The following is a 72089-nucleotide window of genomic DNA, read 5'->3' on the forward strand; positions in this document are numbered from 1 at the left end:
AGAGAATGGGATGAAAAAAAGAAAGAAAGAAGATGCCAGTCAGAGAATGCCATGTGTCACTCAAGCAAGCTTAATACGTGAATACCTTACATATGACGTAGGGATAAGTAAGGAAAGTTATATGAATTGTTAGTGATAGAATTGTGTGTCTGTATTTGAAATGTTTGACTGTTTAACTGCCTTAAGTAGAACTGAGCACAAGTAGACTCACGAAATGAAGTGTATGGGACTCGGAGAGTAACGTGAGCAGCTAATCCCAGCTAGCCACTGTTATTACCTGCAGCCTTATTATCCTTGTACTAAATAGTTCCTCACGTGACGATGTTCGTGTTTTTTTTTCCTTAGAATAGATGGCTGGTACTATGACTACTGAACAATGGCGACGCAAGGGATGCCGTGGTAGGCCACGTGTTAACCAAGTGTCCCCTGAGGAACTCGTTAATGAGCATAGTGAAGAACGAAGCATGACTGTGAGAGAAGAAGAGCATCAGCTCAATCCTGCTATTCAAGCTGCGATTACTCAAGCCGTTGCTGTTGCAGTGAAGAATCTCCAACCAGACAAGTCTACTGAAAGCCGTACTAATACTGTTGAGAAGACTGGGAGAGTAGTAAGAAGGATACCGAGACTGAGGATGAGGCATCAAGTGAAGCTCCTCCTGTGCAGGTTAATGTAGGTAAGCGAGGCCGAGGTGGTTGCAACTACAGAATCTTCAAGGGTTGTGACCCACCTAAGCTAACTGGTACTGGTGACGCAATCGCTACTGTCAATGGATAATCGCCATGGATAAGGTTATCCGCATTAGCGAGTGCCGTCCAAACCAAGCTATGGGCTTCGCTACCCAATCATTTGCTGATGAAGCTATGTTCTGGTGGGAAACTGTTGAACAGAGAAAGAATGCTGCTGAAATTAAGGCTATGAGGTGGGATGATCTGAGAGAGATGTTAATGAGGAAGTTTTGTGCTGACACTGAGGTCGAGAAAGCGGAGATGAGGTTTTTGAATCTGAAGGCGGGAAAGATGACACACCGCGAGTACACCACTGAGTTTAACCGTATGTCGAGACTGGTGCCCGAGATGGTGAATAATGAGGCTAAAAGAATCAAGTGTTATATCAGAGGACTTCCACAGAATGTCCGCACACTGGTCAAGGCAAATAGACTAGCTACTTTTGATTCCGCAGTCGAACTGGCGGAAATGGTTTATGATGACTTGGCGGTGGACGACGTTGTGGTGGAAGTGAAGAAGGATAGGAAGTGGGAGAATCATGGAAATAGGCACGGTGCGAAGATGTGGAATCCCAAGGACAAGAAGCAGAAGGTGTGGGAAAGGAAATCGTGTAAGACTTGTGGGAAAATTCATGGTGGTAAATGTAAGTGGGGTGCTGGTACCGATGTGTGTCATAAGTGTGGGAAACCTCATGGAGGAGAGTGCAGACTTGGGTTAAATGTCCGTTTTAAGTGCAGGAATGTGGGGCATTATGCTCATGAATGTAATGCAAAACCCACCTGTTACAAATGTGGGAAGACAGGTCATATGGCTCGAGAATGAACGGAGGGTGAAGATGGAGGTAGTGGGAAGAGAGAGGTTGAGAAGAACAGGCCAAAGACAAGGGCTTACATGCTGACGCAAGAACAAGCCAAACAGATTCCCGATGTTGTGACAGGTACATTTCTCGTAAACGGTATTTCTGCTTCTGTTTTGTTCGATTCAGGTGCTAGTAGAAGTTTCGTAGATGTAACCTTTTGTAAGTTAGCTAAAATGACATGTTGTCGAGTGCCTGAAACGTTTATGGTAGAAACGGCTAGTGATACTTCCGTTAGGATAATGAGGATGGTTAAGGACGGTAAGATAGAATTAGAAGGACGTGAGTTCCCTGTTACTTTTTATGTAATGACTTTAGGAGGGTTCGATGTGGTTTTGGGAATGGCTGTCTGAGTTTGAGGCTCAGATAGTGTGTAAGAGTAGGTTAATAAGGTTAAAGTCCTTGGATGGCGGTACAGTGACGGTTTATGGTGACAAGGAAAATAAGGGGCTTAACGTCATTTCGATGATAAAAGTCGATAAGATGTTAAGGCGAGGGTGCGGTGCCTACCTGGAGTATGTTGTCGACACTTCGGCGGAGGCAAAGGAAGTGAAAGATGTTCAAATAGTGTGCGACTATCCCGAGGTGTTCCCTGAGGACCTTCCGGGATTGCCACCGGAACGAGAGGTAGAATTTCAGATTGAGTTAGTATCAGGAGCACAGCCCGTCGTGAAAGCACCTTACCGACTGGCGCCGTCCGAGATGAAAGAATTGATGTCCCAACTGCAAGAACTCCTCGACAAAGGTTTCATACGACTGAGTGTTTCCCCGTGGGCCGCGCCGGTGTTGTTCGTTAAGAAGAAAGATAGAAGTATGAGAATGCGCATTGACTATCGCGAGCTGAATAAGCTTAAAGTGAAGAATAGATATCCGTTGCCACGAATTGATGACTTGTTCGATCAGCTACAAGGTGTTAGCTGGTTCTTGCGGATAGACCTTCGATCGGGCTATCATCAGTTGAAGGTGAAAGAGGCAGACATTCCTAAAACAGCGTATCGAACGCGGTATGGACACTACGAGTTCCTCGTGATGTCGTTCGGTCTAATGAATGCTCCCGCGGCATTTATGGACATGATGAATAGGGTATGTCGGACAATGTTCGATAAGTCGGTTATCGTTTTCATCGACGATATACTGATTTATTCGAAAAGTGAGTCTGATCATGCAAAGCATCTGTGAGAAGTATTGGAAGTCTTGAAAGAAGAGAAACTGTATGCCAAGTTCTCGAAATGCGCATTCTGGTTGCATGAAGTGTAGTTTCTAGGTCACATAATCACTCATGAAGGGATTACTGTGGACCCAGCTAAGATTGAGGTGATAAAGAATTGGAAGACGCTGCAAAATCCGACTGAGATATGCAGTTTCTTAGGGTTGGCCGGTTATTATCGGAGATTTATTCAAGGTTTCTCCAAGATATCCGCACCGTTGACTAGTATGGCCCGAAAGACTGTGGTATTCAGTTGGGGTAAGTTCCATGAAGAGGCGTTATAAGAATTAAAGAAGAGGCTCACGCAAGCTCCGATTCTTGTTTTACCAGATGGTAACGAAGATTTAGTAGTTTATGCTGACGCTTCATATCAAGGGTTAGGTTGTGTGTTGATGCAACGAGGAAAGGTCATAGCTTATGTGTTCAGACAACTGAAGGTTCACGAACGTACGTACCCGACGCATGACTTAGAGTTAGCAGCTGTAGTACATGCTCTTAAGATCTGGAGACACTACTTGTATGGTACTAAGTGTACTATCTGTACGGATCACAAGAGTTTGAAATACTTCTTTGAGCAGAAAGAATTGATTATGAGACAGAGAAGATGGCTAGAGTTGATCAAAGACTATGATTGTGAAATCAAGTATTACCAGGGAAAGGCTAATGTAGTTGTTGACACCTTAAGCCGGAAGAATGAGGAAGTGAAAGAGACTGTGAAGTCTTACAAGCTTATTGTTAACACGGATCTCTTTACAGAAATCAGCAAAGTTCAGATGGAAGTTCTCGCCGATGAAGGGTTAGTGAAGAAAGAGAGGATTTATGGGCAACAGACTGAGTTGATTGATAATACGTAAGGCGTAAAGATGAGATTCGATCGAATGTGGATTCCGCGCCATGGAAATCTCAGAAGTCGCATTCTGGACGAGGCTCATAAATCTCGATATTCGATTCATCCAGGACCCAACAAGATGTATCAAGACTTGAAGAAGGACTATTGGTGGCCTGGTATAAAGAATGAAGAATGAAGTGGTTGATTATGTCAGCAAGTGCTTGACTTGCTTACAAGTTAAAGCACAACACTAGAAACCGTATGGGAAGCTACAGCCTCTAGAGATACCTGAGAGGAAATGGGAACACATCACCGTGGATTTCATAACTAAGATACCGCGTATAGCTAAGAATCATGATACCATCTGGGTGATTTTGGACTGTTTAACTAAGAGTGCTCACTTTCTGCCGATACGAGAGGCCATCTCGTCAGAAACGTTAGCGAGTGTGTTCATTAAAGAAGTGGTAACGAAGCATGGAGTGCCATTGTCGATTGTAACATTTGTTACTTTTCAAACCCGAAAACCCAAACCACTTTTAATTTTTCGGTTTTGTTTATTGATATATATGTGTGTGTGTGTGTGTGTGTGTGTGTCTCAAGTTTTGTTGCGTGTATTTCATGCATCGTTTTTATTTGCATTTGGATTTGTATTCCCGTTTGTTAAATCAACCCAGTTCGTCGTTTCATTTTATTTCGTGTTTAACGATTATTATTAATGTAATATTCACGAGGATTCATGTTTATCAATCGCTCGTTTTTTATATTCAGTTGTTCAATTAACAGAACTCCGGGTTTTTTGACGTTTAATCAATTCGCAAACTTTAACGGGTTAAATACGTAAACATCCAAATATTATAACCTTATTACATTATTTATAATATCATTAAAGTTCAAGTTTTAAAAATGAAAATGCATTATTATTCTTTTTGTTTTAAAGAAACTTGAAAGTTGAGGGACCGGCGTTGTAATTTACCCAAACTTATTATAATTATACCAATCACCCAGCCCACCTTTCCCGTAACCCCTCGTTTTTCTGTTCTCCGGTGTCGGCGACGACAACGAGGATTCCGGCAGCCCCTATTCACTTTATAATGCATAACTAATTCAATTAACGTGTCATGACGGCCATAAATTTCGTTAACAAACTTTAATCGTCAACATTAATAGGTTAATTACGTTTTAATCAACGAATCAATCCCGTAACATTCGCCGGAAATCCGGGTAAATCAAATTAATGCATTGGACGCATAAACGCTCCACTAACTAGTATAAAAGGAACCTAAGCTCCAATTACAACTCGCTCACACCACTCTTTCCTCTCTAAATCACTCTATATTGGCCGTAATCTTTCACCAAAACTCCAGCTCCGGCGAGGGCTCATTTTCTGGCAAAACAACACGTTATCGGGTAATTAATTTATGCTTTTCATTAGTTCATATATGATAATCAAAACCCCTAACCTAATTTCTTCAAACATTGATCGGATTACATGAACTGAATCTAGGGTTTGTGAAAGGGGAAGATGATAACTGAAACTATTATATATATAAACTTGCTTTTGTTCCAATTGCAAATCACAAGTTGGCCTTGTTGGTTAGGTTACACGTGTGTGGGCGTGAGGACCTGGGTTTGAACCCGGGTTAGGCCGTTTTCAAGCTTTTATTTTATTTTTTTAAACCATTTTCTAATTATAATTTTAATTAGTAAAAATCATTAAAATAATAATAAATCAAATATTTTTTTTTAAAAATGAATTAATAATAAATTAACTTTGTCAATTTCTTTCAAAAAACCACCCGTTTCATATTCGTTATGCTTAGACCCGTTAATGTAATATCATATTATTATTATTGCATTTCGTTAATATTAATAAAACTCTAACATAATCGTTTAAAGATCAAATCTCGTCAAAATTCGTACTTCATTAATATAACTAAATCCACTATTAAATAATAAATTATTAGTGGAAATAATATTTTTTTTAACCGTCAATATTAGTTTCGTTTGACTTTAAATCTTAGTCCGTTAGCTTTAAAAATCGTTAGTTTGTAACTCGTTAACTTTACTTAAATATCATAGTTTTAACCGTTCAATATAAAAATCGTAGCTCTCATATTAGTGTTAAAATTGTAACTTATATAGTAAACATCGCTAAAACTTCGTTAAACTCAAATATAATATTATATTGTAATTTTCCATAAAAAGTCAATAAAAATATATTAAAATCCCTTTAGCTAAAATCATTGTTTTCATCAATTTCGTTAGTTAGTCTTTAATATTTGTATTTATTTATAGTTCGAGAAGTTCAAACGTTTCGGATTCTTTAAATGCATTTTCTATCGCTTCGGTTTCGTTATTGTGCTATCGGCTTTTATTACAAGTTTAGCTTCGCATTCGAGGTGAGTTTTTCACCACCCCTTTTTAATGTTTTAATGTTTTGGGGTAGCATATATATCCTTATAAAAATTCAAACATTGTTTCTTTTATTACAAAAACTACAGTTTGTATATGGACTTGTGTGCTACTTGTATTACTTGCACGAATATTACTTGCACGATTGGGAAGCCTCATTAAGTATGATCATACGCCCCCCTTGCACTCAGGTCCATTTGTATAAAGTGGAAAATGGCCTCATTATCCGAGTACGTTGGTTGTTACCAACTGGAAAGGACCTTACTTGCGCGATTACCCGAGTATCTTGGTTGATACCAACTGGAAAGGACTTTACTTGCTCGTTTATCACTTGCCTATGAATTGTATGATTGTTACGTATTATATCAAACTGTGGGAATCTCACCAGCTATGTTCATAGCTGACTTTATTTTATACATATGTTACAAATAAAAAGATACGAGGATGAAAGTTAGAAGACACATAGCATGCCTATAGGATATTCAAAGAACAACTTATCTTTTGTTTATTTATTTGTTACAGTTTTGTATTATTTGATAAACTTGTGTTACATGAATATTTAAATGAAATAATGTTATTATGGTCACCTAATAGTGTCACGTGTGTTTGAGCAATCTGTACGTCACACTCAGGCGTTTCCGCTTTAGCCAGGGTGTTACATCGATCATATCCGACAGAGATACCCATTTCACTTCCCGATTCTGGAAGAGGTTCCATGAAGCTATGGGAACAAGATTGAACATCAGCACGGCGTATCATCCTCAAATAGATGGACAGTCCGAGCGGACTATCCAAACCCTTGAGGATATGCTACGTGCATACGTGTTAGATTTTGGAGGAAGTTGGGATGACCATCTCCATTTAGCAGAATTCTCTTACAATAACAGCTATCATTCGAGTACCGATATGCCTCTATTCGAAATGTTGTATGGAAGACGTTGTAGAACTCCCGTCTGTTGGGGAGAAATTGGTCAGAAAGAGATTGGTGGTTTGGAAGTGGTGCAAGAAACCTCCTCTAAGTTTGATCAGATCAAGGCCAGAATGAAAGCTGCTCAAGACTGTCAAAAGTCTTACGCCGATAAGCGACGATGACCGATCGAGTTTAATGTTAGCGACAACGTGATGCTTAAGGTCTCGCCATGGAAAGGTATTATCCGTTTTAGGAAGAGAGGAAAGTTGAGTCCAAGATACATTGGACCGTTTAAGATCATCGCTCGTGTAGGAGAAGTGGCGTATAAGCTCGATCTACCTACGGAACTGGAAGGGATTCACTCTACCTTTCATGTTTCTCACTTAAGGAAATGTCTTGTCGACGACACGTCTCACGTGCCGTTAATGGACATAGAGGTGGATGAGCAATTGAATTATATCGAGTAGCCAGTCAAAATCGTTGACCGTATGGATAAGCAACTTCGTCACAAGGTTATTCCACTAGTCAAGGTGATTTGGAAACATCGCAAGGGATCCGATGCGACATGAGAACCAGAGGAGGAGATGCGTAAGTTTTACCCGCAATTGTTTATGTAATAAATAGGTTTCGGGGACGAAACCTTTTTTAAGGGGGAGAGACTTGTAACGTCCAACTTTCAGAAATAATAAATAAGTAATATTTAAATAAACTTTGTTATTTAAATTCCGTATAATAAGTAAATAAATTAAAATGAGAGAAGGTAGGCTTAAATGGATATGGACTTAACAATAAAACATGGACTTAGTAAATTAATGGGCCTAAGGTCCATGAGGTAAGGGTATAAGTACCCCTTAAACCTTTCCTAAAACCCTAGATCTCATATTCCATACCTTGCATGTGTTATCCGAAGATATTGAACACAAAACAATAATACAACCGAAACTACAACATAAAGTGTAAAACACCTTTTAATAAAATTCAATAAATGGATAAACAGACGACATTTAGAAATCAAATCACAAAGTGTTAATATCTTCAACACTTTCCTCATCTGACTTAAATCATCTTAGTGATATCATTTTATGTTATGTATTGAGGTACTCCCTCGAATAGAACTCCATGCACACATATCTATATCCTTGTTTCAATTTTGAAACCATATTCTTGAACAAATATGTTCAAATTAACATCAAGTTGTTACAATTACTACACTTAAGTGGCAAAGCTTGAACAATCTATCTTGTTCTCACAACACGAAGTTGTTTTCCACCATAAAGTACTCTTTAGAACGTTATCTTAGTTTAGCATACATGTAACGCCCGTAAATTTTCGTTGAAAAGATTTAGGCCTTGTAATGTTTGTATTTTTACCGAGACTCGATCTGGCCTTCCTCGGGGACCTCTTTGTCTTTCTTGTAAGCCTATTTGTTTAACCTTTGATCCAAGACATCACAATTTATAAGTTGGAGGACCTAGATGTAAAATGTTTATAACCTAAAACCCTAAGCCGCCCCCATGTCTTTTGCGATCGGCAGCTAGGAGGGGCTGCCTCCTTGGTTTTTGTGCCACTCCAACTCCATTGCAGCCATCCCACGTCTAATTCAAGGTAGGTCCTAGCGTATTACAATTCTTTTTAACCATGGAACCCTTTATTGAACACGTTAGGGTTGAGTTTTGGTTATAACGATTTCTGACAGATTTATAATCGTTTATTGTTCGGTCTGTAACTCAATGAAAATTTATTGGTTTTGGTCGATTCTTGTTTCTATGATGTTCTACATTGAGTCTAGTTTCCAGAAAGGTATAATATGTAATTTTTGGACGATATTTGAAATGCTTTTATGATTTTATATAAACGGGTGTCAAAGCTGATGTGGGGTGACGGATTCTGGTCTGTCTTCCAGACATCATAACTCTTTTTCGACAAGTCCAAATTGGTTGGTGCCACTTCTGGAAGTTAATATTTTGAGTTAGGAACCAAACCCAATTGGAATCGTTTAATTTGGTTGGGTAATGATTTTACAAAAATAAAACCATTTTGTTGCGCACTGAAATAGCTGCACCTACCTTTCTGTGTTGGAAGAATTTTTATGATTTTTGTGTTCACTAGAAAATATAATAAAAATATTTTTATAAACCTAAGACATTTATTAAAGTCTGGTAAAAATTTAATAATTTATTTCAAAGGTTATCCTATGTAATTAAATGCATCTTCGCATGCTAAAATCTGGACGTTTTACTTGTTATTGATCGATAAGTTCGTTTTAGGCCTAACCGGTGGATGTTCAATGGTCTTCTTGTCGGGGCTGTTTGAAGTGAGTTTTTGCTCCGTCATCTTCCTAGGTACGTCATATGTGTTATACATTAGTATCGTGAGCTATGAAGCCCGCTTGATTGATCAATTTTCGATAAATTGAAAACTAGGATTTTGGTTGTCTGGTTTGTTGATTGTGGTGTCTAGCGCGTTGTTTGAGGGAATTAACAACCAATTCGGATTGTGTAGCCTCGGTATGAATTAAGGGCTGTGAAAAACTATTTTCTTAAGTTAATGGGGCTGAATTGGTTGTCGGTTGCTCAAACGGGTCGATACAACGCAAATTCGCGTTTAATTGGTTGTTTATGCGTTGTACAAGCGATTTGCCGACCCATTCAACTCGTGTAGTGTCGTGTGGACTTGTTGGCTGTAATTATACTTAATTTGGTCCACACGGGGCTAAGTTGGTTACCAAGTGCATAAACAACTCGTTAACGCGCGTATTCGACACAATTAACAACTTTCGGGGGTAGTTTGGGAATCCTTTGCCCCCGGAATTATTTAAGGGGTAGTTTGGGTAAATGCATGGCTTCGGGGGCTGATGTAAATGGTATTGGTATAGTTTAGGCTTTAGGTCCATCAAATCTTGTTATAACGCCTCGTGGGATAAACGAGTCGGTACGATTTAGTTAGTAATCTTTGTGTGCAATCCGACAGGCTTGTGATTTGTGGATTGGCTTAGAGGTTTTCTAACTCGTTGGTAATTGCGTGACTCGTGTCAGGTGAGTTTCATGATGCCCCCTTTTACCTTTTTACGTTTTGGGCTAGCATACACACCCTATTATAATTTTACCCGATTTTACTCGTTTTAAACTATTTGGATGGTATTACATGGCCTTATTCGTGATTGTGCATTTAGGAATCTATGTTTGAATTATATTCTATGCCTTAGGATATTTTAGACTCGTTGTGGTCGTATATTCCTTAAGGTTATACATATTACTTGTGGTCTAGGTTCGAGGTTTTTATTAGGCCTAGTATTAATTCCTAGATTATCCATTATTTATGGATTGAATGTGATGATATTGTTTGGTTGAATATTGGAATTAGATGTTGTAAGTGTGTATGTGAATGTGTATGTGTTGGTAAACTGTGATCGGGTCAAATATATTACTTGGGGAAGACCTGGGGTGAGGAGGCCCGTGTTGCATGTTTATGTCCCGGCGGGTCAAATATATTACTTGGGGATGACTTGGGGTGAGGAGGCCCGCCGTTCTGCTAAACCATAGTCGGGTCAAAAATATATTACTTGGGGAAGACCCGGGGTGAGGAGGCCCGTATCACGTGTTTAGATACATTAAACCCTGACCGAGTCAAATATATTACTTGGGGATGACCCGAGGTGAGGAGGCTCGCGTTGCGTGATTTTTGGTTTTGTTAAACCGCGACCGGGTCAAATATATTACTCGGGGAAGACCCGGGGTGAGGAGGCCCGTGTTGCGTGTTTGATCAAGAAAAGATACTTATTATTTTATTCATTTATGATTTGATTAAGAAGAGTTATATATGATTTTATGGACTTATGATTTGACAAAGGAAAATTATATAACTAATTACTCATGATTTTCCCCTACATTTCATACTCATGGAATTTAAATTGTTTAATAAATGTCGTTTATAAAAACTTGGACTCACTCAGCTCTAGCTGACTTTGTGTGTATGTTAGATTGATTTTCAGGTTAAGGATTGGAGGTTTTCGCTTGGACGTGCTGGAGACTACTCGGAAGGTTGAAGGCATTTCTGGTCGAGGATTTCAAATAAAGCAGATATTTTATTTATATTTGATTTTGGACACTTGTACCGGTGGTTGGGATTTTTAAATACTTACACTTTTTCCACTGTTATTTACTCTGAACTTGTTTTAAATTAAAAAAAAAAACAAATCATTTGGTTTTAAATTTTTGTGAAATTGTGGATGTGATTACCAACTGTAGGATTCCCGGGATTCGAGGTCTTACAATACACCACTTTTATCAAGAGTAGCAAACCATTTTGTAAATTTAAAAAATGCAAAACTTTGTTTAAAAATCATATTAAATCATTTCCTTAGTTTTGCAATATATTATATAATTAATATCAATAAGGCTTTATAAAATATTCATGTACTAAAACAGTTTCTTGCACACATGTTTTAAAAAAAACATGTTATAACCCGCACATTACAAAACTTAACGTTTTCACATAACGTTTTCCAAGGATAGAGTTTATAAAATAAACCATTTCTAATTGTTTCTAACGCACATGTTAGAAAATTCAATGTACACAAAAACATTTCTAGCCAGTACGGTTTATAAAATAAACAATTTCTAACAAAAATGTTAGAACTTAAACGATTCTAACGTGCACGTTAGACGAAAGACAATACATACATGAAACATTAAACGTTAAGGAAAAACCTTTTAAATTGTTGGTTTTTCTAGTGTATAACCCAAAAGTTACTCTATTAACACCAAATTAATGTGGAAGTTATTAGTAACTTAATATGAGGAATATGAACAGATACACGTGGAACCTTTTGTGCACTATTTCACCAGAATGCACATGTATGTCTTACTACACTATTTTCTAACACGCCCGTTAAGAAATTAGCGTTTACACAAAACGTTTAAACACATATATTTATTTATATATATATAATAAATCTCATCTAACACACATGTTAGATATTTAAACATATGGTCATATGTTGTATACCAATACGCCAAGTTAGAAAAATAACCACTTACAAAATTGGTTTTAAACGGATGTTTTTTATGCACAATTTCTAACACGATTTTAGAAAACCGCCAATTACAACAATCATTTTAAAATGAACGGTTTACTAAGAACCACTTCTAACATGGTTGATAGATATAAAACCTCAACGGTTATCCAAAAACTATTTCTAACATTGTTGTTAGAATACTCACGATTACAAAAATCATTTCTAAACCAAACGTTCGAATCAAACATTTCGTTATGTAACACAATATTTTTTTAAATATAAGATTGTACTCCAATCATTTAAAATATCCAAAAGGATGTTGTACTACACATGATATTATTTCCCAAAATTATTTCTAAAAGTTTTATAAAAAAAAAATTTCAAAAACCTTTTATATCAATTATTTCGTGAACCCAAAATCCTTATAAATAAGGTTTTAAGATTGCAGCAACAATCTCACGAAATATGTTTTAAGATTGTAGGACATGGGTCCCTTTTTTATTTAAAAAATAAAATAATAACGTAAACACTAACGATACTCTCGTTAGTAATGAGAAATGAAGTAATACAATATCATTTACAAAACGAATAAATTGAATATAAAATATGATTTTTCTCTCCATATTCAAAATTAATATGCTCCGATGTCTTTAGCGGGTTCTTTAACGGGTCTTCATGAAGTATCCTTATCTTGTTTCTTCATCACATTTGGTCCACGACTAAACACCTTGACTATCATAAAACGCAACCGAAATATTGACGGTTGTGGCTGAGGATTCGTGTTCAACACGGGTCCCTTAAAACAGATTTCGCGCCTCTACTTAGACAACGCGTCTGTCTCCCAGGTAGAGATGGTCAAAAAAACCGGTTCGGGAACCGGTTTACCGGTTTAAACCGGAAACCGGTTTTTACGAAAACCGGTTTTTTAAAAACCGGTTTGACCGGTTTACAAACCGCCGGTTCGTATTTCGGTTACAAGTTTTAGATCCAAAACCGGTTAACAAACCGGTTAATGAAAAAACCGGTTTTTTTTAATAACCGGTTATGGAAAAACCGGTTAACCGGTTTATAAAAAAACCGGTTTTTGACCGTTGTGGAAAAACCGGTTAACCGGTTTATAAAAAAACCGGTTTTTGACCGTTGTGGAAAAACCGGTTAACCGGTTTCTCCATAACCGGTTAACCGGTTAAAAACCGGTTTTTGACCGTTGTATAACGGCTATATGGCCGTTTTTTTTTTGACCGTTTTTTTTTTACCATTTTACCCCCACAAACATCTATATATAGTTTAGGTTGGGTATTGGTTAGATCACACTCGATTATACAACTCCAAACGCTCTAAACGTTTATTTCATACGCGATTATTTTGTTATCTCACGCTCAATTATACCACATTACCACTCCATACGCTCTTATTTCGTAGTCGATTATCATGGCCTCCCAAAGTGCTGCTTCATCCGTCAACATGGGTGCCTCGAACACGGGAGAAACGGTCGTTCGGGTCATCCCCACGAAACGAAACCATGATGTTTGGCAACATTTCGACCTATGCGAAATGTCTAACGGTAGCCAAAAATCTCGATGCAAACATAGTTTGAAGTTTTATGGCAAAGATGCAAACTCCACTTTAAAAGCGCATGTACAAAGGCCCTTTTGCAAGGCCTTGAAGGACGAATCGAGAAGTAGTTCGCAGCCGGAGATGACGAATCAAGGAGCGGTGTTTACGTACGACCTTGAAGCGGTACGTCAAAAGTTTTCAAACTTTGTGATTCAACAAACACTTCCTTTCAACCACTTCGACAACCCTCAATTCACGGAGATGATGCAAAAGTATGTTCAACCACGCTACCAACACGTAAGTCGTTCGACCCTTAGAAGAGATTGTCTTAAAGCATGGAAAACGCTAAATCCGAACTAATTTCATACTTTTCAAACTTACAAACTGGTGTAAACTTAACAACGGATGTGTGAATTGAGGGTTGTCGAAGTGGTTGAAAGGAAGTGTAAACTTAACAATGGGTTAAGAGGGTTGTCGAAGTGGTTGTCGATGTGTGAATTGAGGGTTGTCGAAGTGTCGAAGTGGTTGAAAGGAAGTGTAAACTTACAAACTGGTGTAAACTTAACAACGGATGTGGTCGGTACCTCATGGTTCGCCCGACTCATACATTTGTGTGACGGCTCATTGGGTTGACCCCGAGTCGTGGCAAATGATGAAACGAACCGTTGCGTTTCAATTGTTTGATTACCCGCACACGGGTAGAAATATTTTTAAAATCTTGGATAAAGTCATTCGACAATACAAGATTGAACATAAAATCTTTTCAATTTCGTTTGATAACGCGTCCAACAATACGGCCGCGGTTGGCCATTTAAAATTAAAGTATAAACCTATTTGTGATGGAGCGTTTTTTCATAGCCGATGCATTGCACATATTATCAACTTGGCCGTGCAAGATGGGTTAAACGTGATCGAAACGCAAAGAAACAATTTTAAAAGAATGTTACGAGATGTTTTTAGCAACAATAAAACATTTTCAAGATACAAAAAATTTTGTGTAGAAGCTAATTGTCAATGGTTGGGGCCAAATTGGGATTGTCCAACAAGATGGAACTCGACTTGTAATATGTTTGAGAAAGCCATCCAACAAAAATAATCATTAATTGCGTTTCATCAAATTTTGTCAAGTAGGGGTAAATGTGCACCGTACGATCCTAGAAACTGGTTATTGATTGAGATCGTTACGGAGGTCCTTCAAATTTTTAAATCTTGCACAACTAGTTTATCCGGGGTTTACTATCCAACAAGCCCCATTGCTTTACCAAAAATTGCTGTCATGTGCACAAAGTTGAGTGAACTTCATTGTAGGGGTGCACCTTATTTTGATATGGGTGTAAAAATGAAAGAAAAATTTAGAAAATATTTTCAAGAACTACCCGCTGTTTTGACATGTGCTGCTGCGTTAAACCCTTGCATCAATGTTGGTGGTGTTGAAGCTTTAATAGAAAAAATTTGTGATGAGCTAGAGTTAAACGACGATCAAAACCCCTATTATAGCCAAACTTTAAAGAATGCTTTCAACACCACCTTGTCAAACATGTATGATGTTTACCTTACAAAATACGGGTCGTCTTCCCAAATTCATGACTCGTTAAGAGCTGTTGCCAAATCCCAATCCCAAACCGACCTTGAAATGGGGATGTACTACATGATTTGGGAAGACGCCGGTAAACGTCAAAAGGTAAACACCCCAAGCAGTGAACTTGGAAGGTATGGTGGTACCAACTTTGTGAAACACATGACTCCGGATGAATTTAGAAGTCTTGATTTGCTGGCTTGGTGGAGAGGTAAGGAGGATGAGTTTCCGATCCTCGCCGCCATGGCCAAAGATTTACTAACGGTCCAAGCTTCCACGGTAGCTTCGGAGTCTGCTTTTCTTTCTGGCAGGGTTATATCGATTAGGTGGACTCGACTCACTCCACCAGCTATAGAGATGTCGATTTGCTACAAGGATTACTTGGACTCTTTAGATAGGGCACAACATCAACGCTCACTCGAGGGGGAAATGAGTATGAGGCGGGCTTGTATGAAGACGAGGTCAATGAAGGACACACTCAACCAATGACCGATGAAGAAGCCGCGTACGACGATTACCTAAGGAATAGCTCGGGATCGGGTAGGGAAGAAAATTAGTTAAAGAAACAGCAAACATGGAGGCAAATAATGAGTAAGAAACAGCAAGTTGTTCATGTAATCGTGTCTAAGCATTCTTTAATGTTTGTATTTTTGAGTTACGAATATGCGATAACGATTTAATGTTTGTATTTTTAATGTAAAAACTACAAATGAAAGTTATGTGTTTTTAATCTTTGGTTTGTTGAAAACACATTCACCAACACACACTCATACTCATCTTCCAAGCAAAGAACCCTAACAACGAAAGCAAAGAATGGCTTCGGTCAGTCCGTTTTGCCTTGTAGTTACCGGTTTGCCTTGTAGTTACCGGTTTGTTTATACTGTGAAAAAATAATGGTTATTTAAAAAAAAAAAAAAAAAAAAAAAACCGATTAACCTAAAAACCGGTTAATAAAAAAACCGGTTTATTAACCGGTTCTAACCGGTTTCTAAACCGGTCCTAACCGGTTAGACCGGTTAGGGTTTTGACAGACAAAAACCGGTTATTAACCGGTCCGGTTATTAACCGAACCGGTTTTTTTCCGGGTAAAAAAAAACCGGTCCGGTTAATAACCGAACCGGTTTTTTTTAAAAAACCGATTTGTGCACCTCTACTCCCAGGGTACAACAGCCGGAGCAGTATGTACTGCCGGGGAAGGCTACGCGCCCGAGGCTACACCGGATTATTTAGTGTGATAGAACTTGATCATATGAATATGAAGTTTAGAGAGTTCTCCTCTACAATTTTCCATAGAAAAGAAATATGCTTAGGTTTGTTTTTGATTATCATCATTTTTATTCCCAACTTCTCTTCTTTTTCTTTAAGCAAATTTATGCAATAAACATGGATGAGTGAAAAGTCTCACTTATTTGAGACATAAACTCTAATAAATATCATCAAGTGACATAAATAAAACTCTACCAAAGAGTTTATTTTTAATTCACCATATTAAGAGTTTCATTAATATTCCACAAAATAAAATATTCATTCATTTAACATAAATTTCCAACAGAAAATACGGCTGAGCCAAAAATTGCCAAGTAACGGAAAGAACAATAGTATAGGTAAGGACGGACAAAGGAAAAGTAAGTCTAAGAACTTTGATTTAAACTTGAAACCAACTTTTTACTAAGAAAAATACTAAACATAACTGGCACATAATCCGATACTTGGTCGAAACAAAATCAAACGCATACAGAAACATATCAGAACATATACACACATCAAACCACGTGACTACACGTATCAAGAACTCAAAAGTCACGTGAGAAGGAAACACCCATGAGCCTTGATGTGCTTGAAGTAGTTTAATAATTATTAACTAATCTAACTAAAAATAAACACTAAGTAATACTCTAGACTCTCTAAAACTCGACTAACTACCAACCGGCAAGTGAACCAATCGACTCTAGTAAAGCTAAGTAAGTCCGGATATCGAACCCATGAGACTCTCTAAATTACATTTATTAGCTAATTAGACTCGATTACAAAACACGACTTATTAATTATATTTGTTTGGGGGGGTTTTATTTAAAATACTAATTTAATAATATAATTAAAAACTAATTAAGAAAACAAGTACGTTAAACGAAAACAAAGTTTGTTGTGAAAATAAGATGATGATGAGAAAACTACCTAGGCTAGAATCCCCTAAATTTCAATAACGAATTAACCCGGGAAAATATTTAGTTATGGACTGGGATCGTAAAATAGACACTTAAAAGAAAACCTGAACAAGACCCCAGACCCTTCTCAAGAGACACCTATGAATTTCTAACAAGTTTTAACGCACACCAGTATTGAAAATCAAGTTCCCTTACGGTCACCTAATTAATTATGATCTAGTTCCTTTATAATGAAATCTTACCTTACAGCGCGGAAATCAAAGGCAATTTAAAATATTTAATTGATTTAATAGACAATAATAAATAATCAACCCTAGACGGACTCCTTACGAAGAACTAAATCTAGCAAGATTAAATAATAAAGATCTATCAATAACCTAGCACTTTACAGATTTTAGGTTAGCAGCACACTTTGGTTTATTTGACAATATTATTCCTATGAGCTTATCATGACATCAATCATAAAATAATCAAAAATACAAAGTAATTGATCTAATAGCACCCTATCATATGACAAACAATAATCAAGGAAAGCTATGGAATAAAACTCATCAAACAATCCAAAGTATCCATATGCATCAATTTAATATAAATAAATCTTTTACTAAACCATAAAAATCATAACGTAAATAAATCCCAAGTCAAAACAAAACATCAAAGTAGGTTCATCATAACGTAGGCGGTCTAAGAGTTTAGCCAACAACCATACTCAAGAGCAAAAGATAATAAATAGGTTCAAACAATAAATTCATGACGAAAATAATAAATTCAAACCAAATAATAAGGATGCTTAGATGAGTAGGTGTTGAATCCGGATGCTATTTGGTTGAACCAGAGACTTTCCCCTTCTCTTAATTTTTCTTCTGCTCACGGCTGCAGTAGGGTTCTTCTTTTCTTTTACTTGCGTACCAATTAATCCTCCAAATTCCGAATGACCATAACTTTTTATTAATTCCCTTATATAAGGAAGCATGTCGGCTAACTTGAATTGTAAGTGGACTTCTCTGATGGGCCTTCAAACCCATCTCTCAATTCATCGTTTTGAGCTTGGCCCACTATTTGACTTGAAAGGCAAACCATCTGATTGTGTTGGTGTATGCATAATTCATCATTATAAAAAATGAGTACTAAATTGAACATATAAAAAAAACACGTGTGATCTATGTTATGGTTTGGATTCAAAGTAATAAAGTAATATTATTGAGCTACTAAACTATATATATATGATATCAGAATAACGTTTGACTAACTCTTTAGTTTACTTTTCTTTCTTTCAATTTACATTCAACTTCACATTTTTAATAAAGTAGTTAATTAATATATTATTATATTTAATTGTTTCAAAACTAATAAAACTACTTCATTTTAACTCATAAACTATATGAACCAATTAAGAATAATATTCAATAAAAACCTAGCTCAAAAGTGCTTAAAAGTGTAGGGAATATTTATATAATAGTATATATATTTTAGATCACGTCAAGCCTAAACAGAACAGTCTGGTACACAGCTAGCTAGTCCATTCACCTATGAGACGGTGAGCGTGGCGTACACCCATTATTCCATCTCCATACAACAAACGCAAACTCAGAGCTAAGATCGATCTATACGCCTCTAGGGGCCAAGCTAGAGACGCTGTGAACTTTTATTACGCACTGTTACGATAAGTGCATGCAGTTGACGCCCATACGACATTTCAGACATGCTCGGGTGACAGAGTACAAAAGTTAATTTCATATAAATATGCAACAAAAATGCTACTAACGGGACATGCAATAATGAGTACAAAATATATAATCTATTGCATGTTACAAAAATAAATGTAAAACGTAACAAATAAACCGAACTCAAACTGTAACTGAAAGCTAGGAGAAAAGTCCGCACTACAAAGTGACAGACACCGAGTATAACATGGAATAGTATTTATACTATGAGTAAACCAAAACAGAAACCATACCTTAATAGTCACTGAGCAAGCAAAGCACAATCAATTAAATCTAAGTGTGCGCACGTCGTACGATAACCTATGGTTTGATTACAATTCGCATTAGATATATTAACATAATTACTTTGGCGGATTCATTGATTTTCCCGTAACGGACATAACGTATTATGATATACAAGTCTTAGTAAATACTCAAACACGTTTAAGCTTCTAAAATATAACTAGTTATATAATTTAGAGATTAAAACCGCCACTTAGTTATAAAAGAATAGAGTAATTTAAATAACTTTACTCAATAATAATAATAATAATAATAATAATAATAATAATCTTACTACTCTAATAAAAGACTACCATATTTTGCCACTTGTCATGCTCTCGTGACTCCTTCTTTTTCTAACACATATCCACTAGATAAATTAATTTAATTTAATTATGCATTTAATATATTAGCAATTATATTGTATTAACTTTTAAGATTGTAACTTGTAAGTATCGAATTTGATTTAATAACTGTTCAAAAGTCAAAGCAATAGCAACGACTAAAATGCCGATCTTTTAAAATAAAGTTTATCTGTTATAATTAAAATCTAGATTTGTTCTGCTTGGAATTTTTTCTATGGAGATTTAACTTTTTGGATTTTTTTCTATTCAATTATTTTTCACTAATGCTTGGATTTCAACTTTAATTTTCAAAAGAAATGATCTTTTATTTTCGTCAATAGCTTATTATTATCCTATCCTTGGTTTGCTAATTGCCTAAAAGAATGGTGAACCAACACTTTTTCAATTGATATTTTAAACTTTTCATGACCAATCAACACTTTTTAATGAAGAATTATTTCCAATTTCAAATCAACTGATATTTTGATTTGTTTAGTATTACTTAAATTTATTTGTTTAATTCATTTAATAGCATCAAGAATCCGACTCCATTACTGTTGGTGCGTCCGTTGACACATTTAGTGTAAAGGTATGTCACGTTTCATTTTAGTTATTTCCTTTATTATACAACAACAATAAATTACTAAACAACATTTGCTATTTACCGCTTCCTTTTTAAAATAGTAGTTGACACATTTGTTATTAGAGGTGCACAAACTGGTTTTCGGTTTAAACCCGAGCAGTTCATTGAACGTCCGGTTCTTTACACTTTAAAGGCCTATATTTTATAAAGAAGTTTTGACGGATTGTATATATCATCATCTTTTTTTATAACCTTGAGAAACTGTCAACTAAAGCATTACCAAGAATCTTTTACTTACCAAATGCTATCAATAGATTTGGTCTTCACATACATCAACAACACTTACGTCAATTGATATTATCCTATAAGTGTTGGTATCTATGTATTGATACTGCCATTATGGCTGGAACTAATTACCATATATTGATTTCCAATTGATATTTCCTATTTTCCTTTACAATAAATTGATTTCCAAATTTCAACCGGGCATTACATGGAATGGTTAATGAGCTATAAATGGATATGATATGTAAGCTATAAATTAGTTTTAAAGCTGACGTATATAGACAGACGGGTTTTAAACCGGGTTAAACCTGTTTTTGACTAACCGGTTCCAAAATATCTTTCTTATTGTAACATAAGCAATTGTTAATATAATTATTATAATTACAATCATATTTTCCTTTACAATAAATTAATTTTCATGGGGTATTACATGGAATGGTTAATGAGCTATAAATGGATATGATATGTGAGCTATAAATTAGTTTTGAGCTACAAACGGGTTTTAAACAGGATGAAACCTGTTTTTGTCTAACCGGTTCCAAAATATCGGTTTCAAACCGGTTTTAGCTAAAAAAAACTCCAAACCGGTCCTAACCCGGTGGTTTATAACTACAAACCGGTTTTTGTAATATCGGGTTCAAACCGTTGTTCTTGTTATGCTCCTTAGAAATCTTAACCAGAATAAGGCTTATGTAACGGTACTCGACTACAAATTATATCTTTAGGTACTCATGTAGTTGAAGCAAAAATTATTTCTGGAACTAACATTGGACATAGAGTTTTGATCCATAGATCACCACTGACTCCAACAGACAACAAAATAGCATATAAGTTTCAAAGACGACAGTTTCCCCTTGCAGTATGTTTTGCGATGACCATAAACAAAAGCCAAGGTCAATCATTATCTAGGGTTGGTTTGTACTTGAAAGAACCCGTGTTCTCACATGGACAGCTATATCTCGCCTTGTCAAGAGTTACAAGCAGGTGTGGACTAAAGATTCTGATTCTTGATAAACAAGGTAATCTGACCAATACAACCACAAATGTAGTGGACAAGAAAATTTTTTCTTATTTGTAAAATAGTTGTGTAATGTTTGTTTTGTAATTCCTGTAATTTTAATGTAAGTTGTAATTGTATTAATAATATATGATACTTGTGTTATGTGTTATTGATTGTATTTTGCTTAATATTTAAATATTATAATTTTTATTAATTTCCCGTGTAATACACGGGTCTTAAACTAGTAAATCATAAACACACAGTACCATTGCTTCTTTAGCCTTTTCTCATATCATGCAATCATCCATGAGTCATATAAATATATTTTAAATACTATTTCTAAAAAAAACAACGTTTCCCATAGCGGACAAAGCAACCACTATTCGAATAACTTTATCATATACGGAACAGAAGAAAGGAATCAGACGATTACCTAAGTAGTCGAACACATAGTCGGTGATGTATGGAAAAGAGACGGTTCTCCAAACAAAACAAATCGAAGGCGGAACTCAAATGGTTGGTGCTTGCGGGAAACTGAAACGAGTGTGCACGACGTATGTTACCGGAAACCAGATGTGAACTAACGAAGACACCGGTGGCGTCGGACTTGCGGCGGTTGTTGGTGGTACATGATACGTGACGGTGGTGTCGTACGTCGCCGGAAATTTAAAACTAATATGGCGAATCAGGAATAAACTTAGATTGCTAGGAGATAAGTTCGCGACGATTCGTCGGCAATGGAGTCACCGGCGACCGTCGGTAAACTGAAACAGAGCAGATCACAAGGGTGAGTAGGTGGTGGGGTTGTGAGGAGTTTGTTTTAGGGATTTATGGGTTTAAAAAGAAGATCGTGACGAAGATGAAGGTACATTTGTTTTCAAATTAAGTTTCATCAAATGACAAAAATAACCCCTCTACTTTGCTTCTTAATTAATTTCATGATTTACACTTTAAACCATCAAACTTGGTGTTCGTATTAGTTGACTCTAACCTTTAAAATAGAGTAACCCAACTTATAATTATTACTATTAGCTAATAAACTAGTATTCATATCTTAAGTGTTCGATTATTAACTTTCTATCGGCGTCACAAGGTATTAACTATTTTAATAATCGACGTTCAATGTTTAATATTTTATTATTTCAAATTTTCGTATATTACACTAGCACTTTTTCTTGGACAACAAAATGCCGGTTAACATGTCTATCCAATTAGCAATATATTCGGTAACAAGAGGTTCAGCATCCTCATTTTGTAACAAATATGCCAAGAATTCTAGATGTAATCACCTATATATCTGATGATGTTACCTCTAATGTAATCACACTATGCAGAAATCTAATGTCTCTATTATGCTTAACGTATGCAACAACCAAAGGCTCTGCGCAACGCGTAGGGCCGGTTAACTATTACTTTAAAAGGAGAAAATAATGAATAAAAAAATAAAAAGGAACAAAAGAACTAGCAATTACGGTAAATGAGGTTCAAGGGAAGGATATATTTAAAATCTTAACCAACAATAATAACACAAATATTGTTCTGGAGCTGTTGGTAAGCATTGCAACTTTGAAACTCAATTTCTTGAGCAAAAAACATTGCACACGCAATATTAATATTTCCAAAAGTCTTACAAAACCAACTTTGAAATAATTTAAACCTGGTTGAATGTTCACGATTCAACTCGGTTTGATTCAAAAACCGTCTGGTTTAAGCAAAAAGTGGTAAAATGGACCGGTGTCTAAGCTGGTTCCCGGTCTCAATGTTGGAGCCATAAACTTTTTTCTATGGGTTCGGAATTTTTTGATGCTTGATTTTTTTCCAGTATCAAAGTTTTCGGGCCCGAATGGGTCAGGTCGGGTCGATCATTCGGTTAGATTAAAAAAATACAGTATCACTATCATAACAAAAATATATCGTTAGCATTCAGTATAATACAAAGTCATTAAATAAAAAATTATTGCATATTATAATTGTTCCTTACGTGTTTTCATGTTTTGAAAAATATCTTCAATCGCGACTTTGAAAAAGAACTCATTCTCAATATAACAAATACAAGCGTCATTCATATAATCGTCACCTAAATGATTACGCAAATCCAACTTCACATGCTTCATTGAAGAAAAACATTTCTCAAACGGTAGACCAACAGGTATTGGTTGTTGGTGATGGTTGGAACCTTGAGACGAACGACGAAGACAATAAGGCAATGGTCATCTGGTCGATAGAAAGAAGCTGATCGATTGCTGAGTCGATGGCCGATGTTTTTATTTGTTTATTTATTTATTTTTTATTTAGGTATTATGTTTACAAATGTTAATTAAGTTTGGCTTATTGACCCATTCTATGAGTATTTTGGGTTTTTTATTAATATATATATATAGGGTTAGGTTAGAATAAAAACCCACTTGAGTTGTGAAAACTCTAGAAACTCATTCTCAACCACATGTTTTTAATTAAAGAATAAATCTTGTGGTCCACAATTAAAGTTAATAAAAAATGTAAAAGTTTATTTACATTTTCCCTCTTCTGAAAACATATATAAAAGTTACTAAAAAAATGTAAAAAAAATAGCAAAACATTTTTTTATGTTTTCGATGTTTTGTATTAAATGTAACAACATATATTACATGTAACAAAAAAAAAATGTTACATAGGGTTTTCACGGGTTTTCTCAACTCAAAAGGGTTTTCAAACTATACTTCTCCAATATATATATATATATATATATATATATATATATATATATATATGGGGTAATAGGGTATTATTGGCCCATATATAATGTTTGTTAATAATTTTTATAGTTTTTTTAAAAGCCTTTTATATTTTATAAAAAGAATATTCGTTACTAAAAAAATATAACTAAACTTTTTATAATCAATGGATTCGAATATACTTTTTTAAAACGATACTGGGTTCGCTCGCCGAAAAAATATGGGTTCGCCCGTTAATTCAACGCTATAGGTTATGTATAAAACCGAAAAAGAACCGTTTTCGGTCGAACCCGGTTGTAATAGAGTGGCTCCGCCACTGCTCGGTCTAACGGGTCAGTCCATTCCGTTTTTCATAACACTGTGTAACACGGACTGATGGGAATGAGCTATGATGGAAAAGTAATATATGTATTCTCAAATAGGGCAAATGGAAAATAATACAAGTGGATAAAGTGTAATATGTGGGTAGTATAATAAGTAATAAAGGATAAGGCTTGTTAGGACTAGGATTGAGTTTGTTTAGATCGTTAAGGCTCTGCGTGAGCCGTGATGCATGGAGAGAGAGCATAGCCCTGGACTATCTTGTAACTTTATCTTTATGTCTCAATAATACAACCGTTTTATCTATTATGTTCTTATTATCTTCCCTAAATCCAATCTATCACAACCAACATATATCAATTCCTATCACGGATGCTAATGCATTTTTCCTCATTGCTACTTACTCATCGAATAGAATTTATCGTCAATATAATAGATTTTATATAAATATCATAAATACTTATTATATTTTAATTTTACCACCAATACTCTTTTATCGTGTCTTCCTTGTCGTCTTCATCATCAATACATAGTCAATCACCAGCACTAAACATTCCATATATGATGTTAGCGGGAAAAAGGTGTTGAATTATAATCCCTACTACATTGGTCCATTGATCCATGCTAAGGGTTGCGGAATCAAGTTAACCAACACAATAAACAATAAGAAAACTTGTCCACCATATGTAGTGCACGACCCCGCTGACGCTAACATAGGTGACAAGTTTCTCTTTACTAGTTGCGAGAGATGAAGAACCAAAAAAATATCTACTAACATCACATGTTCTTGGTATCAATTCTGGGCTACCCAATGAGGGTTCATGTGACATGTCGACATTTTGGCAGATCTCTGATCCTGAAGCGAAGCCACCTTCTAACTTGGTTAAGGCTGGCGGGGCCTTTGAGGAAGATGTTTCATGTTTTCAGGTTGTGGATTATGCTAAGCCAACAAGTCCAAAGGTGCATAGCTACATGCTTCAACATTGTCCCTTGTATTGTGGTGCAGGCCCTCTCGAGCCTTGCTTTAACGTAAGCATTTACGAAAATAAAGGGGTCAGATATCTTGCTTCAAGTGGTACTCCTTTTGAGTTTGTGTTTCAAAAGCCCAAGTAACTCAAGGAGAATTCATAATTCAGGACTGTAAAATAAAGAACAGGATATATAATCATTGAATATATAATATGGATTTAATGCCAAGAAACTCATTCCACAAATTGTAACAATTAGACAAATGTATAATTAAAATATTTTTTTTTATTTTTTTTATTTTTATCGTTTTCTAAATTAATAAACTTCAAATATAGTATGTATTCAAGTATAAAAATTATTTGTTGGATTCCAAATGTTGATATTTTTGGAAGTAAGAGAGTTTCAAACCTTTTTACCTGAGTTAATAAACTTCAAGTTTAACAAAATGCACCTAATCCTTGACAACGTCGTCCAAATTTCTTAGGTATTAAAAAGCTCCGACCAAAGTAAGAGAGTTTCAAGTCCCTTTTTACCTGAGTTAGCTAGGGTACACGGGTCTTGAATTTATGAAGAGTTTGTTGATTAGCGGAGATGTAATAAAACTGTAACATCCCAGTTTTTTGAACCCTAATTTGTTTAAATAGTATTAAATATTTTGTGTATACAAATAATAATAGGAATTTATGTAACGTTTCTGGTTAAAATTATACTAATTTATTAATGTTGTACCCTATGGGTATGTTTGGCAAAACTAGCTGAAAGCTGAAAGCTGGTAGCTAGAAGCTGGAAGCTGGTAGCTGTAGCTGTTAGCTGTAGTTTTTTAGATATATTTAGGTGTTTTGTAGAGTAGCTGGAGCTTTTTAAATATATTTAGGTATTTGGCAGAGTAGCTGGAGCTTTTAATAAAATTAATTGGGTGCCAGCGCGGTGCGGCGGAGTGCGCGCGCAACCTGAGATTAACCGCATAATCAGTGTCAGTACGTGATTCACTTGATATTAGTGCATGCATAACCCGAATGCAGACGTGTACTTCGTGCAAAGACAGCAAGCGTGTAATCGTGGCGAAAATCAAGAAACAAAACTAAAATATACAGTAATTTCAAACAGATAGTTTTTTAAAACAACCTCGTTTGATTTGAAACTCTTTCCGACCCGACAGCGTTTTTAATCTGAAACATGTTCTGGCCTGGCCCCTTTTGACCCAAAACCGTACCGACACGAACTAAACTAAATTAACCCTTTTTTATCGACTTGTTCCGACCCTAGTTTGGTCTTACATATGACCCGAGCTCTTCTGACTCGACTTGTTGCCAATCGTAACCGGTAAAGAAGTATATCAATATCATACTCAAATTAAAGAGAATCAAATGCTCTTTTTTTATGATGTAATGTGTTTAAAAAAATATTAACGTGTGAAAAAGTTATGGACTTTTAAAGAGTCATGGGTGTAGTTAGTTTTAAATAAGAGTAAAATATGTAACTATTATATAAATTAACAAAAGTTAATGAAAGTTCAAGTACCAAAATTGTAAATTCAATTGTAAAAGCTTGTAGTTTTTTCTCAAACGCTAGTAGTAGCAGCAGCGTTTAGAAAAATAGTTTTTTCTCCTAAGACAAAAGTTTCAAGTCCATTGAACCAAACAAGGCTTTTTGTTAGGTAGGAGCATTTTCTTAAAAGCTTGAAGCTTGAAGTCCCTAAAAACTCCTAAAAGCTTCTTGCCAAGTTGTGTAAAATTATTTTAACGTAATATATGTTTGGTTTAAATATGAAACAAGATTTGAAATCGTTGAATTTTAATTAATAAGTAAACAGTGAGAAGATTTGTAAGAAATGGAAAGTGAATAAAATCAGTTTTTAGGAGCTTTTTCTACAAGTTATGTAAAATTATTAAGAGCTTTTTAAAATCGGTTTGTTATTTGTCAATTCAGGTTTGGACTTTCTGAACAGCTTATGTGTACGGATTTGTTTTTCCCTACTTCGTAGTCGGGCCTCTTAATCCATTATTATATGCTTATACTATTAGCATTTATTGATATTTATTGATATCGACGCACTGTTATATATTGTGATCGAATTTAAAAGAATGTGTTGTATTCAATCTTTTGTGCTTATTGTAAACGATTTAACGTTTTATCATTAATGAAAATTGATGTATTTATTTCTAACCAACTATAAAAGTGATGCGTCAGCCCTAGCGCAAACAGATGTTACAAAACCGTGTGAAAGATTGGTTGATTTGAGTAATGTTGCAAGTTGCAACTACTAAAGAAACAAGTGCATCTAGAATCAGATTTGATATATCATATATAATTTAATTTGATTAACCACAACATTCACAGGATTGTTTAAAGCACTAAGCCACATATACCCATGTAAACGACAACTATAAAAGCCACTACAATTAGACACCTTGTCAATACGGGGCCATCCCTTGATAGAGGCACATGCCTCTGGGGAGGTCATACTTTCAAACGTAAAAGACTAAACGCCTTATAAATGCTAATTGTTAAATGTAAAGTCTTTATTATTGAATGAGATTTTTGAAAGGAACATTACAAGATCAACTAGTTACTTTTAATTGTTGAGCAACATTTGTTTTTAATTGACTTTTTAAGGCCAAAAGCACCAAATTTGAAGCTGTTGCTAAAAAAAAGTTATTTAAAAGTAAATAAAATTTTAACTAATACAAATCGCTTCCAAACAAATATTTACAACATAATATTAACTACACAAAATTGTAATTCCCAAACGCTAATGCTTCAACAAATGGTTAAACTGCAACGACACATACCCAAAGGATATTAATGTAACATGACAAAAAGATAAAAACAGAACACGTATATTATGTTTCTTAACTAAATTAGCATCGAATTTAGCTATCAAAAATCGAAGCAAGCATGTTTCTATTTTATGGCATTAGCCGTAATAAAGATGAACAAAACAGTTTGAAATCTGGAATCCAGAATCAATTACCCTGCTTCAGATTTATGTCACTTATTTCTCACAATACTAGATGAATTAAGTTGCAGAAAATGATTTATGTCTTCAAAATTTTCCATAAAACAGGAACTGAAATGACCCGTTTCCTTTTAAACAACGGGTTGAAATTGTCACCTACCGATAGCAAATAAACAAAGAACTTTTCTAGTTAGAACTTTAACAACATATTTTTTACTTTACTACTCCCTCAATCCAAATATTAAAACTGGAGGGACACTCTTTTGTTGTTTTTGATATGTAACCTATCTCATGTATTTGGAGACACCCAATTGATTGGCTACAACCTAAACTAGACGAATATGAGAACGAAAATATCATGATAAAGTATAGCTTAGTGGTGATGTTTATATTGAATTTTAAGAAAGAAACCTAACACAAAATGAGAGTATACTGTTGGAAAATTTTGTATAAATGAAATATATTTTAATTGTAAATTCTTTTATTTTATATGATTAGTTGAAACACCTTTGATTTAGTCAAGACCATTCAACATGTCATTAAGTTTTGGTCAAAACTTAAATGCATTGATTAATGTTGATTGGAGTGTTTTACTTTTTTCCTTTAATGATGGTTGAATGTTTTAAACTTTCTACTAGTATAAATATCAAGATAGCTCCTTGATTGTAGACATACAAAAAACACAAAATAACACATTCTCTTTTGTGTTTTCTCCAACTTTCTCCCTAAATAATTCCAACATTCTTGATCATTTTCATCATTTTCTTTAAGGTACTATTCGGGTGCCAGAGCCCTCCCTGGCAGTACATACTGCTTAGGCCGTTGTACCCTGGGAAACAAAACAGAGAGAGACCCGGAATTTGTGTTAAGGGCCCCGTGTAAAACCGATCCTCGGCTACAAAGACCATGACACAATTCTTCTTCTACACCTTTCTTGCATTAATTTATTTCAATTGTATTGTAATTTTGATTTTGCCGATGTAATTCGTATTGTAATTTACTTGCTTTCCTAGATAGGTATGATTCCTTGTATTGTAGTCATTTTATTAAAAGTGTTTTATTTTTATACGCGAACGGATTCCTACAATCTTAAAACAATTTTTTTAATAATCACCGTTCGTGTATTCAAAACATTCTCGTGTGACTCAAACTAGTTTTGTTTCATGCGGTTGTGTTTTTTAAAAAAACATTTTTTTTCGTTTCTATTCAAAGGAGCGACTTTGTAGTAACGGAAACTGGTTACAATTCGGATTTTTTTTTACGCTAAACTCTTGGAAAAACCCATTGTTGGGTCCCTTCAAAGTTGGACTTAGAACACCTTCGGTGGGTTAACTCGAGTGTTCGGATTAAAAAGTTTTGCGTAACTTTAATTTAGTGGGAAGCTCAAACTAAGGCATATTTGCCTAAACTGGATCAAAGTGCAAGCAATGTGGGGGATGAGACATTTAAGAAACAACCTGTTATCGTAAGTTGAAATGGTCTTTAAGAATGTTTTCTCAATCCTCGAGTGAAAGGAAGAATCTTTCATTACCCCTCTTAGTGATTAAGTTTATCCAATAAGACTTAAATGTGGGGGTAACTTGCAATTTGATAAGAATGTGGAATGTTTGGCAATAAGGATGTTAGTAATCCAATTAAAGATTGCAAACATGTGACTAAGTGGAGTGGACAAGGTCATAACAAGTCTATCTAGAATATTAGACTTGGATGCCAATTGGTAACATTCAGAATCTTGGTAGATTTCTAATATAGTTTACCAAAGGCATGATCGAAATGCGTTGAGCCTTGAAGAGCGTTTCATGTAATTCTAAAGACTAAACGATGTAACTAGATACATGTAGAGATTATGAGTTATAGTCTTAGGAATGACAAATGGCAAGAATGACTTGTGAGTCAATAACACGTTAAAGCAACCTATCTCAATTACAAATTATCGTTGTTGACTTTACAAAGTCAAAGATAATGTCTATGGATCCAACAACCCGAGGGTTGATGAGAGATCAAGTTGTGGAATGAGACTAAAGCCTATGAGAAAAGATATATGGAGGTAACCTAACCTAGTTGACTGGAGATCACAAGATCTAGGTTCAATAGGACAACTAATTTGTATATCTAAGGGTGGTCACTATGGGGGCAAGCTGATATATATGTTTTTATAGAAGCTAGTATATTTTATAATATATACCCCCTAAACTACAAGGGTGTTTAAATGTGTCCTAGTCTATTCCTACGATAAGTAGTGACAATTTTTAGGATACGCATAATAAAGGTTAATGATTTGTGAAAATCAACAAACCTATTACTTTTAATGATTCGAGCGAGAATCACCTATGTGAGAGAGAACTAGGGTCGGCCTCGAAATTTTGGGGCAAAAATCCTAGAGCTCTCGCAGAACCAGGCTAGTGTTCCAGGACCATAATAGGACACGACAGTGAGGGATTGGCCAGACCAGAGAGAGTGTTGTGTGAAGTGTATTGTCGTCTACATAAATGGGGGTATGTTCAAAGACATCGTGACTACACACCGCTAGGAGACTAAGTATGCTTCACAAAGGAAGGTTCACAGGGTAACACCTAACTATCCTGCAATGCTCAACCGTTAAATTGAATCTAAGAAACATGCATGTATGGATTGATCTAAATGTGGAAATGAATAAGTTTTGTTTTCACATGTAGGGGATTGTTGAAAAATGTGTGGAAATAAATGATTTTTATTTTCACACGTGGGGGATTGTTGGAAAATTTTGTGTAAATAAAATATATTTTAACTGTGAATTCTTTTATTTTATATGATTAGTTGAAACACCTTTGATTTAGTCAAACACCATTCAACATGTTATTAAGTTTTGTTCAAAACTTAAATGCATTGGTTAATGTTGATTGAAGTGTTTTACTTTTTCCTTTAATGATGGTTGAACTAATGGTTTCAACTTTCTACTAGTATAAATACCAAGGAAGCTCCTTGGTTGTAGACATACAAAAAACACAAAATAACACATTCTCTCTTGTGTTTTCTCCAACTTTCTCCCTAAAGAATTCCAACATTCTTGATCATCTTTATCATTTTCTTTAAGGTACTATTCGGGTGCTAGAGCCCTCCCCGGCATTACATACTGCTTAGGCCGTTGTATCCTGGGAAACAAAACGGGGAGAGACCCGGAATTTGTTTTAAGGGCCCCGTGTAAAACACGATCCTCGGCCACAAAGACCATGACACCATTCTTCTTCTACACCTTTCTTGCATTATTTTATTTCAATTGTATTGTAATTTTGATTTTGCCGGTGTAATTCGTATTGTAATTTACTTGCTTTCCTAGATAGGTATGATTCCTTGTATTGTAGTCATTTTATTAAAAGTGTTTTATTTTTATACGCGAACAGATTCCTACAATCTTAAAACAATTTTTTTAAAAATCACCGTTCGTGTATTAAAAACATTCTCGTGTGACTCAAACTAGTTTTGTTTCATGCGGTTGTGTTTTTTAAAAAAACATTTTTTTTCGTTTCTATTCAAAGGAGCGACTTTGTAGTAACGGAAACCGGTTACAATTCGGATTTTTTTTTCGCTAAACTCTTGGAAAAACCCATTGTTGGGTCCCTTCAAAGTTGGACTTAAAACACCTTCGGTGGGTTAAGTCGAGTGTTCGGATTAAAAAGTTTTGCGTAACTTTAATTTAGTGGGAAGCTCAAACTAAGGCATATTTGCCTAAACTGGATCAAAGTGCAAGCAATGTGGGGGATGAGACATTTAAGAAACAACCTGTTATCGTAAGTTGAAATGGTCTTTAAGAATGTTTTCTCAATCCTCGAGTGAAAGGAAGAATCTTTCATTACCCCTCTTAGTGATTAAGTTTATCCAATAAGACTTAAATGTGGGGGTAACTTGCAATTTGATAAGAATGTGGAATGTTTGGCAATAAGGATGTTAGTAATCCAATTAAAGATTGCAAACATGTGACTAAGTGGAGTAGACAAGGTCATAACAAGTCTATCTAGAATATTAGACTTGGATGCCAATTGGTAACATTCAGAATCTTGGTAGATTTCTAATATAGTTTACCAAAGGCATGATCGAAATGCGTTGAGCCTTGAAGAGCGTTTCATGTAATTCTAAAGACTAAACGATGTAACTAGATACATGTAGAGATTATGAGTTATAGTCTTAGGAATGACAAATGGCAAGAATGACTTGTGAGTCAATAACACGTTAAAGCAACCTATCTCAATTACAAATTATCGTTGTTGACTTTACAAAGTCAAAGATAATGTCTATGGATCCAACAACCCGAGGGTTGATGAGAGATCAAGTTGTGGAATGAGACTAAAGCCTATGAGAAAAGATATATGGAGGTAACCTAACCTAGTTGACTGGAGATCACAAGATCTAGGTTCAATAGGACAACTAATTTGTATATCTAAGGGTGGTCACTATGGGGGCAAGCTGATATATATGTTTTTATAGAAGCTAGTATATTTTATAATATATACCCCCTAAACTACAAGGGTGTTTAAATGTGTCCTAGTCTATTCCTACGATAAGTAGTGACAATTTTTAGGATACGCATAATAAAGGTTAATGATTTGTGAAAATCAACAAACCTATTACTTTTAATGATTCGAGCGAGAATCACCTATGTGAGAGAGAACTAGGGTCGGCCTCGAAATTTTGGGGCAAAAATCCTAGAGCTCTCGCAGAACCAGGCTAGTGTTCCAGGACCATAATAGGACACGACAGTGAGGGATTGGCCAGACCAGAGAGAGTGTTGTGTGAAGTGTATTGTCGTCTACATAAATGGGGGTATGTTCAAAGACATCGTGACTACACACCGCTAGGAGACTAAGTATGCTTCACAAAGGAAGGTTCACAGGGTAACACCTAACTATCCTGCAATGCTCAACCGTTAAATTGAATCTAAGAAACATGCATGTATGGATTGATCTAAATGTGGAAATGAATAAGTTTTGTTTTCACATGTAGGGGATTGTTGAAAAATGTGTGGAAATAAATGATTTTTATTTTCACACGTGGGGGATTGTTGGAAAATTTTGTGTAAATAAAATATATTTTAACTGTGAATTCTTTTATTTTATATGATTAGTTGAAACACCTTTGATTTAGTCAAACACCATTCAACATGTTATTAAGTTTTGTTCAAAACTTAAATGCATTGGTTAATGTTGATTGAAGTGTTTTACTTTTTCCTTTAATGATGGTTGAACTAATGGTTTCAACTTTCTACTAGTATAAATACCAAGGAAGCTCCTTGGTTGTAGACATACAAAAAACACAAAATAACACATTCTCTCTTGTGTTTTCTCCAACTTTCTCCCTAAAGAATTCCAACATTCTTGATCATCTTTATCATTTTCTTTAAGGTACTATTCGGGTGCTAGAGCCCTCCCCGGCATTACATACTGCTTAGGCCGTTGTATCCTGGGAAACAAAACGGGGAGAGACCCGGAATTTGTTTTAAGGGCCCCGTGTAAAACACGATCCTCGGCCACAAAGACCATGACACCATTCTTCTTCTACACCTTTCTTGCATTATTTTATTTCAATTGTATTGTAATTTTGATTTTTCCGGTGTAATTCGTATTGTAATTTACTTGCTTTCCTAGATAGGTATGATTCCTTGTATTGTAGTCATTTTATTAAAAGTGTTTTATTTTTATACGCGAACGGATTCCTACAATCTTAAAACAATTTTTTTAAAAATCACCGTTCGTGTATTAAAAACATTCTCGTGTGACTCAAACTAGTTTTGTTTCATGCGGTTGTGTTTTTTAAAAAAACATTTTTTTTCGTTTCTATTCAAAGGAGCGACTTTGTAGTAACGGAAACCGGTTACAATTCGGATTTTTTTTTACGCTAAACTCTTGGAAAAACCCATTGTTGGGTCCCTTCAAAGTTGGACTTAGAACACCTTCGGTGGGTTAATTCGAGTGTTCGGATTAAAAAGTTTTGCGTAACTTTAATTTATTGGGAAGCTCAAACTAAGGCATATTTGCCTAAACTGGATCAAAGTGCAAGCAATATGGGGGATGAGACATTTAAGAAACAACTTGTTATCGTATGTTGAAATGGTCTTTAGGAATGTTTTCTCAATCCTCGCGTGAAAGGAAGAATCTTTCATTACCCCTCTTAGTGATTAAGTTTATCCAATAAGACTTAAATGTGGGGGTAACTTGCAATTTGATAAGAATGTGGAATGTTTGGCAATAAGGATGTTAGTAATCCAATTAAAGATTGCAAACATGTGACTAAGTGGAGTGGACAAGGTCATAACAAGTCTATCTAGAATATTAGACTTGGATGCCAATTGGTAACATTCAGAATCGTGGTAGATTTCTAATATAGTTTACCAAAGGCATGATCGAAATGCGTTGAGCCTTGAAGAGCGTTTCATGTAATTCTAAAGACTAAACGATGTAACTAGATACAGGTAGAGATTATGAGTTATAGTCTTAGGAATGACAAATGGCAAGAATGACTTGTGAGTCAATAACACGTTAAAACAACCTATCTCAATTACAAATTATCGTTGTTGACTTTACAAAGTCAAAGATAATGTCTATGGATCCAACAACCCGAGGGTTGATGAGAGATCAAGTTGTGGAATGAGACTAAAGCCTATGAGAAAAGATATATGGAGGTAACCTAACCTAGTTGACTGGAGATCCCAAGATCTAGGTTCAATAGGACAACTAATTTGTATATCTAAGGGTGGTCACTATGGGGGCAAGCTGATATATATGTTTATATAGAAGCTAGTATATTTTATAATATATACCCCCTAAACTACAAGGGTGTTTAAATGTGTCCTAGTCTATTCCTACGATAAGTAGTGACAATTTTTAGGATACGCATAATAAAGGTTAATGATTTGTGAAAATCAACAAACCTATTACTTTTAATGATTCGAGCGAGAATCACCTATGTGAGAGAGAACTAGGGTCGGCCTCGAATGGATTTTGGGGCAAAAATCCTAGAGCTCTCGCAGAACTAGGCTAGTGTTCCAGGACCATAATAGGACACGACAGTGAGGGATTGGCCAGACCAGAGAGAGTGTTGTGTGAAGTGTATTGTCGTCTACATAAATGGGGGTATGTTCAAAGACATCGTGTCTACACACCGCTAGGAGACTAAGTATGCTTCACAAAGGAAGGTTCAAAGGGTAACACCTAACTATCCTGCAATGCTCAACCGTTAAATTGAATCTAAGAAACTTGCATGTATGGATTGATCTCAATGTGAAAATGAATAAGTTTTGTTTTCACATGTAGGGGATTGTTGGAAAATGTGTGGAAATAAATGATTTTTATTTTCACACGTGGGGGATTGTTGGAAAATTTTGTGTAAATAAAATATATTTTAATTGTGAATTCTTTTATTTTATATGTTTAGTTGAAACACCTTTGATTTAGTCAAAGATCATTAAACATGTTATTAAGTTTTGGTTAAAACTTAAATGCATTGGTTAATGTTGATTGAAGTGTTTTACTTTTCCCTTTAATGATGGTTGAATTAATGGTTTCAACTTTCTACTAGTATAAATACCAAGGAAGCTCCTTGGTTGTAGACATACAAAAAACACAAAATAACACATTCTCTCTTGTGTTTTCTCCAACTTTCTCCCTAAAGAATTCCAACATTCTTGATCATCTTTATCATTTTCTTTAAGGTACTATTCGGGTGCTAGAGCCCTCCCCAGCAGTACATACTACTTAGGCCGTTGTATCCTGGGAAACAAAACGGGGAGAGTCCCGGAATTTGTTTTAAGGGCCCCGTGTAAAACACGATTCTCGGCCACAAAGACCATGACACCATTCTTCTTCTACACCTTTCTTGCATTATTTTATTTCAATTGTATTGTAATTTTGATTTTGCCGGTGTAATTCGTATTGTAATTTACTTGCTTTCCTAGATAGGTTTGATTCCTTGTATTGTAATCATTTTATTAAAAGTATTTTATTTTTATACGCGAACGGATTCCTACATATACCAATAAAACAAAAGTAAGAAATTGTATAAAAACTTACTCTAGTTTGAAGGGCCTCGTCTTGGTACAGTGATGATGGTGGTAATGATGATGAAGATTCAATATCTATAAGCTATGCTTTGTGTTTGTCAGCATACAAGATTAACATGTTCAAAAACTTTTCCAAGAAGCACTAATGTTTCCCACAAATGAATGGCTTACTACAAACGCAAAAAGCATGCTGAACATGAACTTTGTTAAAAAGTGCCATGTTTTGATTAGTCAAACTATTTTCATTACATTTGGACTTAGAGATTCTTAGCATATGAGGACTCAGTTTCATAACTGAAAGAACTACAATTATATAAAATACCAAGTGGAGTGAAAAATCCCATATTTACTATTGTTGGTCTCCAAAAGTATTATAATATTTCCAAATAGGCGGCTTAATGTCCGGGAGTTATTTTCCCAACCTTTTGACCACACATAGTCCCTTACTAAGTTCAATCTTTCATAATTGGCAAGATTATGTAACCAAAGTAAGTTTTATATTGTTTTAAGAAACTGTACAACTGAGCTTTACAAGGTAACTTTGAGTAATGTTATGACTCCAAGATTAGCAAATATAGTTTTTAAAAGATTGGGTTTTGCGATTCAAAAAGGGGTAGCGGCGCAGCTTGTTGCCCGCTTGCCTTCTGTTTCGATGTAATCCAATAAACAATTAATATTCACAAAAAAAAAAACTTTGAGTAGCCTTGATCACATGATGGGAACATTATTTAGACTAGTAATTCTACCATTCAAATCTAATTTAGAATGCTCATGATCTAGATTATTTTATACAAATATCTAAGATATTCCAAGTCTAATGTAGAGTGTTCATGATCTAGTTTAACCTGTTCAACTATCTAAACCATGATTATATACAAATCTTTGTTTGTGAATATGTATGGACATCAACCTTTTATGCCCCCTTCATCCACTCATTTATATGATTTACCTCTTTTTTTAAGAAGTGAGAATGTGCAACATTGAATGTTATGCATACTTAGTAAAATGATTTGTTGGTACATGATGTCAGTAGTTCAGTATCTAGTGTCTGTAATCGAGTTAGTATGTTTTGTATTTAGAATTAAGCGAAGTTGTCTCACAAGTTCGCCTGATATGGGCGAACTTGTCGAACAAGCGAAGTTAGTGATTGTGTTTAACGTGTTCTTTGTTTATTGTAACGTGTGTTTGATTGTGTTTAACGTGTTTCGTCTTCTACGCTCGTATCGTCTTACGTAGGGATTCCGCACCTACGTAGAACGAGATATTCCGTGTAGATCCGGCTGGGAACCTACAATTGGTATCAGAGCATTTGCTCGTGATTGTGTGGTTCGGGATTATCACACGGGTGTAGAAATCGTTCCGTTAGACTATTCGCGGGACGAGTTACGTTAATATACCGAGTCTTTATGTCCTACTCACCTTCCATCATCAAATACAACCCATTACACCTTCGCATACCTCGCAAAACGTCAAAATCAAACCTGCAAAAACAATTGTTCATCAGGCGAAGTTGCCGCTACTGTTTGTAGGGTTTAGGCGAAGATATAAGGTTAAGCGAAGTTATTAACAACTTCGCCTACCTCACAAGTTCGCTTAACTTAAGCGAAGTTATCTACAACTTCGCCTAATCAGGCGAATTTAAAAAGGAGCGAAGTTAAGAATTCAAGCGAAGTTAAGACTTAAGAGAAGTTAAGTTTAACTTCGCCTACAGTACTGTTCAGAATATAATTTTTATTTTTGGTTTCTTTGAGTGCTCATTTGTATTTCTTCCAAAGATGACTTCTATAAATATCACGGAACTGGTGAAAATGGAGGTGAAAGCAGGTTCAGCTACTAAGGCACCGAAAATGCTTAAGGGTACCGATTTCGTGGCTTGGAAAGATCGGTTTGAGCAGTATGTTAAATATCAAGATGCTAAGATGTGGGTGTGCATTCAAGATGGATACATTCCACCAACGGCTTTGTATGAGGGTCGTGAACAAATTAAGAAATACAATAAGATGGAAGAGGAAGAAAAGAAGATGTATGAGGCTGAAAGCAAAGCTCATGTTGCGATAACAATGGCTCTTCCACAAGAGATTCTTCACACCTTCAGGAAATATAAAACCGCTAGAGAGCTATGGGAAGCACTTGAAAACCGATTTGAAGGTAATGCGGGGATACGTGCATCCAAGATTAAGCTACTCAAAACCCAATTCTCGGTGTTCAAGTATTTGAAGAATGAATCACTTGATGATATCATCACAAGATATTATCACCTGATGACCGAACTCAGCAATTATTCCATTGTTTACAAAGAAGAGGAGATCGTAGAAAAACTCCTTGATGCTCTCCCACCGAAATGGGAGATGTATATTGTCTTGATGAGAGAAGATAAAGAGTTTACCAACATTGACTTGGAAACAGCAGTCAACAAACTACGAACTTTTGAACTTAACATGGTTCGAAAAGAGACACCAACTGATCAGGTTCAGGATCCGGGAATGTATGGTGCAAAAGTTAATTCAAGTTCAAGTTCGAAGTCGGAATCATCTGCTTACTACTCAAAGGGAGACTCGAGCGCTAACTCAACTCATGATGGTCGTGTAACTCTCAACATGGATGGTGATGTGTGTTTCGTAGCTGGTGGAACAAATACTTCTAAACCTCAAACAACAAAGGGTAATTTTTCTTCAAGTGTTCCGAACAACAACTACTCTCAGATGCCCATGAGTGTTAAATCTGCTGAACAGCAGTTTGCTCTCTATGCATCTTTCATTGCTTCTTACGAAAATTTCATTAAAGGTAAAATTGTTGACCCTGCAACTTTGGACGAAGACTATGATCAGATCGATGCTGATGATCTGGAGGAGATGGATCTGCAGTGGCAGATGGCAATGATAGTAAGAAGAGTTAAAAGGTTTATGAAGAAGATTGGTAGAAAATTCGTTGGTGAAAGACCAGGGTTTGATAAGTCAAAGGTTCGGTGTTATAACTGTCAACAGAATGGCCACTTTGCTAAAGAATGCACAAATGAACGAGTGGAACGTAGTCAGAACAGGCCAACACAACCAAATGGGGGAAGTAACGAGAATAGGGCGATGATATCCAGACAGAACGGGGAATACATTTGGAATCTGCAAGTTGAGGAAGTGTTCGAACAGGCCAACTTGGTTAACATCGAAACTGAAGAAAAAAACAGAGAGACAAGAGAAGATCAAGCTTATATGGCAGAGGTGACAGATCAGCTCTCTGAGGTAAGTTCTAAACTCCCTTGTACGAAATGTGAAAATCTGTCTGAACAGTTGAAAACAATAACTGATCAGTTTGTTAGTTTGGATGCTCAATTTAGAACATTAAAAGAAGATCATTATTACACTAAAACTAGAGAAAAAAATTACACGGTAAAAATAAAAGCTAGTGAGAAAGATATCAGAAGTCTTAAAGCCAGTCTAGCTGAAAAAATACAAGTAATTGATCTTAGCTATGAAGTGTTAGAAGAGAAAACCAAACTAATTGCTGAAAGGGATAAACAGATAGCTGATTACCAGGTGAAAGTGGTGGAACTAAACAGAAAGCTTGAGCAATTTAGAAATTCCTCCGCAATACTTGATCATCTCGTAAGTGATCAACGTTCCCCAGTTAAAAGAGGAGGAATTGGATATTCTGAAGTTCCACCACCTTATAATCATAACTATACTTATGATCCTAGTAATCAGAAATCTGTTGATGTTGAAATTAGTCAGACAGTTCCTGTTAAAGTTACGATTAAAGATCCAGAAGTTAGTAAAAGCGAAACGAGTAAGCCTGTTTCGAATGTTAAGATTTCTGTTCCTAGTTCTGTCTCATCAAATTCGGACAAGACATCCGAGTCTAGTGAGACAAAAGAAGAGGCTGTGTTACTAAAACGTGGAGAGGAACATAAACCAACTGAAAAGAATTCTCCACTAAACCCGTATGTCCCACCATATGTTAGACAAACGGGCAGTAATGCAACCTCAACATCTAAAACAACTGTTGAGACGAAAGTTGAACACAGGAGCTGTTTCAGATGCAATCAAACAGGACACCTGATTGCTGATTGCCCTCTGAATCAGAGATTCAGAGGTATGAGGCCTTCGAAAACTGAGAATAGAACTAACAGTAATTACTATAATGGTAAAAATGAAAACTCATCAAAGTTCAGATATTGGACTAATCCAGGTTTTCAAAGAAGTCAATCTCAGTTTTTCCCTGTTAACAACCAAATCATTAGTAATAATTCATTTAATTCACGAAGGTTTGGATGGCCTCATAGTCAATCTACTAGAAGGTATCCTTTTAGGACTTACAGAAATCATTCTAATACTAACTTTGGACAGCCAAAGTACGGGATGCCTTTTAACAGATTTAATCGACCCAAGACCAATAGGTCTTGGGTCCCCAGATTTTAATCCTTTGCTTTAATCGTGCAGGAACAGTTGAACAGGGCTGCAAACAATCTATGGGTTGTGGATAGCGGCTGTTCCCGGCACATGACGGGTAACAAGAATTTGTTACACGAATGGAAACCTGTTCAGGGAGGTAGAGTAAGTTTTGCTGGAGAGAGTGGTGGTAAAATTACTGGAATTGGAACGGTGACTAATGGTAAAATGAAGTTAGAAAAGGTGAATTTCGTTGAAGAGCTGAAGCATAATCTGCTGAGTGTGTCTCAGATCTGTGACAAAGATTACACTGTGCACTTTACCAAAAATGAAGCGATCGTACTGTATCCTGGTTTCAAGATACCAGAGGCATGGATAGTAATGAAGGCTCCAAGGGAAAAGAATACATATGTTATGGACATGAGGTCGACTGAGATGTGCAACAGAAGAATCATGTCTTCTGTCAAAAGCAACTGAATCGGAGTCCGAGTTATGGCATCGAAGAATGGGGCATATTCATCTTCGAAAAATGAACTACATTGTCAAGAATGGGCTGGTGCTGGGTGTTCCCTTGAAAAATTTCAACTTTGAAGACCAATGCTTATTGTGCAAAAAGGGAAAGCAACACAAGAAATCTCATCACACCAAGAAGGTTAATTCAATAGTCAGTACCCTAGACCTACTTCACATGGATCTCTTCGGTCCCGTGAATGTAAAAAGCCTAGGTGGAACATCATACTGCTTGGTGATAACTGATGATTTCTCTCGATATTCTTGGGTATATTTCCTGAAGACAAAGGATGAAACGGTTCAGTTGGTAATGAATTTGATTACCAAGGTTGAGAATATTATGGGGAAAAAGGTTAAATACATCAGGACTGATAATGGGACAGAGTTCAAAAACTATCAGATAGAGATATTCTGCTTACAGAAAGGGATAGACCACCAGTACAGCGCTCCGTATACTCCGCAACAAAATGGGGTGGCTGAGAGGAAGAACAGAACGCTAATTGAAGGGGCCAGAACCATGCTGGCTGATTCTAAACTTCCTGTGGTGTTCTGGGCTGAAGCTGTTGCTACAGCCTGTTATATCCTTAATAGAGTTTTAACTGTTAAAAGATTGAATAAAACATGTTATGAACTTATGCATGGTAGAAAGCCTAACTTGAGTGGTCTCGAACCATTCGGGTCCCCGTGTTCGATATTAAAGACGAACTCAAAATTTGGTGAGATAGCCGACGAAGGTATTTTAGTCGGATATGTTGTTGGGACTCCCAACAGACGAGTCTTTAATCTATCGACCAGCAAGGTTGAGGTGGTGTGTAACACTGACATCACAAGTTACAAATCACCAAAACCAAGCACGGGACCCGCTGGGGCTTTCGACTATGATAGGCTTTTTAAATCTTTTAATTTGCCTTACTTGGATTGTGCAGAATTTGATGAGAGAATAGCTACGAAGATGCTTTATGATGAGGAAGAAAATTTTGTGCAACGACCGCAGTACGATGAATGTCAACCTTCCTCGTCAAATGCTGTCGATACCCCTGCTACTTCTACAGAAGAGGAATTCTTCAATCCTTTTCATTCTCAACAACAATCACCCATTGATGAACTATCTTCGAACCTGGAAGACAATCTGCAAGTCAGTTCGGTTCCGACTACGAGTGTTCACAAAAATCACCCTTTGGAGAACGTGATAGGTGATCTCTCCGACGGTGTACAAACAAGACGAAGCTTGAATGAGCACACTTGTGTTTACACAAGCATTAAAGATACAGGCATCATTAACGAATGCTTGTACACCTGCTTCATCAGCCAGATTGAACCAAAGAACTATCAAATGGCTCTCAAGGACAGCTAGTGGGTCGAAGCCATGCAAGAAGAGTTAGCCCAGTTCAAGAAGATGGAGGTATGGAAGTTGGTTGCAAAACCGAAGAATGTACATGCGATTGGCACTAAATGGGTTTTCAAATGTAAGAGAGACGAGAAAGGAATAATCATAAGGAACAAGGCAAGGCTGGTTGTAAAAGGTTTTAATCAGCAAGAAGGGATCGACTACAATGAAGTGTTTGCTCCTGTGGCGAGATTGGAAGCGATTCGATTGTTTTTGGCATTTGCTGCACACAAGGAGATGAAGGTGTTCCAGTTAGACGTGAAAAGTGCGTTTCTTAACGGTAAAGTCGATGAGGTTGTGTACGTTGAGCAACCTCCGGGTTTTCCTGACCCAGACTTTCCTGATCACGTGTACAAGCTAAGTAAAGCGCTATATGGGCTACATCAGGCCCCTCGAGCCTGGTACGCAACTCTATCCGATTACTTGCTTGAGAATGAATTTGAAAGGGGAAAGATCGATAGCACACTGTTCGTTAAGAGAAAAGGAAGGGACTTTCTTCTGGTTCAAGTCTACGTGGACGACATCATCTTTGCTGCATCAAAAGTCGCCATGTGTCAGGAATTTGAAGCCGTCATGAAAAAGAAGTTCGAAATGAGTGCTATGGGTGAACTAACTTTCTTTTTAGGACTGCAGGTTGACCAGAAGAAAGATGGGATGTTCATTCATCAGACTAAATATGTCCAAGACGTTCTCAAACGCTTCAAGATGAAGGACAGCACTCCATTTGATACTCCAGTTTGTGTCAACCATAAATTGGGTGCTGATTCAGACAAGTGATGCAGACGTGGACCCCACCCAATATCGGGCAATAATAGGTTCTTTAATGTACTTAACTGCATCTAGACCTGATATTATGTTTGCAGTTTGTCTTTGTGCTCGTTTTCAGGCAAACCCAAAGGAATCTCACATGAAAGGTGTGAAGAGGATATTGCGTTATATCAAAGGCAAGCCTAAGCTAGGGTTGTGGTACACGAAAGGGGGAGACTTGGAGTTAGTCGCCTACACGGATTCTGATTATGGAGGATGCAATCAGAATCAGAAGTCAACAACAGGTGGATGTCAGTTTCTTGGAGGCAGATTAGTGTCATGGCAGTGCAAGAAGCAGACCTCAGTCTCCATTTCTACCTGTGAAGCAGAATACATGGCAGCATTGAACTGCTGCTCCCAGGTTCTTTGGATACAACAGCAATTGCGCGATTACGGTCTGAATTTCACTCATACTCCTATTTGCATAGATAACACTGCTGCTATCTCATTAACTAACAATCCCGTAAAGCATAGCAAAACTAAACACATTGACATCCGTCATCATTTTATACGGGATTGTGCTGAGAAGAAATTGATTGTGCTCGAAAAGGTTGATTCGTTAGATAATTTCGCTGATTTGTTTACTAAAGCGTTTGACAAAACTCGTTTTCAAAACCTTGTTGAGCTAAATGGGATGATCAATCCTGAGTAACCGTGTTTTTCGTTTTTTGTTTATTGAAAAAAAAAACGTCACTATCGCTTAGAATTATGTCGGTTGCTTCAGTTTGAAGGACATATCTTCGGATATGTTTGGTCCTCATTTCTACCTGTAGAGTATGAGGATAGCCATTAACCAGATGACTGAACGTGACCGGGGCGGTTTATGATGTGTTTTTATTCTTTCGCTGAAAATTAGTCGTTCATAATTAGTTAGAAGGACACATACTCGTATGTGGTCGGTCCAGCTGATCCATTGGATCTTCAGGATAGCCGTTTACCTGAAGACTTCGACTTGATCGGGGCGATAGAAGTTAAAAATTTTTTTAAGGGAGATGAAATAATTTTTCAAGTCTACTGCTTCGTAAAAAGTAGATATACAATGTTTAAAAGAAAATTGATCCAACCTTGGAACGTGATGGACAAACTGATTCTGTGTGCTTAACTAGTGAAGTTATTAGGCCTAAAAGACTTTAGAACAGTCATTGTATGTCATGGTAGCTTTTTATGGTGCGTAAAAGTAGAAGTGATACTAACTAAATCTCCTCGATTTTACGTGGAAACTCCTTAAGAGTTGTGCATGTCTCCATATATATCTTTCCGAATGATAGGCAGAAAAACGATTACCCAGTCATACACGAGCCCGTGAGTGTTCTGATTCCCGAGAAGATGGTGTGTCAAGAAACTGCAGTGATCCAGATTCGGGACTTGCAGTAGTTTACTTGAAGCTGTGTAAATCTTATTATTTAAAAAAAAAATAAAAAAATTATTATTATGTGTTACTAAGACATTCTAGAGCTTATAATGTTAATACTTCTCAATCAAGATGCAAGAAAGAGAACGGGAAGAAGACTCTACAGATCGGCGTGTACTTACAATTTACTCAGACACTACGGGTCGAGGTCAACTCGGGGTGACTTGGGGAAACCAAATACGCTTTGAGAATAGATAGGAGACATCATAATCTCTGATGTGTTGCCCATTTAAGTTTTGAGCTTAATTGAACCTAACCCGTATCACAGAAACGATGAAAACCATTTTAAGTTATTTACCTGCTTACAACCTGTTTCTTTATGTCATAATACAGCTGAACATGGATCTATGTGACAGTCACTTAATTAGTATGATTCCTGTTCGGATCTTTTCTAAAACATGTTGGTCCCCGACTAGACTGAAATTTGATCCCGTGTACTTTATATCTAAAAATTTATTCTACTTATGTCGTTTTATGATTTTATACCTGGTTACTTGCTTCTTGATCGGATCAGTTAACTCTTTGAAGGAAGTTTTAAAAGTTAATGGCATAATGTTCAATTTATAAGGGTCTGTTTGGTAAAGTTTCATATTGAGCGAAGTTGAGGAAAGAGGCGAAGTTGTTTAAACAGGCGAAGTTATGGGACAGGCGAAGTTAACCCTAACTTCGCCTGTATAACCTTGACCCTATATAAAGAAATTTTTGGTCAAACCTCAGTATTATTTTTCAAAACCCGGCGAACTTATTCTCAGTTAACCCTAAGCAAAGTTATATCTCGATCACATCTTGTTGTTTTTCTCAGTTTCTAATCTGATTTAAAGGTATGTAGTGTCATCATATCGTATAATCACTGACAATGGCGTTATCAAAGGTCGTTTCGACCCGATTCGTGACCCCGTTCTTTCAAACATCCAACACCCGCTTTTCAAACTTGTTTTAACGTAGTCGTATTCAACTTGATCGTGTTGATCTCCTCAAAACATGTTTGGTTGAGTCCGCAATCTCCAAATTGACCAAAAACACTTCGTTTGAACGTCTAAACTGTTGCCGCTTCATATTCAGGCGAAGTTACAGTTTAGGCGAAGTTATCCTTAACTTCGCCTACGGTTTAACTTCGCCTGATATTTAATTATTTAACAGTATATGAGGCGAAGTTATCATTAACTTCGCCTGGCCCTTTTAATTTTTTTTTAACTGTTATCAGGCGAATTTAAAGTTAAGGCGAAGTTGTACCCAACTTCGCCCCACCCCTAACTTCGCCTATACAGAATAAATCATAACTTCGCTCATGGTAATAGGCGAACTTGTGATTTGACTCGACAATTCTCTAACTTAGACTGTTTTTGTTGCAGAAATGGCAGCTGTAGCTGGAGCAGGTGGTGCAGGTGGTGACGAAGGAGGAGATAACAATCGGCAGTTTTTCCCGGGGCATAACATGTACATAACTTTGGACCCGGATGCGAGCGGTGTTGATGATTTCCGCGAGATCATCACGTTTCTTATCCGCTCGCGTATCTTCCACGCTATTACCACAACACTGCCTATATATTTGCCAAACATAGAAGATTTCTGGCAGACAGTGGAGTATGATTGTCGAGTCGAGCCCCCGGTTATGCGTGCAACGGTTAACAATCAGATAGTGCAGTTCTCATCTGAGCAGATCAGGGTGGCTTTGCAGTTTGGGGATGAAACGAGAGACGATCCTACAGACTTCGTGGCTCCATTCAGAGATGGTGCTTTTCTGAGAATGGGATATTCTGGTCCATTGGGGGATACTCAAAGACGAAAGGGATTTTTGTTAGACCAATGGCGATTTCTTATGCACGTGATGAGCGTGTGTATGTCAGGGAGAAAGGCTGGTACGGATGGAATGGGTGCGACCATGCAGTCGGCAATGACATCACTGACTTACAATAAGCGTTATAGCTTTAGTCAGATGGTGTTCTACGAGATAGACCGTCAAAGACGAGCGGTGGCGCGTGAGAGATTTCTGATGTATCCAAGATTCCTTCAAATGATCTTGAATCATGTTGCTCCCACGTTACCTCAGCGCCGCCCGATTAGATATGTGGAGAGTGTAAGCAAGCGAATCTTCGCTCAGTGTAGATCATCAAGCGCAAAAAGCAAACCTGATCTCCGTCCTCGACATACTCCATTATTTGGGTACTTGATCAACCCAGAATATGTCCCAGCTCGTGGGGACGAGTTTCGGGATCCGGCACCACAACAGGCTGGAGCACCTCAACCACCACCTGAGGTACAACAAGCTTTACCTGCTGCTCCTGTTGTGGCACCGGAGGAAAATGTAGACCTTGAAGCTGCTTTTGGCGGTCAAGGTTTCTTCGATATGGAACGTGTTGATCCTGAGGAAGAGGTGCAAGTCTCGGTTGCACGGGTTACTAGTGTGGATGTTGCTATGGCAGCTACGACGGAGGCTGATTCTGATTCCTCAGATGATGATGTGGCTGAAGCTAGACGGATTTTAGTTACACAAGAAAGGATTCATGGGAAGAGGAAGAGAGACAACGATGACAGTGATTCGGACTTTGAGGAAGATTTACATCAGTTGATCCGTAGATCGAGAAGAAAAAGGGCAGGTGTAGGTTCGGGAGCTGGTGAGAGCTCAAGGGTGGTTCGTTTCACTCCACCCGCACTGTCTGGTATGACTATAGTCTCTACACCATTGCCAGTTACAGGGCCAATCGCCACGGATGTTCCCGTGGTGACTACCTCATCTTCCTTCGGCATCCCACCCACTACATTCCAGCTCTCGGCTCCGGAGATTGTGTCCTTGCCACCTCCAACTCTTACTCCAACGGAGGTCGTAGCAAGGTTTGTTGAGTCGATAGTTGTTGCTACTGCAGGGTTGTCGGTTACGATATCACATGCGGTTACGTTTCCACCTGTTTCTGAGGTGCCGGTTACATTGGGAATCCCTCCTCCGTACGCTCAAGACATATCACATCTGAGGTTTGATTTCGATGCAACCTTATCCGACTCGGAAAGAATAGCAGCGCTTGAAAGGGTCGTGGCAGATTAATCAAGAGTAAATCTTATCCAGACTCATGCTATTCAGCGCCTAGTTGCGGAGAATCAGATTCAGTCGTCCCTCCTGATCGAGCATGGTAAAATAATTGATGCCTTGAAACAGTTCTTGGCATCTCAGGGGGAGACGAGCTGTAAGGGTGACGAGCTGAGGACAAAAAAGAGCAACGATCGAGACGATGATCCCAATGCATCGAAAGGTGCAGGTGGAGAGTTGCCAAGAACTGAACAAGCTCTTGGGACTTCCACATCTCAGGGGGAGTCAACGAGTGCTGCTGGCGGTTCAGGGGGTGATGATGTGGTGGTTGTGGATGCTGAGGAGGTGTTAGATGATGTTATAGGTGATGAGGATGTGTTACCGTTGGAGGAGATAGAGAAGATAGGGGCTGAGATCGTGATTGATAGTGAAGTTGAAGAAGGAGAGATTGTGGAGGACAACGTTGAACATGAAATTCCAACGGTTGAAAAGTCAGATTTGGGTGATACGGAATGTGATGAGACAGAATGGGAGGAGCAGCCAATATGGAAAGAAGGCTACGCTCAGTGGTTCGTAAAGACTAAGAAACCGGCGGTCCCTACTATGTTCAAGAAAAGTTACAACATCAGGGGTTATGCTGAATCGAAAAAGGGGATTATATGCTGGTTATATGATGAGCAGTTGAGGCTTTTTGTGATTAAACGGTATGATGGGGTTCAGTATTTCAAGAGGTTGTTGAGATCGTTGAATACGTTGCCTGAGTGTGAAGTGAAGGACTTAGCCAGGTTGGGGTTGATAAACAGGAGTGATGATAACATGGCTAGGATCATTGGAAAGATAGTTTGGAAGGAAAGCATAAAGGAGAAAAAGTTCGAGCTGTTGAAACCACAGAAAGGAAAGCTCGTTGAAGACAAAGACAGAGGAATGAGAGCAGATGGCAAGCCTTGGATGATAATGAAGTATAAGCCGATCCGGTGTCTAAAAGAAGTGCCGATGAAACAAATGCCAAGGATGTGCTCAAAGATCTGAAATGGTGGTACGTTGATTGTGAAACAGCTGAAACAGTAATGGAAGATGAAGATGAACAAGAGCTGATGAGAGTATATGATCCTATGCATTTAGTGAATTTGTCTCAAGCTGATCTGCAGGTGCTGAACGAGAAAAAGATATTTTACATTCCTGCCTGGAAAGAAGAAGCAAACAAATATCAAAGAGTAGTTTCAGTTTGTGTACGAGAAGGCGTTCATGCTTGAAGATGGAAGATACAAGATTTTTGGGATTACGAGACACGTGTTTGAAGATAGAGATATGAAGCTACTGCCAAGGGGGAGTCTGTTGGTACATGATGTCAGTAGTTCAGTATCTAGTGTCTGTAATCGAGTTAGTATGTTTTGTATTTAGAATTAAGCGAAGTTGTCTCACAAGTTCGCCTGATATGGGCGAACTTGTTGAACAAGCGAAGTTAGTGACAACTTCGCCTAAACATGTTAGGCGAAGTTGTCGAATGTTATATAGGTTGAGGTTACGGCTTGTTTGCAAAAGGGGTTCAGTTTTGTGTAATCAGTGATTGATATATCACGTGTTATCAGTTGCAATACAACGTGTTCTTTGTTTATTGTAACGTGTGTTTGATTGTGTTTAACGTGTTTCGTCTTCTACGCTCGTATCGTCTTACGTAGGGATTCCGCACCTACGTAGAACGAGATATTCCGTGTAAATCCGGTTGGGAACCTACATGATTATCAACCACTGACCTAGTGGTATGATGTCCTCCTTACAAATGCGAGATTGTGACTTCAAATCCTTGCAAGTGTAAGGTAAAAATGGAATTTAGATGTTGGAAAAAATTGTTGTGCAAAGAAAAAAAAAGTTAATTGAGCATCAAAGCCCTTTTGTCAAAAAAAACATCACAATGCATGTGTCTTAAATTTGATGATTTTCCTCTTCATTTTGTCACTAAAAGTCAAGTCTTTGCATTTGACTTTACTCTTCTCATGGCATTCAATACGTAGTCCACTTGTTTTTAATTAAATACTTGATATCTGTAATACTGTTTGTCTATTACTGTAGGATCCTACCGACCGATAATACATTAAGTGTGTGCATGCCCAAGAAAAATAACATCCAAACTAGGTGGCCTGCATATTACACAAGACGACACACACATCGGCGGAGACGTTAGTCATAGTAGCTCTTTTAGTAATCTATCTAAAACAAGAAAATTTTAGCAAATAAACATCATTTCAAAACTTGCTTGCTATAAAAGAAAAATGAATAATCACCTAACTTTGTTGACAGAGCTTGATAAGCAATACTAGCCCTCCTATATATGATATATCAACAGAAAAAAGTCAACCAGATTCAAACATCAGTCACTGAATGTTTGACCAATAATCAATAATGAAAGAAGGAAAGAAGAGGTACTGATATTCACATTATTGTAATTTATTATGGGTTAATATACTGCGTAAATGTGTCATATTATATACTTGCTCCAAATAAAAAAGCTTTCCTATTGGCCATGGGAGATCAGAGTAATAAATCTTGTGTGCACAACTTCCATCAAAACCAACCCATAGCTCATACAAGATTGCATTTAAAAGCCATGATGATTGCAATCGTTGAGACCCATCCAGGAAGATCCTGCACCTTAGAGAGTCCAAATTAATAACATTATCTTCTTTTAAAAGTTTTGTCAAACCGCCCTTCTCATGTAAGTGACATATCGGCATAAGGAATTTGCTCTGTTAGAAACACAGCAACAACATATGTTGATGATATTATGAACTTACAATACTGCTAGGATTTATATATCTATATTAATACTGGTGTTTGACAATTTGTGCAAAATTAATAGGAAAATGTTACTTTTTATAAATTAATCATAAAGAGTTTTTAGTTTTGAAGTTTTGAAGTTTTGCCATAGCAAACTTTCTCTTTCACTCTTTTGTTTTTAAATTGACCACAAAATTTTGTGTTTAAAAAGTTGGCCACAAAGGTTTTCAAAAATTTAAGGGATATTGGTTTTTAATACTCCAAACTTTTACTCATTGACCGATAGCACTTCCAACTAACAATTTGTCTCTCACCACTCCCAACTTGTAACTTGTTTTCTTCTGTTACTCCGAACTTAACGAACCCTAACTCCATTAGTTTTTTCGCTGATGTGACACGTTTTTGCTGATATGGCATGCTATGTGGAAAATACCTTATTTAAAAAAAGAAAAATCTAAAAGAACAATAAATAATACACACACACACAGACACAAACACCACCACCAGCGTTTCGTAACCACAGTCTACATCACCGCCACCAGTTCCAGCCTCTATCGCCACCTTCATCACCACTGTTAGCCTCCACTACATTCACCATTTCCACCAGCCTTCATCACCGCCGCTATCGTGAGCAGCCACATCAACAGCCAAATCCTAGACCAGCCCAATTTACTTTGCTAAAATTCAATTTTCTTGTTTACAATTTGAATACATTAGCATAGGGCTTTTGATCGGAATAAACAAATGAGTAGAATGAAATGTTTATTACCTCCACTCGTTGCTCTATCGTTAACGGTGAAACTCGCCAGAAAAACACGGTGGCGACAGCAACCTCATTTGAGTTTAGGATTTTGACCAAAAACTACCTCATTCATCATTAACTTGATGCACTATCTTGCATCTAAAACATCTATCATATATCTGAACCACTAAACTGATTCGAACGTGACCGATAGTGATGGAGGCGGTGAAGGCTGCGGGTGGTTGTGAAGGCAATGAGGCTGGCGATGGTGGTGAAGGTGGCGATAGAGGCCGGAAGTGGTGGTGGTCTAGACCGTGGTTATGAAACGGTGGTGGTGGTGTTAGTGTTTGTTGTTACACCCCAACCTAAGGCGGAAATGGCAGGGCGCGAGCTAATTGTCCACAGCTCAAATGTACTATCATAAATAAAAGTATGACAATATCTATTAAATTAATTATTCCAAATTTCAAATAAGGTGCACAAATTTCAAATATAACAATTATAATCTCAAACTAAATAATAGAGCAAATATTCTTTATTATATTTCCTAAGGTCTTTCTATGCGTTCTTCACCTTAGCTTCAAATCAATTGTTAACCTGCATATGCATAGAAAATAAAGAGATTTGTCAACAACACATGTTGAGTGAGATGATCACTAATTTTTATGTACAATAATATATATATATATATATATATATATATATATAATATAATAAATGATAAATGCGCAAACAAAATAATGTGAGTGATAATAAATCAAACCGTAAGCAAATATTGGGTCAATTAGCCGTTGCCTAGTGATGTGCTAAAAGTAGTTTAATAATTATTAACTAATTTAACTAAAAATAAACACTAAGTAATACTCTAGACTCTCTAAAACTCGACTAAACTACTAACCGGTAAGTGAACCGATCGACTCTAGTAAAGCTAAGTAAGTCCGGATATCGAACCCATGAGACTCTTTAAATTACGTTTATTAGCTAATTAGACTCGACTACACACACGACTTATTAATTATATTTGTTTGGGGGGGGGGGGTTATTTAAAATACTAATTTAATACTATAATTGAAAACTAATTAAGAAAACAAGTAATTTAAACGAAAGCAAAGTTTGTTGTGAAAATAAGATGATAATAAGAAAACTACCTAGGCTAGAATCCCCTAGATTTCAGTAATGAATTAACCCGGGGTAACGTTTAGTTAAGGAACCGGGATCGTAAAATAGACACTTATAAGAAAACCCGAACAGGAACCCTGACCCTTTTCAAGAGACACCTATGGATTTCTAACAAGTTTTAACGCACACCAGTATTAAAAATCAAGTTCCCTTACGGTCACCCAATTATTTATAATTTAGTTCCTTTATACGAAATCCTACCTTACAGCGCGGAAATCAAAGGCAATTTACTATATTTAATTGATTTGATAAGCAATAATAAATAACCAACCCTAGAAGGACTCCTTACGAAGAACTAAATCTTACAAGATTAAATAATAAGGACTTATCAATAACCTAGCACTTTACAGATTTAGGTTAGCAGCACACTTAGGTTTATTTGACAATATTATTCCTATGATCTTATCATGACATCAATCATAAAATAATCAAAAACACGAAGTAATTGATCTAATAGCAATCCTATCTTATGACAAACAATAATCAAGGAACTCATCAAACAATCCTAAGCATCCATACGCATCCACTAATTATAGATAAATCTTTTACTAAACCATAAAAAACATAACGATAAACAATCCCAAAGTCAAATCAAAACATCAAAATAGGTTCATCATAAGCCTAGATAGTTCATGCAATTTAGCCTAGCATCTTAGGTTTAAACAAAACAAGCAAATAAGAATTCATGGCGGTAAATAAACGAAAACGAAAGAAATAACAGATAGAACCCGTGTTCTTTGTCTTCAACTATTATGCGTAACACCAGCTGATTCTTCGACTCCAAAGCTGCCAAAAACTCGTCTACGCCTCGGAACTCACCAAATTCGGCTGGAACTTTAGGGTATGCTTAAGGGTGAATTTAGGGGTCTTTAAATAGGCAACAGGCAGCTAAAAACACCAAAGTAGGCTAGAATCTTCTGGAAGTGAGCCCATAGCGCCGCGTGGCGGGCCTTAGCCTCCCCACCGCGAGGCGCTTCGGTAAATGGAGGGGAGGGAGCCGGCCTAGCCGGTCCGGTTCTTTTCCTGGTCTGGTCCGGTTCGTTTACTGATAGCTCGGTTCTCCGGTTTGGCTTGTTTTTGCTCATTTTTTTGTCCTCTTTTCACCCTAATTAAAATACGGAACCTAAAATATGAAACCATGTTAGTAGTATACAAATCTTACAAGAAACGTAACAAAACTAATAAAATATTAAATAAAATGTAGACGGGATTTACATATATTAAACGTTATATCAAATATCCACACACTTAAACCTTTTTTCGTCCCTGAAAAAGTCTCATTGCAGTGGGATCAGAATCGGAGAAATACAGTCTTAAAAACATATAGGTTATCTTAAAATTTTAGAACAACGCAAAAACTGCGATCACCGATATTGTTGTCCACTTAAACCTATGCCTTTGTCTTTACCGGGACAAGTAAGATCCAACTATTATTATTATTATTATTGTTATTATTATTATTATTATTATTATTATTATTGTTTTGTATATAATCTAGTTGAACCCACAGTCAAGACCCGTTTTATTTTAGATTTTACCAGATCAAACCACCCCAACTTGACTTAAACCTCATAGATAGCAGATTAAAATATTGTTGCACATTTATCATGAACAGCTAAAACGATCAAGGATATTGTTTATCCACCTAGATTTAAACATCAAAGTATACCAAGCAGCCATTAGATACGATTAAAGTTCAATTATTCAACTAACTAGATAGTGTTCCTCACTACATGACATACCCCCGTTATCAAGCAATACCTCGGACCCATTACCACATGTGATTTTACAAGTTTCCAACTGTCGGTTTACATACGTCGTGTCTCTAGTTGATCCTGTTCTTAATGGTATGGGACGCAAGTAAGAGGACCACGTATGACTAACAGCGGGATGATCACTAGATCATCAAGATTTTACTTCACTGTAATTGATGTAAGTGAGTGTAATGATTGCAGTAAACTGCGGGTTTATGCTTAAAAGCTTTTATTTATTAAATATCCGAAGATACCTAGATGAACAACCGTAAAAAGACCCGTGGTCTCCTAACCCGAGGCATCCCATCAATACAGGATTTAAGACTATAAAGCCATACGCCTATGAAGTGTTAACCACTAAAACTAGAAGTGCAAGTCTTTAAGTTTATATCACCGGCTACACGGTATACTTTAACGTTTAAACTTACCCAAGCATCGTATGATAGCGTATTCAGATTTCTATAAAATTCATAATTTTCTACAATCAAACTAAAAATGAGGCTTGAGTATGGTCCGACCTTTTATCTCGTATTTTATACAGACTCAACATGTTTCATACTAAAAATCATATTATATCGTTTTAAACCAACTATCAAACTGCCCTTTCATTCTCAAGGCTGAGCCTACCGACACATCCCAAATTAAATGCGTGTTCTTTAATCATATCTTATTATTAGTAGTTTGAAAAACCGATTCCCGATAAGTATCCTCATCTCCCATTTATACGCAAAAAGAAACAAAATCAAGGGACATTTTTCAAAAGTTTTTTTTCTTAAATATAAGTAAAGACATGTGTTCCTATCCTCACACTTAAAATTTGCATTGTCCTCAATGCAGGGATGGAAACGCGACTCAAAAATTTTAAAAACAAAACCTAAAAACACAAAAATAAGAATCAAAACAAAGCTAAAAATTAAAAACTAAAAACATAAAAACGAAGTAAAAAAGGAAAAAACTTAGCTGGTAGTATGCGCATGAAGTATGACGCCAAGTCTTCTTCCAAAAATGCCCTCCCTCTCTGAACATGCTCAACAACCAGTATCTCCTTTCTCTCGTACACAAACGGAAGCGGCAACAATACAAATAATATCTAAAACTCATCTTATCAATTTGATAGATAATATCATTCAAAGTATATAACCAGGCCAACCAACCAAACCAATAAACATGAATAAAAGCAGCAAATAAATAATCAGAAAAGTATACGGCTCTTGCTGCTCCATCTCCAGATTTGAATGTTGCATTATACTTCAAGGGGATCTTCACACTATCTTCCTTCAAAACTTTCAAAATTTAAAGACAAATAAAAACTACAAAAAACAATGTTAGTGACTTAAGGAAAAATAAAAATAAAATAGAAGTAATAATAAGAAAGAATATACAAACTCTACACTTGAGTTTTCACTCAAGAACCACGTGTGACAAATCAGTGCAACGGATCGAGAGGATTTTCCTCCATCTCGATAGACTTTTCCGGTCCTCCAAGATAGTGCTTCAAGCGATGACCGTTCACCTTCCAAGACGTTCCATTATCCGGATTCTCCAACTCCACCACTCCATATGGAAACACTTCTTTCACAAAGTGCGGTCCCGTCCACTTCGATCTCAACTTTCCTGCAAACAACTTCAAACGAGAGTTAAATAATAATACCTTCTCACCTTTCTTGAACTCCTTGCCGCCTTTAAAACGTTGATCATGTAGAGCTTTCATCTTTTCTTTGATGTTCAACGATCGAGAATACGCTGCATCCCGAAGCTCTTTTAACTCATGAATCTGAAAGTACCTTTTCCTCGCGGCCTCGGTAAGATCGATATTAACCGTCTTCAACGCCCAATAAGCACGATGCTCCAACTCAACCCGCAGATGACAAGACTTACCATAAACGGTGTAGTACCCAACAGAGTCTTGTATGCAGTTCGGAATGCCCACAACGCATCATCTAGCTTCTCCGACCAATCCTTTCGACTAGCCCCAACCGTCTTCTCCAAAATCCTCTTCACCCCTCGATTTGCATTCTCGACTTGACCATTCGTTTGAGGGTGACAGGCAGTAGAGATACGATGAGTAACCCCATAACGAGCCAACGCTTTTTCCATGACGGTATTACAAAAATGGGTTCCCCGATCACTAATAATAGCTCTCGGAGTACCAAAAAGAGTAAACAACTTCTTGAGGAATCTCACAACAACTCGTGCATCATTTTTGGCCAACGCTTGGGCTTCCACCCATTTCGACACATAATCAATCGCCACCAAAATATACTTATTACCGTTCGACGTGGGAAACGGTCCCATGAAGTCGATGCCCCAAACATCAAAGATTTCAAGAATTTGAATGGGGTTTTGAGGCATCTCATTCTTGTAGGAAACATTACCTGTTCTTTGGCATGCATCACAAAGCTTCACAAACTCTTCAGCATCTTTAACAATTGTCGACTAATAGAAACCACTATCAAACACCTTCTGCGCGGTAGCATGTGCACCATGATGACCTCCAGTCAACCCTTCATGAACATGCTTGAGAATATCCCAACCTTCTTCTTTTGTCATGCATCTCCTCAAAATCCGATCACTACCAATCTTGAAAGAAAATGGGTCATCCCACACATACCTATTCACATCCCAGAAAAACTTCCTCTTTTGTTGCGTAGTCATACCCTCCAAAACAAAACCATTATCCAAATAATTAGTAAAATCAGTGAACCATGGCATACCTTGCTTCTCAGCCGCAACAAAATCGATCGACTCGTGAGGGAATGTGTCACCAATCTCATACTCATGCAACTCTTCTCTCGGATCTTTTAGGCGAGATAGATGATCGGCCGCTACTTTTTCCGCACCCCTCATATCTTTGATCTCGATGTCAAACTCAGAAAGTAGAAGAATCCACCGTATAAGACGAGGCTTCGCGTCTTTCTTGTGAAAGAGAAAACGCAAGGCTGCATGATCGGTAAAAATGGTGGTCTTCGAAAGCACGAGATACGAGCGGAAGTTGTCAAATGCGAAAATAACGGATAAAAGCTCCTTCTCGGTGGTGGTGTAATTCTCTTGGGCATCATTCAACGTCTTGCTAGCATAATAGATGAGGTGAAAATGTTTATCTCGCCTTTGCCCCAAAACCGCTCCAACCGCATAATCACTAGCATCACACATGAGCTTGAACGGAAAACTCCAATCGGGAGAACAAAGAATGGGAGCACTTACGAGCTTCTCTTTCAAAAACGTGAACGCCTTCACGCATTCATCATCAAAAACAAACGGTACGTCTTTCTTGAGGAGTCGGGTCATCGGGCGAGTAATTTTTGAAAAGTCTTTGATAAACCGCCGATAAAATCCCGCATGGCCCAAGAAACTCCTAATCGCTTTCTCATTCGTCGGAGGAGGAAGTCTACTTATAGTATCAATCTTTGCTCGATCCACCTCAATACCGTCTCTTGAGATCTTATGACCCAACACGATCCCTTCCGTCACCATAAAATGGCATTTCTCCCAATTTAGCATCAATTTCGTTCCGATACACCTCTTCAACATCTTCTCAAGATTAGCCAAACAATGATCGAAAGAATTACCGTAACCGAAAAATCGTCCATAAACACTTCCATGGACGTCTCTATCATATCCTGAAAGATGGCCACCATACAACGCTGAAAGGTAGCTGGAGCGTTACATAGTTCAAACGGCATGCGACGGCACGCAAACGTGCCATAGGGACAGTAAAAGTCGTTTTCTCTTGGTCTTTCAGTGCAATGGGGATTTGAAAATATCCCGAAAAACCATCAAGAAAACAATAAAATTGCTGACGTACCAAATGCTCCAACATCTGATCAATAAACGGCAACGGGAAGTGGTCCTTCCGGGTGGCATCATTCAACCACCAATAGTCAATACACACACGCCAATCGATAACCGTACGCGAAGGGATAAGCTCATTCTTCTCATTCATCACCACAGTCATACCTTCTTTCTTCGGAAAAACTTGGGTCGGGCTTACCCATGGAGAGTCGGAAATCGGGTAGATCATCCCGGCATCCATCAACTTCAATACCTCCTTCTTCACCACCTCTTGAATATTCGGATTAAGACTTATTTGTGGTTGCACCACCGGTTTGTACTCATCCTCCATTAAAATTCAGCGTGTGCAATAAGCAGGGCTAATACCTTGAATATCAGACAATCTCCATGCAATCGCCCCCCTTATGTAACTTCAACACTTCAATCAGTTTCGCCTTTTGTTCTTCTGTCAGCTAGGATGACACAATGACGGGCAGGTTCAAGCCCTCATCAAGATACGCATACTCCAAGTGTGACGGGAGAACTTTCAACTCCAACGGAGCGGGTTTCTCCACAGAATCCGCCTCACTCTCACAACTAATCTCATTAACCTCTATCATCTCGGGCAAACCCGAAATCTCAACCAACTCATCACAAACTGAATCGTTCTCACACGACTCATCCTCACCCAGATCATCACAATCAACCAATCCATTACTTCCCATGAGATCCGCACCACAAATATAATCAAAACAACTCCTGATACCTGCAATAAACGAGTTAATAAAATAAACCGAGTGGCATAGACCACTGAAATCATCTTGATCACTCGGATGCTTCATCGACCTCTCGACATCATATGTAACATTCACATTACCAACCCGAAGTGTGATCTTCCCATCATACACATCGATAAGCGTCTTTGCAGTACGTAAGAACGGACGACCAAGAATGATGGGGACCTTCTCGTCGGCCTCCATGTCAAGCACCACAAAATCAACCGGGAACACAAAATTATCCACCTTCACTAACAAATTCTCGATAATACCTCGCGGGTACTTAACCGAACGATCGGCCAACGATAAAGACATGCGAGTCGGTGTAAGCTCGCCTTCTCGTACAAAGAATACGACATCAAATTTATACTCGCACCCATATCCGTCAATGCATGGCTCATCACATCACTACCAAACAAATGGGTCCGACAACCTCTCGGGCACACGGTGCAACACTACCGCTGAACAATCTCCCATAAGGGGAATCAATGATACCTCCCCCAACCTATCCTTCCTCTTCAACAGGTCTTTCAGAAACTTCGCGTACTACGGCATGTGTTGGAGGGCTTTAATGAACGGGAGATTAATCTTCAACTGTCGGAACATATCAAGAAAGTGCCCATACTCCAGAGTATATTTCTGGTGTTTCGCACGAGCGCGATATAGGATACGAGAGTGATCAATCAAAGGTGATGGTCGGACTTCAACTGGCTTCTTCGCTACTGGCGGTGTAACTGGTGCGGTGTTCTGCACTTTTCCCGGTACTTCCATCTCAATCTCTTCATCCATCACCTCCTCATCTTCCACTTCAACCTCATCCCTTCGCACATCGGGACCCAAAAACCTGCCGCTACGAGTAGTAATCGCCTTTATTTGAGCGGCCGGATTCTGTTGAGTAGAACCTGAAAACTGTCCTGGGGGGTCTCATTCAATTGTCGGGCAATATCACCAATGGTTCGTTGCATGTCGAGCATAGCTGATTGTTGATTCTTGAAAAGAATATCATGCTCGGTAAGGGTCTTTTGAGTGGCTTGATCTCTAGTAACGATTTGCTGCATCATCTCGTCCAACTTCTTACTCAAATCTGGCACATTATTCGAACTTTGACCATTAGAGCCTTCATTGTTATATTGACCTGGATTTCGGTTATAGGATGCTTGGAACCTAGGTGGCCCACCAGCCGGACGCCAATTCGAGTTATTTTGAACTTGATTTTGATTCTGATTCTTGTAACTGTTCCAGTTCTGATTGTTGTTGTAAGCATTAGGGAACCTGTTTTGACCAGCTACAAAATCAACATCTTGATTATTTATCAACGGACACTCCAGCGTGCCATGACCACCTCTACACATCTCACACTTATCAACCTTAGCTCTTAACTCATTTATCTCTCGGGTAAGATTCTCCAAAGCAGCAGCCATACCAGTATCCAGATTAACCTCGTGCACACCTCGAGCAGATGAGGGTGTATTGGTGACGGGATTGAAATTCCCTCCTCGCGGCTTCTTCGTGTACTCAGATTGCGCAAAACTTTCAAACATCTCGTTACACTCGGTCACATTCTTCTTGTCCATCAGATTGCCCCCAGCAGCTGTGTCAAACCTCGCTTGAGCCTCATTAGTAAGCCCATTGTAAAACTTCTCAACAAGGGCCCCAGGTGTGAGACCATGTTGTGAACAACGGGAAAGCTAATTTTGAAAACGCTCCCAAGCTTGGTAGTACGGCTCATCCGGCTCCATGTGAAAGGAGTGGATCTGATCACGGAAGCGAGAGGCCTTAGCAGGTGGAAAGTACTTCTTGATAAATGCATTGCGAAGCGCCTCCCATGTGGTGAATGCTCCAGCAGGTTGCGAATCAAGCGAAGTGGTGGCACGACACGAAAGTGTAAACGGGAACAAGTGAAGGAAGATCGCATCCTCATTAGCACCTTGCAAATTGAATGTTTTGAACACACGAGTCAGACGGTTGATGTGTGCCGGTGCATCTTCATCTTCACGGCCATGAAACTAGTGGTGTTGGGTGATGTTGGTCATAAAGTGAGATGGAATCTGCCATGAGGTAAGGTTATCAATCTCGGGAGCGACAATGGGTGAGTGATCTCCGTGGAACCCTTCAAAAGCTAGCTGGTACACGATGCGATTATTCTCGGCCATTGGGATGGGCCTGGGACTTGGTGGTGGTGAATTTGTGGGTGAATTGGCGGGTGATGATTTTGGTGAAGTATCTTGTAACATCCGCTTTTCTGAGAATTATAAATAACAGAAAGTTCTATAATTAACTGTGTGTCGTTAACTTAATTGGGTGTGTTAATGTTTGGATAATAAATGTAATTAGAAGTGTGAGTGGGTTGTGGGGCCCATAGTCCCCTATATAAACCCAACCCCTCCTTCCTTTCACCACTTTCTTCCCTTTCACCACACACACACACTCAAGAACACACACATTTTCTCTCAAGACCCGAATCCGAATCCGGGCTAAAGCAAGGAAGATCTTGGTGTTCAAGTATCTTAAACATCAAGAAAACGTCCAGATCTTCGGGGTTGTCCAGATCTGAACTGAACCCGGAGTAAAAAGGTAAGCTCCGGCCAAAGGGTTAAGTTTTATGGTTAGAATCGACATGCAAACCGATGTAATGATAGATCAGGTTGTGAAATGTAAGAAAAACATGAACTTGGTGAGTTTTAGCCTCACGGGTGTATTATAGAACAAAAAAAAAGGTGACGTCTGGACTATGAGAAACACGGGTATACAAAGTTGGTACAACCCAAACCCCATAAAAAGAGTAGAATCGGGTCCTAAGGAGGAAACAAGGAGAAAAATGGCTTTAAAATGGTAAAAACGACGAAAGGCAGGAATTTCACATCACACAGCCATGCGAAGCGAAATCAATATTTTTGCATCGCACAGTCGTGCGAAGCGAAAAAGTCATGCGAAGCGAAAAAGTCATGCGAAGCGAAATTCCATGCCCCTTGGACCCTACTAGGGGCTGCCGCCCCTAGACCTCGCTACCAGGGGCGTTGCCCCCGGACCCCCGTTAGTTGAGGGTTTCACTAACTTAGATGTAGGAAGTAGTAGTAATGGATAATTGACACGCTTAATATGTTGTACAGTTAGCCGTGCGCAACTAAGGAAGGGCATTACCTTTAACAGCGAGAGAAACCGACTCCAGGTGAGTTCTAGCCCCTATATCTGTTATGTTTCTGGGGCTGTGTGCATACTCCTATGTAGGAGATAATACACTTACTTGATTGGTAAGTGTATGATACATGTATGATTGTGTATTGAATGTATTGTTACATAATGATTGTATGAACGAGTACGTATATATATTTATAACTAGAAGATATGTAAAGTATGCACGCATGATAAAGGTATGGTTATTCGAGACAGAAGGGACCAGACCCTTATAATATCTGTGATGTTAGGGACCAGACCCTCATAACATCTGAGATGATAGGGACCAGACCCTTATAATATCTGTGATGTTAGGGACCACACCTTTATAATATCTGTGATGTTAGGGACCAGACCCTTATAATATCTGTGATGTTAGGGACCAGGCCCTTATAATATATGTGATGTTTAAGATAGAATAGCTTATGGTATACCATAGGGTTTCATGAAAGAAAGTATGTAAGAACGTATGCATATATGTAAAGTACGTACGAAAGGAGTGATAGTAAATAAGGTATAAATACGTATCTCTGGACACGTATGAGTATGATATGAATGTAATGTATGTTAATTGATTAACTAGAACTCACTCAGTGTAGCTGACTTTTAGTATGCACGCAGGTGAGTAGGATGAGGCATGTTGCTTGAGGTGGGACACGTGGCAAATGGATGGAGACTGGCATCGAAGACGGAAGATTCACGTGTCGTTTATGTTATTGTTTAAGACTTAATGTATTTTGTAAGAATGTTTAATATTAAGTATTCTGAGAAAAGTTTTTAATTAACTCTGATTTTAGAACTGTGTTTATGAGTAAATCCAACACCAAAGTAGGGTTACCAGGGACGGGACCTTACATATCTATGGTGATCGGTTGCTTTTCTGATGACCTTGCCTCGGACTTCAACGGAGTAGGTCCAAAACAATTCAACGGCGGTCCTTGCGAACGAAGATATGGCATATACCTACAAAACACAAAAGACCGAGTAAGTAGTTTCGAATAAAACGAAAATAATAAAAACAAACTAATAATTAAAAACAAACTAGACTTAATTAGACTCCTACGAATCAAACAAAACATAAAGCAAAACAAGTAGCACGTATGTAGCAAGTAGGTCCAATCAAAGCTAGTAACGCAATTACCAAGAGGCTTCAGCAACGGCGCCAAAAACTTGATGTTCTAAAAGTAGTTTAATAATTATTAACTAATTTAACTAAAAATAAACACTAAGTAATACTCTAGACTCTCAACGAAAACAAAGTTTGTTGTGAAAATAAGATGATAATAAAAAAACTACCTAGGCTAGAATCCCTTAGATTTCACTAATGAATTAACCCGGGACAATGTTTAGTTATGGAACTGGGATCGTAAAATAGACACTTATAAGAAAACCCGAACAGGACCCCTGACCCTTTTCAAGTGACACCTATGGATTTCTAACAAGTTTTAATGCACACCAGTATTAAAAATGAAGTTCCCTTACGGTCACCCAATTATTTATAATTTAGTTCCTTTATACGAAATCCTACCTTACACGTAAAAATCAAAGGCAAATTACTATATTTAATTGATTTGATAAGCAATAATAACCAACCCTAGATGGACTCCTTACGAAGAACTAAATCTAGCAAGATTAAATTAAATATAGACTTATCAATAACCTAGCACTTTACAGATTTAGGTTAGCAGCACACTTAGGTTTATTTGACAATATTATTCCTATGACCTTATCATGACATCAATCATTAAATAATTAAAAACACGAAGTAATTGACCTAATAGCAATTCTATCATATGACAAAAAATAATCAAGGAAAACTATGGAATAAAACTCATCAAACAATCCTAAGCATCCATACGCATAGACTAATTAAAGATAAATATTTTACTAAACTATAAAAACCATAACGATAAACAATTCCAAAGTCAAATCAAAACATCAAAATAGGTTCATCATAAGCCTAGATAGTTCACGCAATTTAGCCTAGCATCTTAGATTTAAATAAAACAAGCAAATAAGAATTCATGGCGGTAAATAAACGAAAACGATAGCAATAACAGATAGATCCCGTGTTCTTTGTCTTCAGCTATTATGCGCAACACCAGCTGATTCTTTGACTCCAAAGCTGCCAAAAAATCGTCTCGTATGCCTTGAAACTCACCAAATTCGGCTGGAACTTCAGGGTATGCTTAAGGGTGAGTTTAGGGGGTCTTTAAATAGACAACAGGCAGCTAAAAACACCAAAGTCGGCTAGAATCTTAGGTTCACGCAATTTAGCCTAGCATCTTAGGTTTAAATAAAACAAGCAAATAAGAATTCATGGCGGTAAATAAACGAAAACGAAAGCAATAACAGATAGATCCCGTGTTCTTTGTCTTCAGCTATTATGCGCAACACCAGCTGATTCTTCGACTCCAAAGCTGCCAAAAAATTGTCTCGTATGCCTCGAAACTCACCAAATTCGGCTGGAACTTCTGGGTATGCTTAAGGGTGAGTTTAGGGGGTCTTTAAATAGGCAACAGGCAGCTAAAAACACCAAAGTCGGCTAGAACCTTCTGGAAGTGAGCCCATAGCGCCGCGCGGCGGGCCTGGGCCTCTCCACCGCGCGGCGCTTCAGCAAATGGAGGGGAGGGGGCCGGCCTAGCCGGTCAGGTTCTCTTCCTGGTCTGGTCGTTTCATGATGGCTCGGTTCTTTGGTTCAGCTTGTTTTTGCTCATTTTTGTCCTCTTTTCACCATAACTAAAATCCGGTACCTAAAATATGAAACCATGTTAGTAGTATACAAATCTTACAAGAAACCGAACAAAACTAATAAAATATTAAATAAAATGTACACGGGATTTATATATATTAAACGTTATATTACCTAGCGAATCGGACACTGGCTACTATGACTAACATACAAAAGTGATTGTCGGTTGACCATGCCTCACGAACACGGGCTATGGCTACAAGAACGGGTATGATCATACTGACATGCTAGACTTCTGATGGACCTCTCCGAATATGATAGAATATAAGCACATAAGCAAGTAGCAATTAGCATTTGATTGAAATACACACAAAAAATATTGTTTGCGAGTTTGTGTATATATATGATATAAAATATGAATTAAATACGCATAGGTCCCCAAAACATTTGAAAACAGTAAAATAAATAGGGAACGATATCTCACATTGATGATTAAGCGAGCGTGCGAGAAATAAGACTGAAAACACGTTTAAACGAACGAACCTCCCTTTAACGTGCTGATTTAGATAAACCGAACAGACCTGAAACTTAGAGATAATAAACTATGATTAAAACCGAGAACATAGCTGTTGGAATCGATCCAAACGGATGTCTAGAACTCCGGTTATGATAAATTAAATGTTTAAGCGAGCTGGTACTAACCAGAATCCGAACAGCGAGTCGGAAGTCGGGTTTTGGGTAGCCTTAAAATCTCGAAAAAAATAAAAGTCTTCTGGACTGAATGTCGATTCCGACCAGAAGCATAAGAAATCGATTAGTCAAAGTTATTGACTATTTTGCCCTTAAACGGGTTTGAGTTAAATTGACCTGTCAATACCCCGAAATCTCAAAAATTGATTGAGAGTTGGTTGTTGACTAAGGAATATTAATGAATGATTTACAGTACCCGGATATGAACTGATCAAAAAGTGAAGTCAAAGGTTGAGAATGCTTGAAAGTCAAACACGAACACTTGTATATTGAGTAATATGGCAAAAACGGAAGAAAAACTTAGGGTTATATGAAAGTGACGGCTGAGGAAGGCTTTATTAGGGTTTAGGGAAGAATGTGGTAGATGATTTATGCCTTGTTTATATAGATTAGGCAAGCATGAGTCTATTTTAGTAAATATACTCGATTAAGAAACTGAATATTGTTTTAATGATCAAATCAACTATAGAATCACCCAAATTCGTTCTTGAGGAAGGGGTAATGTATCTGAATAAGTACTTAGTCTAACTTAGTTTTCTTGGGGCTTAAATCAAGTGATTCAGTCCAAAAATAAGCGATTTAGCATTAGAAACGAACTAGGAAACAAAATAACATAAATGATCTATGCAGACAATTGGCCGCGCCATGCGACCAGCTCTCCTCCCTTGGCCGTGCGGCGCGGCGTGCCTGGGGGGGGGGAGGGTTTGTGTGGTTTAGCAACTTTAGTCCTTGAACTTGTTTAAAAGGTTAATGTTTGATTATTTAAGAGTTTAAGTAAGAAATGAACAACTTTGAAAACATAAAGGATACAAAATGAAAATACACTCTTAGATACTTATAATTGCATGATATTATTAATGATAAAATATCTGAATAACGTTCCCGAATCGGGTTAAATGTAAACAAATATGAATACGTAAAATCCGAGATGTTATATTTGTGTGTGTGTGTGTGTTATTTATTGTTTTATTAGATTTTTCTTTATTTTAAATAAGGTATTTTCCACATAGCATGCCACATCAGCAAAAACGTGCAACGTCATCAAAAAAAAACTAACGTTGTTATGATCCGTTAAAGTTTGGGAATGAGAGAAGAAAACAAGTTGCAAGTTAGGAGTGGTGGGAGACAAATCGTTAGTGGGGGGCAGGGGGTGGCTGGGTGGTCAACGCCCCCCCCCCCCCCCCCGCCCCAACACCCCGCTAGGCTCGATTTAAAATAAATATATATGTATTTTTATGAAAACATGATATGTATATTTAATTTTAAACTCAATTACATAATAACTAGCTTGATCTGGTGGCAAATGAGCATGACTCCCAACCAAAATGTTGTGAGTTCTAGTTTCATTTAAGACATTTTTAAGCTTATTTTTATACAAAAGTGTTTTTTTACACAACCCAAATCATAACCAAGTAAGCTAATTTAAAAATTAAATTGTTTAAACCTGGCAAAATACTCCATTTACTTAAGGCCAAAAATATGTTTTGGCTTCCGCCCAGTATTTTTTCCAGTTCTCGGAGCTGGCCTTGATTGGGAGTGTTATCGTCCAATGATTGAAAATTGAGAGTATTAAAAACCAATATACCAAAATTTAAATTTGTATAATTTTCATTCTCAAAAAATCCGCCGCAGGATTTTTATGCTTTGAAGTTTAGTGTAAAGTGTTTATTTCTTAAATTTTATTAAAAAAAAAACTAAATAAGCAAGTATGTTAATTGATTTTTTTCCTTGACGTTTTGGTAAAAATTTTGTGACAAACAAAACCTCATTGATACCAATATTTGTTTTTATGGATTACAATCGATAAAACACGTGTCTATATCCATTTGGGCATATCACGACAATATTCGTTTTTACGGTCTTCGATTAATGTAAACACATGTCGATATCCTTTTAGACATATCATAACGATATTTCTTTGTTTTTATTCATTCGGTTGTTATAATATTATGTTAATTAGGCAATTGAAATCAACACATTTGACTAAAAAGTCTAGAAGACAAAGATCAATGCAAACGGGCAAGCACAAAGGAAAAGCTGTCGGTAAACCAAAACATGATTACCAGTCAATTGTTGAAGTTATGTTTGAATCGACTCATACATCAATGAGCAATGAATGCACAGAGGGGCTGCTTCCAAAATCCTGAGAGATCTCCGGCTCCTACGCAAACCAACATGCAAACATTCATGTACCAATAACAAAACAACTTATGAACAAGTTACATCGTAATATACAAACGCATCATAAAACCAAAATATATAGATAAAAACATGTAAAGTCCACCTAAAATGTAGAGGAACCTAAGCCATGAGATATACTTTGTTTTTTGTAGGATTGGCCGATTGGGTTTGATATCCAAAAGGGGGTTGCGATGCAGCTTGTTGCCTGCTTACCTGCCACTTCATTGTAAATCGTTTAGCTGTTTTTTAATTCTTAATGAAAACTAAGTTTTTCTTAAAAAAAACTAACACAAAAAATTGTCATCCCGTAAAAAATCCTTAACCTACATCTCTACAAACTCCTATCATTTGCAATGCCCTCAGAGATGTGCAGCTCCAGCAAATCCTGACTAATCCACTCCTCCCAAATCAATTTGAGTCTACCTCTACTCCTCTACATTAAGGGTTTTCACTGCTTTTACCGGTGCTGTTGTCGCACCCTCTTCATATACACAATGACTTCTTACCCTTAAATAAGTCTTTATGAAATAACATTCTAAACATGCGTTATTTAAAACGATTATTTTAAATTCTTTCACCTAGATTGTATTACGTATGTCCAAGTGTGTTGATATTACGACATGTAATAATTGAGCTTTGGCCTACTACTGTAACAGCCCAGCTACCGCCGCACCATAATATTGTCCGCTTTGGCCGGGACGTACCGCTATCGCCTCACGGATTCGCTTTTGGTTGCCCAGGTGAACACTTCCTAGGAGGTCACCCATCCTGATACTACTTCCACCTGAGCACGCTTAACTGTGGATTTCTCCTCTCATCCACTACCATTAAGCGCCCAAAACACGCTATGATGGGGAAGGTATCCACCTCCTTATAAAGAAGGCTTCGTTCTCCTCCCCAACCGAAGTGGGATGTCACAATCCACCCCCCTTAGGGGTCCAGCGTCCTCGCGGGACCTGGCACCACCGGTCCGGACCTGGCTCTGATACCAACTTGTAAGACCCAAATCCCGGGAACCCTACAGTTGGTAATCATATCCAAAATTCACAAAAATTTAAAAAAACAAAAGCGAGTTCATTTTATTAAAACCATTTCAGAGTATTAAACAACGGAATTTACTAAGTATCAAAATTCCCAAAACCGGGGAAAAGATTCCAAACAATAATCAGCGGAAAAAGGTTAAGTATCCAAAGAAAAGTCTCAAACCAGGGTACAAGTGCCCAACAAATTAAATGTAAATAAAATGTCTGTTTTATTTGAAACTCTCGACCAGAAATGCCATCAACCATCCGAGTGGCCTCCAGCACGACCAAGCGATCATCTCTAGTCCTTAACCTGAAAATCAATCTAACATACACACAAAGTCAGCTTGAGCTGAGTGAGTTCAAGTTTTCAATAAGCAAAATATTCATTAATTTAATTTCAAAAGTATAAAATGTAGGAGAATATCATAAGTAAATAAATATATAACTTTCCTTGGTCAAATCATAAGTAAATAAAATAATAAATAATTTTTCTTGGTCAAACACGCAACACGGGCCTCCTCACCCCGAGTCTTCCCCAAGTAATATATTTGACCCGGTCGCTGTTTAACAAAATAAAAAATCACGCAACATGAGCCTCCTCATCCCGGGTCATCCCCAAGTAATATATTTGACTCGGTCACGGTTTAACAAACCTAAACACGTGATACGGGCCTCCTTACCCTGGGTCTTCCCCAAGTAATATATTTGACCCGACCATGGATTGGCAGAACGGCGGGCCTCCTCACCCCAAGTCACGAGACCCGAAGTCAAGGACTCAAGTAATATATTTGACCCGCCAGGACATAAACGTGCAACACAGGCCTCCTCACCCCGGGTCTTCCCCAAGTAATATATTTGACCCGGTCACAGTTTACCAACACATACACATCCACGTATACACTTACAAACATCTAAATCAATTAACCAACTAAGCCATATCATCAAGTATAATCCATAATTAATGGATAACCAAGAAGTTGCTATTGGGTCTATTTGCATCCTCGAGCCTAGACCATAAGTAATACGAATAACCTTAAGGTATATATGACCATAAACAAGTCTAACATATCCTGAGGCATATAATATAATTCACACATGTTTTCATAAAGGTACAACCACAAACAAGATTATACGATACCAACCCAATAGTTTAAACGAATAAAATCAGTTTAAATCATAATAAGGTGTGTATGCTAGCCCAAAACGTAGAAAGGTAAAAAGGGGCATCATGAACTCACCTGACACGAGGCACAAAATCACCATGAGCTAGAGAACCCCTAAGTATTCCCACAACTCACACGCCTGTCGGATTATACACAATAGTTACTAACGATACCGAATGAACTCGTTTATCCTACGAGGTGTTCTAACATGGATTGAGTTACCTAAGCCTTGTCCTCACCAATTTCAATTACAACAGCCCTCGGGGCCTTATATTTACCGAAACCACCCTTAGATAAACCCGGAAAGAGGGAATTCCCAAATTACCCCCGGAAGTTGCTAGATGAGACGAATATGCGCGTTTACGAGTTGCTTATGCACTTAGCAACCAACTCAACCCCATGTGGACTAAATTAAGTATAATTACAGCCAACAAGTCCACACAACACTACACGAGTTGAATGGGTCGGTAATCCACATGAACAACGCATAAACTACCAATTAAACGTGAATTTGCGTTGTACCGACACGTTTGAGCAACCGACAACCAATTCAGGCCCATTAACATAAAAATTAAGTTTTTCATAGCCCATATAACATACCGAGGCTACACGATCTGAATTGGTTGTTAATTCCCTTAAACAACCCGCTAAACGCAACAATTAAAAGTCTAGACAACCGAAATCCTAGTTTCAATCTATTGACACTTGACTAACCAAACGGGCTTCATTGCTCATGATACTAATGTATGATACACATAACATATCTAGGAAGATGACGGAGCAAAAACCTCACTTAAAACTGTTGGGTTTTAACAAGATTATCAAAGTGATAAGACCTTACTTTTACCAAAAACGCAGCGGAAATGTTTTAAATCTTGTTAATTTTAGGTGTATAAAACCAATTTTATACATGCAAAACCCAAGCCCAGATCCAAATACGAAATACATACTATCAAACACATGCATGTCACTATAAGTTCATGCATGTCAAACTACCTTTCAAGTAAACCCAAAAGAAGATGAAGGAGATGGTGAAAAGTAGGCAAGAACTTCAAGGTAGGAGTTCCTCAAGCTTGTATACCCTTCAAGCCTTCAACAATCTGTAAAACCCCAGGCTAAAGCAGAAACGCCTGAGTGTGACGTACAGATTTCTCAAACACACGTGACACTATTAGGTGACCATAATAACATTATTTCATTTAAATCTTCATGTAACACAAGTTTATCAAATAATACAAGTTGTAACAAATAAATAAACAAATGATAAGTTGTTCTTTGAATATCCTATAGGCATGCTATGTGTCTCCTAACTTTCATCCTCGTATCTTTACACCTGTAACATATGTATAAAATAAAGTCAGCTATGAACATAGCTGGTGAGATTCCCACAGTTTGATATAATATGTAAAAATCATACAATTCATGGACAAGTGATGAACGAGCAAGTAAAGTCCTTTCCAATTGGTATCAACCAACGTACTCGGGTAATCGCGCAAGTAAGGTCATTTCCAGTTGGTAACAACCAACGTACTCGGATAATGAGGCCCTTTTCCACTTGATACAAATGGACCTGAGTGCAAAGGGGGGGCGTATGATCATACTTATTGAGGCTACCACGTGCAAGTAAATTCGAGCAAGTAATCAAGTAACACACAAGTCCATATAGTGAATTGTAGTTTGTAATCAAAAATAATAAATACTTGAAGTTTTGTAGGATACATATGCTACCCCAAAATATGAAAACGTTTAAAAAGGGGTGGTGAGAAACTCACCTCGAAATTGAAGACAACTTGTAATATAAGCCGAAAACATGATAATAAAACCGAAGCGATCAAACGTCACGAACTATAAATGAAAATGCAAGGGAAATCAATACTAGCCAACGGGATTAGTAAAGTTGTAAATATTTGGTTAACAGGGTATTGCAATATTTTAGAATATTTTAATAGTATTATACGGGATAATATTATGTTTAATTTTAACGGCATTTTTAATGAACTAAATGAGAAATATAATGTTTGCATATTACGGGTTTTAGATGATAATTTTAAATCTCGATTTATGATGGCTAACGAATTATTATTGCCGAATTAAAGTTTAACGGAATAAAAGCTAACGAAACTAAAAGTTAGCGAACTATATTA

The sequence above is a fragment of the Bidens hawaiensis genome, unplaced genomic scaffold, assembly GCF_021521415.1.
Source record: "Bidens hawaiensis isolate Kalapana, Puna unplaced genomic scaffold, B.hawaiensis_p1.1 tig00003488_1, whole genome shotgun sequence".
NCBI classification, from domain to species: domain Eukaryota; kingdom Viridiplantae; phylum Streptophyta; class Magnoliopsida; order Asterales; family Asteraceae; genus Bidens; species Bidens hawaiensis.